We start from the raw sequence: 72089 nt of genomic DNA, 5'->3' as shown, positions 1-72089 counted from the left end.
CATTGCGGGTCATCCGCCCTGATGCCACCTACTCCGACCAAGGGCCCTCCCCACGGGCGCCACCCAGCCGGAGCAATAGCCACCTGGCAGGGTGGCCATTGCCGGGAGTCCCCATGCCCCAGGGAGATGGGCATCTACTCCTTGGCATACGTGGGGAGTTAATGGTGCAGGCATCAGTACAGCGATCCCTGTGTTGTCAGGGTGCTACAACCAACAGGGTACATGGCGGCCCCACCACAACGGACTGGCTACCGTGCTGGATCTTAGGTGCAAAACTGTCCAAGGTCGTCGTCGTCGCAGTTAAAAGAAACACTGCAGAGTGCAATGTGGTAATCGCACCCAGGGACGTATCCTCGCCCAAGAGATGGAAAACGAGCGGGACACCATTGCAACGACAAAAAAGCCAGCTGAAGGTCTCAATGCATGACGGATACTGTGCACCATGTAAGGCGCCCTTCCCATATTGGCTCGCTCTTCAGAATAATTTAGAAAGATGGAGGTCAAACCCGAGAGGGGACCATCACATAAGGCCGAAACATTAGAGACTCCTTGTAGTTGCCTCTTACGACAGGCAGGAATACCGCGGGCCTATTCTAACCCCCGAAGCCGCAGGGGGAAATTCGTGTCTGTCATATCAGTTCTTGTTCACTTAATTTTACGTTTTACTGGGTGGAATCTCAATCTGGTGGTCGCCCGACCGCCAATGGCTCTAAGCGTGGTAAGGTGGAATATAACACTGTGACATATAACCCGAAATCGTTCCCTTCCCTAGCCACACCATGGGAGGAACGTAGGGCTGCAGACAGACAGGAGCCGCATTCGCCACAATATCTTGTATGCAGCAGAACTGATGGGCATTCGGTTTTGGGGACTAAGCCTCTTTTCTTTGTGCACAATCTCGAAGATAAGTTTGGGGAAGTGGCGTCTCTTTCCAAAATGAGGAGTGGGGCCATTCTGATACAAGCAGCTTCATCTGCACAGTCCCAGGCATTACTCGCCTGTGAGACGCTCGGTGACATCCCCGTTACTGTCATTCCCCATTAGTCCTTAAATTTGGTCCAGGGGATTATTTTTCATAAAGATCTTCTGCTACAGTCTGATGACGAGCTATGTGAGATCCTGGCATGACGAGGTGTACACTTTGTCCGTCGTGTCTTTAGGGGGCCGAAGGATAATAGGGTCACTACTGGTGCTTTCATCCTGGCCTTTGAGGGCGACTGCTTGCCTGAGAAAGTCAAGGTCATGATATACCGGTGCGATGTCAAGCCCTATGTCCCGCCCCCTATGCGATGCTTCCAGTGCTGGAAATTCGGACACTTGTCCTCCAGGTGCACTTCCAGCCCCACGTGTCGTGATTGTGGACGACCTCCGCATCCTAATGCTCCATGTGCTCCGCCTCCCACCTGCGTTAACTGTGGGGAGCATCATTCTCCCTGCTCACCAGACTGTGCAGTCTATCAACGAGAGTGGAAGATACAAGAAATTAAGACCTTGGACCGTTTAACTTACCAAGAGGCAAAGAAGAAGCTAGAACGAGTCAACCCCACACCTATGTTGAGGAGTTATGCTACCGTCACACTGCCGCCACCAGCTCCTACACAGACTCCCTTCTCCGTTGGCCCACAGAGAAATCGAGTAACGTCTGCCCCACCGCTGGGACAGGCCACTCTCTCTTTCAGTACTCCCAAAACACCCAGTTTGGGAGCAGTACGCCCCAAGCAACCGGGGACGTCGGTCCCCACCTCTCAGCCGGAGCGGCGACAGCCCTCTCCGGCTCCTCAGCCAGGGAAGCGACAGCTCTCTCCAGCTGCTCAGCCGGAGACACAGCAGCCTCCTCCGGCCTCACTTGTTCGAAAGCGATCCCTTGGGGGAGTCCCTTCAAAGGACTTCCCCAGTGTCTCACAAGACACTAGCCAGTGGCTGAAGAAGCCACCAGCTGCTGGTCGAAGGGCTTCACGCTCTTCCTCTGTTCCTGATACTGTGTCAGGAAAGCCCTCCCAGCATGCCAACCCTCCTCCCAAAGACAAGAGAGAAGAGGACGCTCTCCAAGAAGGATAAGGACCCAGTGGTTCCCGCACCAACGCTTCCTGTCAGCTCAGCTTCTGAGGATGAGGTCGAGATCTTTGCGTCCCCTGATGACCTGGATCTCGCCGTCTCCTCAGAAACGATGGCCGTAGCGACGTCCATCACTCAGTCGGTAGCAGCTTGTGACCCTGCGAAGTAATTTGATTTTTCAGTGCCTGAATGCCCCTACAGGACACGCTTTGTACAATCCTCCAGTGGAATTGTGGCGGTTATTTTAGCCATCTACCTGAGCTACGTCAGCTTGTATGCATGACACCTGCTTCATGCATTGCTCTCCAGGAAACCTGGTTCCCGGCAATGCGGACCCCTGTCCTCCGTGGATACAGGGGTTATTACTGCAACCGTAGCACTTACAATAGTGTGTCTGGTGGAGCCTGCATGTATGTCCTTACCTCTGTATATAGTGCTCCTGTGCCCCTTCAAACATCATTGGAAGCTGTGGCTGTCCGCGTAAGGACTACCCAGGACATAACCGTCTGCAGTGTATCTCCCTCCAGGTGGTACAGTCTCCCTGACCGAATTGGCTGCACTTATCGCCCAACTTCCCACGCCTTTTCTTCTCCTTGGGGATTTTAACGTCCACAATCCCCTGTGGGGTGGATCGAAGATTACTGGCCGAGGCAGAGATGTCGAGAATCTCATCTCCCAACTCGACCTCTTCCTCTTAAACACTGGCGCTGCCACGCATTTCAGTGTGGCGCATGGCACATTCTCGGCCATAGATCTGTCGTTGTGTAGCCCAGGGCTTGTACCATCGGTCCACTGGAGAGTCCATGACGACTTGTGTGGTAGCGACCATTTTCCCATCTTCCTTTCACCACCCCAGCGTCGATCCCATGAACGCCTGCCTCGATGGGCATTTAGCAAGGCAAACTGGGAAACGTTCTCCTCTGCTGCCACTGTTGAATCTCTCCCCCACGGTACCATTGATGTGGCGGTTGAGACACTGACTGCAGCGATTGTTTCCGCTGCGGAACGTACCATTCCTTGTTCGTTAGGATGCCCCCGGCGAAAGTCAGTGCCTTGGTGGTCTCCGGAGGTCGCTGAAGCCATTAAAGAACGTCGGCGGGCTCTTCAGCGACAAAAGCGGCACCCATCTTTGGAGAACCTAATTTTCTTCAAACGTCTCCGTGCTCAGGCACGGCGGCTCATCAAGAGTCGGAAACAGGAGTGCTGGGAGAGGTACGTTTCCACCATTGGTTCCCATACTTCACCCTCCCAGGTGTGGATGAAGATTCGGCGCATCTTTGGAGTGCAGCACTATACAGGTGTCCCAGGGCTTACCATCAACGGGGCGGTATCCACCGATGCTGATGCAATCGCCAAGCATTTCGCACAGCACTATGTTCAGGCCTCTGCATCGGGGAATTACCCGCCTGCGTTTCGTGCGCTTAAACACCGGGAGGAAGGCAAACGGCTTTCTTTTGCTTCTCGTCACCCTGAGACGTATAACGCCCCATTCAGTTTGTGGGAACTCCAAAGCACCCTGGCACAGTGCCCCGATACAGCCTCTGGGTCAGATGGCATCCACAATCAGATGCTCAAACACCTGTCCCCGGACTGTCAGCGATGTGTTCTTGCCATCTTCAACCGCATATGGGGCGATGGTGTCTTTCCGTCGCAGTGGCGAGAAAGTACCATCATTCCAGTGCTGAAGCCTGGTAAGGACCCGCTTACTGTGGATAGCTATTGGCCCATCAGCTTGACAAATACTCTGTGCAAGCTACTGGAACGTATGGTGTGTCGCCGGCTGTGTTGGCTGCTCGAGTCTCGGGGTCTTCTGGCTCAGTGCCAGAGCGGCTTCCGTCAGGGCCGTTCCACCGCCGATACTTTGGTCTTCCTTGAGTCTGCAATCCGCATGGCTTTTTCCAGGCGCCAACACCTCGTCTCCGTCTTTTTCGACCTCTCCAGAGCATATGACACGACGTGGCGGCACCATATACTCGCCACGTTGCACGGGTGGGGTCTCTGGGGCTCTCCCCCCATTTTTATTAAGAATTTTTTCTGTTCGGACATTCCGCGTTTTATTTGGCACATCCCATAGTTCACTTCATATCCAGGAGAACGGCGTTCCACAGGGCTCTGTATTGAGCGTGCCCCTTTTCCTTGTGGCCATTAATGGCCTTGCAGCAGCAGTAGGGTCGTCTGTCTCACCCACGTTATACGCTGACGATTTCTGCATCTTTTTCAGCTCCTTCACCATTAGTGTTGCAGAACGTAGGTTGCAGGGAGCCATACGCAAGGCGCAGGCGTGGGCCCTAGCCTATGGGTTTCAATTTTCTCCTGCGAAGTCTTGTGTAATGCACTTTTGTCGGCGTCGAACTGTCCATCCCCACCCTGAGCTTTATCTTCATGACGCCATGCTCAGGGTTGTTGACACTTACCGTTTTCTGGGAGTGCTGTTCGATGCCCGGCTTACTTGGCTTCCACATATTCGTCAGCTCAAGCGTCAGTGCTGGCAGCATCTGAATGCCCTCCACTGCCTCAGCTGGGGTGCAGATCGTAACACGCTGCTGCAGCTCTACAAAGCCCTTGTGCTGTCCTGACTGGATTATGGGAGTGTGGCATATGGCTCAACGTCGCCCTCAGCGTTGCAACCGCTGGACCCCTTTCACCACTGTGGGGTTCGACAGGCGACAGGAGCATTCCGCACCAGCACTTAATAGCCTCCTTGCCGAGGCTGGGGTTCCTCCGCTTCATATTCGGCGTCAACAACTGTTAGCCAACTATGCTTACCACGTCCGTTGTTCTCCCCATCACCCTAACTACCGTCTCATTTTCACCGATGCGGCAGTCCATATCCCACACCGGCGGCCGAGATCAGGCCACACAATTGGGATCCATGTTTGGTCACTTCTTAGTGAACTCGAGTGTTTGCCTCTTCCATCTGCTTTCCATGTCCACCCACATACACCATCTTGGTGCATTCGTCGGCCGCAGTTTCGGCTGGAACTTTCCCGATGGCCAAAAGATTCAGTTCCTCCTGCAGTCTTGCGCCGCCAATTCCTTGCCCTCCTAGGCGCATTCCATGACTCGGAGGTTATCTATACCGATGGCTCGACGATTGATGGCCGTGTGGGGTACGCTTATGCTGATGCGGACTATGTCGACCAGCGCTCCTTGCCGGAAGGCTGCAGTGTTTACACCGCAGAACTGACAGCCATTTCTCGTGCCCTTGAGCGTATTCGTACCAGCACTGGAGAGTCCATCATTTGCAGTGACTCGCTCAGTAGTCTGCAGGCTCTTGACCAGTGCTACCCGCACCATCCCATTGTTGGTGCCATACAGGAGTCCGTTCATGCTCTTGAACAGCGTGGACGTTCAGTGGTGTTCATGTGGACGCCGGGACACGTTGGGATAGCGGGAAACGAACTCGCCAACCAGTTAGCTAAAGAAGCCACCCGCAAACTGCCGTTGGAGATCGGCCTCCCGGCAACTGATCTCCGATCGGTGTTACGCCGTCGGGTCTTTGGGATGTGGGCACTCTGTCTGTACCCAACAACCTGCGGCAAGTAAAGGAGACAACGACTGTGTGGGGTTCCTCCATGCGGGCTCATCGCAGGGATTCTGTTATTCTCTGTAGGCTCCGCATTGGTCACTCTTGGCTGACGCATGGTCATCTGCTGCGTCGAGAGGACCCCCCTCATTGTCGCTGTGGTGAAAACATGACGGTGGCCCATATATTGTTGGAATGTCCTCTTTTAACCGCCCTCAGACGAACTTTTAATCTCCTGAGTGATTTATCGTCTCTTTTAGGTGACAATGTCTCAATGGCAGATCGTGTTTTAAGTTTTATTCGAGCAAGTGGCTTTTATAGGTCCCTCTAATTTTATTGCGTCACCCTCTTTTGTGCTGTATATTTTACTTAGTTTTGTGTTGTCATTCGACTCCACCCTAATCTTCTAGGCTGGAGGCTTTAATGTGTTGCAGAGTGGCTGGCTCATCCTATTATTTTTGTGATCAGCCAGCCACAGTCCTCTGCTGTACGGTTTTAATTCCTTCTGCCTTTCTTCTCTACGTTGTTTTTGTTGCTGTGCTCCGTTCTCTGTGTTGTCTTACCATTGACCTTGGGGCTTTTCTTTCCCCGGAATTTTTATTTTAGTGCTTCGCCTGCGTGGTGGATAGTTTCACTCTGCTCTGTGTTTTTATGAAACAAGGGACCGATGACCTTTGCAGTTTGGTCCCTTTACTCCTTAAACAAACCTACCAACCCACCAACCAACTACTCAAAAGAACAATCAGAACAGAAGACGATAAAATGAAAATAACCGTTCAATAATCAAGCACACCACTTCATGTAGAGATCTGTAATTGTTAAAAATTGTAAATAAAAGTTTATATACATTACAAAAAAAAAAAAAAAGTGCTGTTGGCTCCCTCCCATTTATTCCTTTTTACGTCGCTACACCTGTCTGCCCTCTTTTCATACTGACTTTCAGGTGTGACAAAGATGCTTCCACAGGCATTTTAAACTACTGTACTAAACGTAAGATACGAAATTACAGCAATGAACTCAGTTTGAGCAAGAATGCGCGAAGGAAAAGAGCTAGGAACTCGTTGAAAGTAACGAAACACTACGAATCGACACATGTGTTCTTGAAATGACTCAGAGCCTACTGTTTTATAGCGGTGCTAAATTCCAAAAACTAACAAAATAAATAAATTAAAAAATCATCTGTTCTGGTCCGATCACCGAAGATAAGCAATGACGTTAGTACTCAGATGGGTGACAGCCTGGGTGCTCTGGCTGACTTCATTTTTTGCTTTTTTGTCGCTGCCCCTGCCAGCCCTCTTTTCATGCTACCTTTCCGATGTCACAAAGATGTTTCCACAATGATTTAAAACTGTTGTAATAAACATAAGATACGATATTGAGGAACTCAGTTTGAAGAAAAGAGTGCCAAGGAAGGTTTCCAGAGTGTCACTTTAAGTAACAAAACAGTATGAAAGGACAGAAACGTTGTGAAATACGTCAGAGCTTATTGTTTTGTAGCGGTGTACAACTGCAAATTTGTAAACAGAAATTTATCTTTCGCCGCTAGAAGAGATGGATGATTTGGCGAAGCGCCTGTGTCTTCTGTCCTAGTTTTCGCACCTTTCCCCGGCACAGAGCTGCTCTACTAGCTGCGGACGGTCGCCCACGGCGTCTCGCAGACGTTTCTCGCGCTTGTGCTGTCATATGGACCGCGACCCGAGCGGCAGCGAGCGGCAGTCGGGACAAGTCGGGACGGAAGGGTTGGACAGGTGAGAATGTACCGCGCAAATTACGCAAATATCTGGAAGCGCGGCGTATGTCAGGCAGGTGAGAAAGCTTCCGTCGATCCAGCAGGACACTGCCACAGCCCGGGCAACCCCCCGACGCCCGGCCGTGCGCACGCCCTAAGGCCGGCTCCCACTAGAGCGCGGCAGCGCGGCGTGCGGCAACGGCAGCGGCAAGCGCTTTCCGCTTTGACGCGGCGGCTCGCGGAATTGGCGTTCCCATCTGGAAGCGGCAGACGCTAGCGGTAGCCAATGACGGACAGCTACTGAGGTACGGGTCGGGACCCACTGAAACTCCCGGTGCGTTTGAAAAAGTATATCTTACACCTACATGGAGGAAAGACGAAGTTGGGTGAAGACATACCAATTTTTCATTTTCTGTACAATGTACTCCTTCACATATTTCATTATGCATGTTTTCTCATTTCACCATAAACAGATTTCATGACTACCGTTCATCATTGTTCACTATCTAGCACATTGCTTAAGAATCATGAAAGAATAATACATATTTGGAACAAAGTTTTCGAAACCAGTTTTTAAATTATAAGACATTTCCCGGTGCAGACGCAAACCTACAACACTTTATTAGTTACGAGCTGCAGTTTACAACTAAAGAGACAGTAAACGGTAGCAAATGAAGGAAATGAAACTTCAATAAGTCAAGACCCACAGTTTTTCGATAATCTTAAAGTTAGCGTAATGCAACGACTGACTGAAACAGAGGAAGGAATCCGCTAGAATACGAATGGATATCTTTTAGAGAAGAAGTGGTGAATGCAGCAGAGTACGAGAACGAGAAGAAGGTACAGTAGAAATCGTTAGATAAAACGTGAAATATTAAATCTGACAAGAGGGGAAAATATAAAAATGCAGCAAATAAAGTAGGCCATTGGAAATAGAAATATCTAAACATGACGCTGACAGAAAGTCCAAAATTGCAACGACATAAGGGAATGAAAATGAGAAAGAACAAAGAAAACTTTGCTCAAAGGAGAAGCAACTGTCAAGAACTCATTTGGCAAGCCAGAACTAAGCAAATAAGAGAAGGCTAGATAGTGGAAGGAATATGTAGAGAGGAGAGGGGGAGGGGTTGTACAACCTATCATAAGTACAATGTTAGATTCCTGTGAGATGTCTGAACATGCAAGGCAATACTGATCCTACCACTTAACTAAGTAGACACACTGAAGAACAGCGAAACTGTGTTTATAGCATTTGCATGTTTAGAGAAAAGTTTTGACAATCTTAATTAAAACATTCTTTGAAGCTCTGGAGATGTCATCGATAAAACACAGGGACACAAGATTATCTACAACTTGTACAGAAACCAAACTGCATTTCTAAGACTTCAATGACTTGAAAGGGAAGCAGTAATTGAGAAGGCAGTAGTAGAGAGGATATAAAATGAAGACTGAATAGCAAGAAAAGCGTTCTGAAAAAGAAAATTTGTTCACATGGAATATAAATTGTAATGATTGGGTACTATTTTACGAAGGTATTTGTGTGGCGTGCAGCCTTGTAAGTGAAACGTGGGCGATGAACAGTTCTGTCGAGAAGACAATGGACGCTTTCAAAACGTGGTGATCAATAAGAATGCTGAAGATTAGATACGAGGATCGTGTAACTAAAGAAGAGGTACGGAATTAAATAGAGTAGGAAGAGGAAATTGCGGCAAGTCAAAGGACTACAAGAGGGGTAAGTTGACAGGAAATATTATGAGGCGTCAAAGAGTGAGGACAAAGGGGTTGTGTGATAGTAATATGATAATTATCATTTGTTCAAATGCTATTCTACTATTTTATCTGTTAATGTAAGCAGTGAATTTAGTCTTCCATGCACTCCTCCACAAAACATTTAAACCAAAACTGAAATCAGCTGAACACCAAACCTTTCAACCACTGTCTGACAACTACTGCATTCACTTTCAACTTTCTATAACTATCGCTGGCTAGCCCCACATATATACAGATATAAGGAGAACAGAAATAAACAAACAATTTCAGCATATAATTCTTTAGGTTGGCAATATGTACATAAGCAAACCAAACAGGAAGGGGCATGAGGTGAACACACTGTAGTTACGACTTCAAATCAGTGTTTTCGGTAAAATGTCTACAGCTAGTGACAGAAGAAAAAAGAGCGAACATGAAAATGTGCTTATGTTCCATAATCTAAGTTTCAGTTCAACCTCCAGCATGTGACCAGATGAGGGGAAACGTATATGTCCGCCAAAAACACTCGATTCACTGTAAGTAATCAGTTATGCATTTAAAACAAAACTGAATCATTCCAGATTCCACCGAAAATGCCTTAAAGTAAAGGGCGAAACGCGTCTTGAACCAACAAAGTACACTCGATAAAGAAAAAAAAAAAAAAAAAAAGTTTGTTACTTACCAAAGGAAATAATCAATAGCTGTAGATACTTAGCAAATTACATCTTATGACATACCAGCAAATTAGTTTCTGTTTAACTTCTCATTCCACACGCTATTAAATGCTGTTTAAAAAAAATCATCTATCCCTTCTGAAAAACTGTAGTTTCTTTCATATCTCAGTAGATAAACAGATTTTGGATATTTATCATGCGACGAAATACATGACTTTTTACAAGTTATCGTTTGCAAAAAAACGCTTTTAGATTTCTTGAACCGTTTACGAAATTTGCAGTTGATACAACCACATGGTTTACAACGAGCAGGACGAAGTATCGGTCGCGTCGCGAGCGACCCGCGCGCTGTCACCGCACAGACCGTCCGCCGACATATCATCCAATATCTCGAGAACGGTGATAGCTATCGTTCTGCTCTCAGCTTTAAAAGCAATTTCGATGTGTTGACCAAATTTCATACGCAATAATGTATTACCTAAAATGAACTGTACGCAAAGTCCACGCAAAGTCCACGCAATGTGTTTTTACCTCTGCACACTCATTAAAATTTCGTGTAAAGGTTTACGTAAATGCGATACAGCAAGTAACCACGACGAATATCGAAAAGAAATTCGGCCCTTTATCGAGAGAAGATATCAGGCTGTAACATGCCCAAGAATCAAATTTTTCTACCGAATAGTTTCCTTGGAATCGGATAAGTATTTCATAGCTGCCGCCGCGTCCGCGCCAGCGGTTCGGCGAAAGTTCTTGTAGCCCGGGGTTGCGTACCTGACGTCACGCTAAGCGCGTTCTGTGATTGGCGGCGCGCACCTGGGGCGCGTCACGCGGCTGCGGAAGCGGTTCGACATGGGCAAACCGCGACGCAGAGCCCGCCGCGCCTTGCCGCTGACGCCGTTTCCATGGCAACCACGCCGCTGACGCGCGGTTTTGACGCGCGGCAGCCCTAGTGGGAACCGGCCTTTAAAGATGCGTCGCCCGCGAGTGTCGGAGGCCGCACGCACCAAACGAATGATAGGCGGTGCAACGAGCAGCTATGTCGTGTGTCTCGCCTACTTGCCTTGCGTCAAATGTGCCACGGAAAGCGGCGATTGCGTGTGTTTGGAGAAGAGGCGAATGCTTCTTCTGTGGTGCGGCTACAGTATAAGGACGCCAACGGCCATACCATGTTGAATACACCGGTTCTCGTCCGATCACCGAAGTTAAGCAACATCGGGCTTCAGGGCTGTGACGATGGTATTAAAGAAACACGTGCCATCTTTCGTGATGATTGGAGGGCACAGGGGAGTGGTGCAGTACAACGGCCAGCCCCAGACGTGCTCCATATGCAACTCCACAGATCATATGCGCGCAAACTATCCAAGAAAAAAACGACCGGCGCAACTGCCACGGCAACCGAATACGAATGCCGAGCAACAGAACATTACCGGCAGCTACGCCGGAGCTGTAGCTGGAGAAGCGCCACGTTTAAACGAAGAGCCGTTCGTAGCCGTAGCAGCCACAGAAGCGACAGCGGAAGCGGCAGCCCCGTTAGCCGCCGCCACGGAGAGCCCAGCGGCTCCCCCACCCCCTGCCGCCGTCCAGGCCCCGGCCGCGGCCGCGGCCAGCGCAGGTAGCGCGGGAGAGAATCGCCAGCTGAGCTCCGACTCAGAGGGCGAAGGCACAATGGAGTCCGAGGTGGCCGCAGCCCCCGCCCCCTCCACTGCCATCCGACGACAGAAGGTAGCGGAGGTGGACGCCCCCGTCCAGGAAGCAGCTGTGGCCAGCCAGACGGCCGGACCCAGCAGCAACACGCCACAAACGTTTAGGGAGAAACGCGAGGCCAACATCAAGAAATCTGTTAACAAAATTGCGCGCATACTCAAAGAGTCGGACGACGAGAGGAAGGACACTAACACAGAGCGGCAAAGCCGACAAAACCGAAAAGGAAAGGCGCCAGGAGGAGCCACGATAACGCAGAACGGATGGAGACATCTGATGGAGAATCATCAGACGCACCACCCGCAAAAACCGTAACGCACACCAGCAAACCCGAGGACGTCGTCCTACGGCCTGACCGGCCACAGCACACACCCGACCCGCCCCAGCAAAGCGCCCGACGACCCTCGTTCTAAATGCACAGTAAAACAACGCACACGATCATCTCATGCAATGTCAATAGAATGAGCTCTTCAGTTAAATTAGACGCCCTATCAGAATTCTTGCAGCATAGAACCGCAGGCGTAGTTCTCCTGCACGAGGTGGTAACGTCACGCATACAACTCCACTATAGAGTGGTGGACAGAACTTGTCAAGCCAGCGATCAGAAGAGCACTGATCAGATACAGCGCGGAAAAAGCATACTGGAAGAAAAGCACAGCAGACTTCTACGCACTCTGTCTTAAGGACGCACTTAACGCCCCTGCTGACGACCTACAGTACCTGACGCGCGTGAGAAGATTAAAAGCACGTCTGCTCAACATGAAACGGCAGCGAATGGAAGGCGTCATCGCTCGCAGTCAAACGCACGGCGTCATCGAGGATGAGCCTGCCACACTGCACCACTTAGTCAGGGAAAGGCAAAGGGCAAACAGCAAGGTTATATCCGAAGTCCTCGATAAGGACGGAAACAAGCTGTCCACAAAGCGGGAAATTGTGGACCGCGTGGAAAACCACTTCGAAAAGCTCTTCAGAAGCGAAGAGACGGACGATGCCGAAACGGCAGACATCCTGCTGGAGACACGTCGGCTCTTGGTCAATCGACATCGGGCGCTACTGACCGAAAATGTGACGGAGGATGAAGTGAGAGCCATCCTCAAAGACAGCGCAAACGGCAGAGCACCAGGAGCCGACGGCATCCCAAGGAATTCTACAGCCAGCTCTGGGACCAAGTAGGAAGACATCTGACAGAAATGGTGAACGAAATCCTAAATGGGACAGCAGTACCGGCCTCCTTTCTGGAAGGGACGGTAATCCTTCTCCCAAAAACACAGGCAGCGAAACACATTGAAGAGTTCAGGCCCATAACTTTGCTGAATGCAGATTACAAGATGGCCGCGAAATGCCTCGCAAATAACATCAAGAATGCGTTAATGAAGGCGATCAGCCCGTGGCAAACGTGTGCAGTGCTCGGCAGGAGCATATTCGACGCCGCATGCGCATACAGAGACGTGATTGCGCACGCCGCCACCAGCAGAACGACCGCAGCAATAATTTCTGTTGACTTCCACAAGGCTTTCGACAGGATCAGCCACCGATATCTCCTGGTTGGTTGGTTGGTTTGGGGGATTAAAGGGACCAGACTGCCATGGTCATCGGTCCCTTTTTCCAAAGACAAAGAACACCCACAGAGAACAAAAACAAGGAACAGAAGGGATCACAGACGACACAGAACAAGAGATACTGAGACAAAGACAAGACAAAACAAACTAAAACCACACAGAGTGTGACGGTGGTTGGCCGACCATAGACATAAAAAGGAAAGGCCAACCACTGAGAAACACATTAAAAAATCAGTGTAAAACCATAGGCCAAAGGCCAGAATCAACACAAATCATTAAAAGAAAACAGAAACACTCAGAGTAAATGATAAAATCCCCCTGCCCGAATAAAACGTAAAACTAAGTCAGCCATAGTGGAGTCGTCTGTTAAAAGGGCAGGGAGCGTAGCAGGCAGCGCAAATGTCTGCCTGACCACAGCTAAAAGGGGGCAGGCCAGCAAAATGTGGGCCACTGTCAAAGCTGCCCCACAGCGACATAGAGGAGGGTCCTCCCGGCGCAGTAGATAACTGTGTGTCAGCCGGGAGTGGCCAATGCGGAGCCGGCAAAGAACTACTGAGTCCCTGCGAGTGGCTCGCAGGGATGACCGCCACACAGCCGTCGTCTCCTTGACAGCACGGAGTTTATTGCGCATTGTCAGTTCCCGCCATTCAGCGTCCCATAGCGCCAAGATTTTGCGGCGGAAGACTGCCCGCAAATCAGTCTCTGGGAGGCCAACGTCCAGAGAGGGCTTGCTGGTGGCCTCTTTCGCCAGGCGGTCAACATGTTCGTTACCCGGGATACCGACATGACCGGGGGTCCACACAAAGACCACAGAGCGGCCGCAACAGGCGAGAGTATGCAGAGACTCGTGGATAGCTATCACCAGATGAGAACGAGGGAAACACTGGTCGAGAGCTCGTAAACCGCTCAGGGAATCGCTACAGATAACGAAGGACTCACCTGAGCAGGAGCGGATATACTCTAGGGCACGAAGGATGGCGACCAGTTCAGCAGTGTAAACGCTGCAGCCATCCGGCAAGGAACGTTGTTCGGAATGGTCCCCTAGAGTGAGCGCATATCCGACACGACCAGCAACCATCGAACCGTCAGTGTAGACAATACCAGAGCCCTGATACGTGGCCAGGATAGAATAAAAGCGGCGGCGGAGGGCCTCTGGAGGGACTGAGTCCTTAGGGCCCTGTGCCAAGTCGAGCCGAAGGCTAGGGCGACGAACACACCATGGGGGTGTATGCAAAGTAGCCCGGAAAGGAGGTGGAACAGTGAAACCCTGGAGCCCAGAGAGAAGCTCCTTGACGCGGACCGCTATTGTACAACCAGACCGGGGCCGACGTTCTGGCAGACGGACGACTGACTGTGGGAACAGGAGACGATAGTTAGGATGCCCGGGCGAGCTTAGAACATGGGCAGCATAAGCGGCCAGCAAACGTTGGCGCCGGAACCGCAGTGGAGGGACACCTGCCTCCACGAGTAAGCTGTCCACAGGGCTGGTGCGGAAAGCACCAGTGGCAAGGCGTATCCCGCTGTGGAGGATTGGGTCCAACACCCGCAACGCAGATGGGGATGCTGAGCCATATGCCAGGCACCCATAATCCAGACGGGACTGGATTAACGCCTGGTAGAGCCGCAACAGTGTAGAGCGGTCGGCGCCCCAGTGGGTGTTGCTCAAGCATCGCAGAGCGTTTAGATGCCGCCAACACGTCTGTTTCAGCTGCCGGATATGAGGCAGCCAAGTCAACCGGGCATCGAAAACCACCCCCAAAAACCTGTGGGTCTCCACCACAGCAAGGAGTTCGTCGGCAAGATAAAGCCGCGGCTCAGGATGGACTGTTCGGCACCGGCAGAAATGCATAACGCAGGTCTTGGCTGCCGAAAACTGAAACCCATGCGCTACAGCCCAAGACTGCGCCTTACGGATAGCGCCCTGTAGCTGACGTTCAACAGCTGCAATGCCAGTAGAGCTGTAATAAAGGCAGAAGTCGTCAGCATACAGGGAAGCGGAGACAGAATTTCCCACGGCCGCAGCAAGCCCGTTAATGGCTATTAAAAACAGACAGACACTTAAAACAGAGCCCTGTGGCACACCGTTCTCCTGGACGTGGGAGGAACTATACGAGGCCGCGACTTGCACGCGGAAGGTACGACACGACAGAAAATTGCGGATAAAAATCGGCAGAGGACCCCGAAGACCCCATCCATGGAGCGTAGAAAGAATGTGATGACGCCACGTCGTATCGTACGCCTTCCGCATGTCGAAAAAGACAGCGACCAGGTGCTGACGGCGGGAAAAGGCAGTACGGATGGCCGACTCCAGGCTCACCAGATTGTCGGTGGCGGAGCGGCCTTTACGGAACCCACCCTGAGACGGAGCCAGAAGGCCCCGAGACTCCAGTACCCAATGCAAGCGCCGGCTCACCATCCGTTCAAGCAACTTACAAAGAACGTTGGTGAGGCTAATGGGACGGTAGCTGTCCACCTCCAGAGGGGTCTTCCCAGGTTTCAAAACGGGGATGACAATGCCTTCCCGCCATTGCGACGGAAACTCCCCCTCGACCCAAAGACGGTTGTAAAGATCGAGAAGGCGCCGCTGGCAGTCCACTGAAAGGTGGTTCAGCATCTGACAGTGGATGCCATCTGGCCCAGGAGCGGTATCAGGGCAAGCAGCGAGGGCACTGCGAAATTCCCACGCACTAAATGGAGCATTGTAAGATTCTGGGTGGTTGGTGCGAAACGAAAGGCTCCGACGTTCCATCCGCTCTTTAATGGAGCGGAAGGCCTGGGGGTAATTCGCAGAGGCGGAACTCATAGCAAAATGCTCTGCTAAGCGATTGGCAATGACGTCGGAGTCAGTACAAACTGCTCCATTCAGTGAGAGCGCAGGGACGCTGGCAGGTGGCCGATAGCCGTAGACGCGTCGAATCTTGGCCCAGACCTGCGAGGGAGTGACATGGAGGCCAATGGTGGACACATACCGCTCCCAGCACTCCTTCTTGCCTTGGCGGATAAGGAGGCGGGCCCGCGCACGCAGCCGTTTGAAGGCGATAAGGTGGTCGAGGGAGGGGTGTCGCTTGTGACGCTGGAGCGCCCGCCGGCGATCTTTAATCGCTTCAGCGATCTCAGGCGACCACCAAGGCACAGCCTTCCGCCGAGGGGACCCACAGGAATGGGGAATGGCAGATTCGGCGGCAGTAACGATGCCGGTGGTGACCGATTGAACCACCGGATCTATGTCATCGGTAGAGAGAGGCTCAAAAGCGGCAGTGGAGGAGAACAAGTCCCAGTCAGCCTTATTCATAGCCCATCTGCTAGGGCGCCCAGAAGAGTGGCGCGGTAGTAGTGACAAAAAGATCGGAAAATGGTCACTACCACACAGGTCGTCATGCACACTCCATTGGACAGACGGTAAGAGGCTATGGCTACAGATTGAAAGGTCAATGGCGGAGTAGGTGCCATGCGCCACACTGAAGTGTGTGAAGGCACCATCATTTAACAGCGAGAGATCGAGCTGCGACAATAAATGCTCAATGATGGCGCCTCGACCTGTTGCCACTGACCCACCCCACAGAGGGTTATGAGCGTTGAAGTCGCCCAATAGCAAGAAAGGTGGCGGCAATTGGGCGACCAGTGCAGCCAGGACATGCTGCGAGACATCACCATCCGGTGGAATGTAAAGACTGCAGACGGTAACAGCCTGTGGCGTCCACACGCGTACAGCGACAGCCTCTAAAGGCGTCTGGAGAGGGACAGACTCGCTGTGCAGAGTGTGAAGGACATAAATGCAGACGCCACCAGACACCCTTTCATAAGCTGCTCGGTTCTTGTAATAACCCCGATAGCCACGGAGGGCGGGGGTTCGCATCGCCGGAAACCAAGTTTCCTGGAGAGCAATGCAGAAGAAAGGGCGAAGGCTGAGAAGTTGGCGGAGCTCAGCTAAATGGTGGAAGAAACCGCTGCAGTTCCACTGGAGGATGGTATTGTCCATGGCTGAGAAAGGCGTGACAGGACGGGGAAGGCAGATTACGCCGCTGGGTCACCTGCTGCCTCCGATTGAGCACCCGTGCTAGTGTTATCCATGGCGTCTGAGGGACCGGCGAGTTCTAGGTCCTCAGCGGACGCCAGGATCTCCACCTCGTCCTCAGACGCAGAGCTGTAAGGTGGCGGTGGGGTGGCTGCCACCGCGAGTTCCTTGGGCTTAGAGCTCTTCTTCTTTGATTTCTCACGCTGCTCCTTGGGTTTAACTGGCTGGGAGGGCTTCACCGATTCAGTCTCCGGGACTGAGGAGGATCGTGAAGCCCGTCGACCAGCTGATTGCGGGCACTTACGCCACTGGCGGTCGTCAGCCTTCCCACTGGTGGAAACCTGGGAAGGGAGGGACCCGAGGGACCCCTTGCGAGCGTGAGAAGCCGAAGAAGTTGGACACTTCTCCGGCTTAGAAGCAGGGACGGACGTCCCTGATGGGGGGGATGGTGTTGCCCCTGAGGTAGGTGGCGCAGGAGCAACCCGGTGGGTAGAGCGCCCCACTGGCAAGGGGGCAGGAGGAGTCTTACTGGTTATCGAGCTGGCTGGAAGTCGTGAAACTGATGGGGCGGGCACAGGTGTCGTAGCGGCGGCGTAGGATGACGTCATTCGCACGGGATGTAATCGGTCGTATTTCCGCTTGGCTTCAGTATAAGTCAGTCGGTCCAGGGTCTTATATTCCATGATTTTGCGTTCTTTCTGGAAGATTCTGCAGTCTGGCGAGCAAGGTGAATGGTGCTCCCCGCAGTTGACACAGATGGGAGGCGGGGCACATGGAGTATCGGGATGAGACGGGCGTCCGCAATCTCGACATGTGAGGCTGGAAGTGCAGCGGGAAGACATATGGCCAAACTTCCAGCACTTGAAGCACCGCATCGGGGGAGGAATATAGGGCCTGACGTCACATCGGTAGACCATCACCTTGACCTTTTCCGGTAACGTATCACCCGCGAAGGCCAAGATGAAGGCACCGGTAGCTATCTGATTTTCCTTCGGACCCCGATGAACGCGCCGGACGAAATGTACACCTCTGCGCTCTAAGTTGGCGCGCAGCTCGTCATCAGACTGCAAAAGAAGGTCCTTATGGTAAATAACTCCCTGGACCATATTTAAACTCTTATGCGGTGTGATCGTAACAGCAACAGCCCCCAACTTATCACAAGCAAGTAACCGTCGTGACTGGGCAGAGGATGCCGTTTGGATCAGGACCGATCCAGAGCGCATTTTGGACAAGCCCTCCACCTCCCCAAACTTGTCCTCTAAATGCTCGACGAAGAACTGAGGCTTTGTTGAGAGAAAAGACTCCCCATCAGCTCTCGTACAAACTAAGAATCGGGGCGAATAAGTGCTACTGCCATCCTGAGATTTACGTTCCTCCCACGGCGTGGCCAGAGAGGGGAACGTTTTCGGATTGTACTTTTCAGCATTAAATTGAGCCCGAGAACGCTTAGAGACTGCTGGCGGCTGGCCGCCAGCGACAGATGATGTACCACGCTTCATTGCGGGTCATCCGCCCTGATGCCACCTACTCCGACCAAGGGCCCTCCCCACGGGCGCCACCCAGCCACAGCAAAGGCCACCTGGCAGGATGGCCATTGCCGGGAGTCCCGATGCCCCAGGGAGATGGGCATCTACTCCTTGGCATACGTGGGGAGTTAACGGCGCAGGCATCAGTAGAGCGATCCCTGTGTTGTCAGGGGGCTACAACCAAGAGGGTACATGGCGACCCCACCACAACGGACTGGCTACCGTGCTGGATCTTAGGTGCAAAAATGGCCAAGGTCGTCGTCACAGTTAAAAGAAACACTGCAGAGTGCAGCGTGGTAATCGCCCATGAGATCGAAAACGAGCGGGACACCATCGCAACGACGAGAAAGACGGCAATAGGTCTAATTGCACGAAGGATACAGTGCACCATGTAAGGTGCCTTTCCCCAATTGGCTCGCTCGTCGGAATAATTTGGATAGATGGAGGTCAAACCCGAGAGGGGACCATCACATAAGGCCGAAACGTTTGAGACTCCTTTTAGTCGCCTCTTACGACAGGCAGGAATACCGCGGGCCGATTCTAACCCCCGAACCCGCAGGGGGTGATATCTCCTGCAAACGTTAACCAAACTCTGATTCGGACAAAAATTCACCGACATTATAAGAAACTATCTAAAGAACGCCACATCGATAATAACTGTAAATGGATGGACAACAAAAAGGTTACAACTAGGCAAGTCAGTGAGGCAAGGCTGCCTGTTGTCCATGGCCCTCTTCGCGGCAGCGCTTGACCCACTGCTATGTAAACTGGCTGCAAGCCTGCACGGTTACCAAATCGGGCAGCAGAAGGTCACATTCATGGCCTACGCCGACGATGTGGGAATCTTTGTCAACAACGAGCAGGAGACAGACGAAATAGAACCGATAATCAAAACATTTCAAAACGCATCGGGAGCAAGGGTCAATCCCAGAAAAACCGTGCTCCTCCCCATTGGCAACGGAAGTCTGACCGTCAACAGGGAGTGGTATCGAGTAACCGAGACCCACAAAACACTAGGGATACTCATACAAAAATGCCCACTAAAGATGGCGACACAAAACTGGCGAACAACCCTACATACAATACGAGGGCTCGCCAGGACTCACTCGAGTAGATGGTGGTTGTTCGGATGTTTAAGGGGGACTAAACAGCGAAGGTCATCAGTCCCCCATTCCAAAAACAGGCGAGCCGAAAATCGGCGGAGCAGGTAAAAACCAAAGGGGGGGAGGAGACGCCCTCCCCCCAGACGCTAAAAGAACACAAATTCAGCAACAAACACTACAGACAAGAAGAGTACAGATGAACACCAGACAGAAAGAAACAGGAGAAAAGAAGATGGCCGGAGACTGGTTGACAGACCACGAGAACAAAAAAAGGGAAGAGTCAACCATCCGACGACACACCAAAACAGCAACAAAGATTGAGAGAAGCAATGACAAAAGACAGAGAAAGGGAAAGGTGCAGGACCTCCCTATATGGAACCATAAAAAGGCCTACCTCGGATAAAATTTAAAACGTCATCAGCCATGGAGGCATCGTCACATAAAACCAAAGGCAAAGTGCCCGGGAGATTAAAAGACTGCCGGAGGGTGCGCAGTCGGGGACACTCCAATGGAATGTGGGCGACCGTCAGCCGGGACCCACACCGACACAGGGGGGGGGGGAACCTCCTGACGCAAAAGATGACCGTGCGTCAGGTAGGTATGGCCGATGCGCAGCCGACACAGGATGACAGAGTCCCTGCGAGAAGCCCGCAGGGAGGAGCGCCACACATCGGTCGTCTCCTTAACAGCCCGCAGTTTATTCGGGGATGTCAGGCCACGCCACTCAGCAGCCCAAATCCCAAGCACCTTACGGCGCAACACCAACTGCTGATCTCGAGCTGGGAGGCCGATCTCCAAAGCTGGGGCGTCGATCGACCCTTTGGCCAGCCTGTCGACACGTTCGTTCCCCGGGATGCCAACGTGACCTGGCGTCCAAACAAAGACCACCGAACGACCAGAGCGGGTATTGGTGGAAACAGACTCTCGAATAGAGGATACCACAGGAGAAGAGGGATAGCAGCGGTCGATGGCCTGGAGGCTGCTCAAGGAGTCACTACAGATGACGATGGACCTACCTGAGCAGGAACGCATATGCTCAAGAGCGCGCAATATGGCCACCAGCTCTGCAGTAAAAATACTGCAGCCAGCCGGCAAGGAGCACTGCTCAACATGGGCAGCGTGAGCAAAAGCGTAGGCAGTGCGACCATCAACCAGGGAACCATCAGTGTAGACAGGCTCACAGCCCGAAAATGAGGCGAGGAGCGCAATAAAACGGCGACGAAGGGCCACAGGCGGAACCGAGTGCTTGGGTCCCTGTGCCAAGTCCAGACGGACGGACGGACGGCTGGGGCAAACACCAGGGAGTCATAGGTGCACGGACCCGGAAGGGAGGCAGAAGAGAGAATGACTAGTTCCGACAGCAGGGACTGGACGCGGACAGCTATGGAAAGCCCAGACCGAGGTCTCCTTTCGGGCAGATGGAGGACCATGGCAGGAAAAAGCAGGCGACGATTGGGATGGCCCGACGAGCAATGCACGTGGACAGCATAGTCGGCGAGTAGTCGATGGCGGCGAATCCGCAGCGGGGGAACCCCGGCCTCCACCAGTAGACTATCCACGGGGCTGGTGCGAAAAGCGCCAGTTGCAAGCCGAACCCCACAGTGGTGTATGGGGTCTAACAATGTCAACACTGAGGGTGATGCAGACCCATAGGCCAGGCTCCCATAATCAAGCCTGGACTGCACAAGGGCCCTGTATAATCGCAACAGCATGCAGCGATGTGCACCCCAAGGTGTGGCTAAGGCAGCGGAGGGCGTTGAGGTGCCGCCAGCACTTTTGCTTCAGCTGAGTAATATGAGGAACCCATGTGAGCCAGGCATCAAAGACGAGTCCTAAGAAGCGGCAAGTGTCCACCACTTCAAGCAGTTGGCCGTCGAGGTAAAGTTTAGGATGAGGGTGGACCGCCCGACGCCTGCAGAAGTGCATAACACGAGTCTTGGCTGCAGAGAACTGAAAACCATGAGTCAGAGTCCATGATGCTGCCTTGCGAACGGCTACTTGCAGCCTCCGTTCGGCGACTCCCGTAGTCGTGGAGCTAAATGAGATGCAGAAGTCGTCGGCATACAGAGAAGGAGACACCGACGACCCCATGGCTGCAGCCAGACCATTAATGGCCACTAGAAATAAGGAGACGCTCAACACCGAGCCCTGCGGGACCCCATTTTCCTGTGTATAAGAGGAACTAGAGGTGGCACCGACTTGCACCCAGAAAGAGCGGCGCAATAGAAAGAGAATTGAAGAGAAGCCGGGAGCCGACCATGAAGACCCCACTCATGCAACGTAGCAAGGATGTGATGCCTCCATGTGGTGTCATACGCCTTCCGCAGATCAAAAAAGACAGCAACGAGATGCTGACGTCAGGCAAAGGCCGTACGGATAGCAGATTCCAGCCGCACCAAATTGTCCGTGGCAGACCGGCCCCGACGGAAGCCACCCTGGGATGAAGCGAGGAGACCGCGTGACTCAAGGACCCAACACAGACGCCGCCCCACCATACGTTCCAGCAATTTGCACAAAACGTTGGTGAGGGTAATAGGACGATAGCTGTCCACCGCCAGTGGGTCCGCACCGGGCTTCAAGATGGGGACAATAAGAACCTCTCGCCATTGCGACGGGAACACGCCCTCGCTTCAAATTCGGTTAAAGATGGTAAGAATGTGTCTCTGGCAGTCCCTGGAGAGATGCTTCAACATCTGTGCGTGGATGCAGTCTGGTCCTGGTGCCATATCAGGGCAATCGGCGAGGGTAGCGAGGAAATCCCTCTCGCTGAAAGGAGCATTGTATTTTTCAGAACGACGTGTGTGGAACGATAACGGCGTCTGCTCGGCACGCTCCTTTAGAGAGCGAAAGGCGGGGGGATAAGTTGCAGTCGCAGAGCTCTTAGCAAAGTGCGCAGCAAGGCGTTCAGCAATGGCGGCAGCGTCCGTGCAGACAGCGCCGTCCAAGGAGATCCCAGGGACACCCATGGTTGTCTGGTGTCCATAAATCCGCCGGATCCGGGACCACACGAGCGAGGGGGAGACACGGGAGCCCAAGGATGAGACATACCTCTCCCAGCACTCCTGCTTACGCTGTGCAATAAGACGACGGGCCAAGGCACGGAGCCTCTTAAAGGTGATTAGGGTCTCGAGAGACGGGTGCCGCCTATGACGCTGGAGAGCCCGCCGACGGTCACGAATAGCCTCAGCAATCTCCGGCGACCACCAGGGTACAGCCTTCCTCCGAGGGAGTCCAGAAGAGCGGGAGATTGCATCCTCTGCCGCCGAAATGAATGATGTCATTAAGACACGGACCACCCCGTCAATGTCACCCTGTGGGGGAGACACAATGGTTGCCGCGGAAGTAAAACCTGGCCAGTCAGCCCTGTGGAGAGCCCAGCGGGGCAGGCGCCCAGAAGAATGACACTGGGGCAGTGATAAATAGATGGAAAAATGGTCACTACCACACAGGTCAGGATGCACCCTCCAGTGGAGGGATGGGACAAGGCCAGGGCTGCAAAGAGAGAGATCGATGGCCGAGAACGAGCCATGGGCCACACTGAAATGCGTGGGAGAACCGGTGTTCAAGAGACTAAGGTCGAGCTGAGCCAACAAATGCTCCACAGCATGACCACGGTCATCAGAGACAGTGCTACCCCATAGAGGGTTGTGGGCATTGAAATCGCCCAGTAACAAGAAAGGTGGCGGTAATTGGGCCAGCAGCGCAGCCAGCTCATGCTGTGCAACATCACCAACCGGTGGAAGGTAAAGACTGCAGACGGTAATAGCCTGTGGCGTCCACACCCTAACAGCGACAGCCTCTAAAGCCGTTTGTAGATGTACAATCTCGCTGTGAAGAGAGTTAAGGACATATATGCAGACGCCACCAGACACCCTTTCATAAGCTGCCCGGTTCTTATAATAACCCCAATAGCGACGGAGGGCGGGGGTTCGCATTGCTGGAAACCAAGTTTCCTGAAGAGCAATGCAGAAGAAAGGGTGAAGGCTGATAAGTTGTCGGAACTCAGCTAGATGGTGGAAAAAGCGCTGCAGTTCCACTGGAGGATGGTTTGTCCATGTCTGAGAAAGGCGTGATGGGACTTGGAAGGCAGTTTACGCAGCTGGGTCACCTGCTGCCTCCAATTGAGCACCGGTGCTAGCGCTATCCAAGGCGTCCGAGGGACCGGCGAGATCGAGGTCCTCAGCAGACGCCAGAATCTCCACGTCGTCCTTAGATGCAGAGCTTGTAGGAAGCGGTGGGATGGGTGCCACCGCAACGTCGTTAGCCTTGGGGACTTTCTTCTTCTTCTTCTTCTTCTTCTTCTGTTTCTCTCGCTGTGCCTTCGGTGGGTCAGGCTGGGAGGGCCTCACTGTGTCAGTCTCAGGGACAGACGACGACTGTGAGGCCCTATGACCAGGGACCGGTGGTTGTATGAGCCACTTGCGGCTGTCTGCTTTTCTACCGGTCAGAACTTGTGAAGGGAGATCCCCATGGGTTCCCTTCCTGGCGAGAGGAGCCGAAGAAGACTTACGCTTCTCTGGCCGGGAAGGGGGAACTGATGTCCCCGATGGTTGGGGGGGGTGTTGCTCCTGAAGTAGATGGAGCAGGAGCAACAGGGAGTTTAGTGCCCCCCCACCATCAAGGGGGCAGGTGTGGGCCTTCGACTCAGAGCTGACTGTAGCAGGAGTGACAGTTGCGGCATAAAAAGATGTCATGCGCACTGGATGAAGCCGATCATATTTCCGCTTCGCCTCAGTGTACGTCAGGCTGTCGAGAGTCTTGATTTCCATGATCTTCCGCTCCTTCTGCAGAATCGGACAGTCTGGCGAGCAAGGCGGATGGTGCGCACCACAGTTCACACAGATTGGAGGCGGGGCACAGGGATGATCAGGATGGGATGGTCGACCGCAATCGCGACCGACGAGGTCGGAAGCACAGCGTGAACACAAATGGCCGAACTTCCAACACTTGAAGCACCGCATTGGGGGAGGGATATATGGCTTGACATCACAACGGTACACCATCACCTTGACCTTCTCAGGTAACGTGTCACCCTCGAAGGCCAAGATGAAGGCACCGGTTGCAACTTTATGATCCCTCGGACCCTGGTGGACGCGCCAGACGAAATGGACACCTCGTCGCTCCAAGTTGGCGCGCAGCTCGTCATCGGACTGTAGAAGGAGATCCCTGTGGAAGATAATGCCCTGGACCATATTCAGACTTTTATGGGGCGTGATAGTTACGGAGACATCCCCCAGCGTAGTACAGGCGAGCAAGGCCCGCGACTGGGCGGAGGATGCCGTTTTTATCAACACCGATCCGGACCTTGGACAAGCCCTCCACCTACCCAAACTTGTCCTCTAAATGCTCAACAAAGAACTGAGGCTTCACGGATGTAAAAGATTCCCCATCAGCTCTGGTACAGACAAGATATCTGGGCGAATACATCTCACTTTCATTCAATGCCTTTCGTTCCTCCCATGGTGTGGCGAGGGAGGGGAACGATTTGGGGTCATAAACGGTACCTTTAAAATGGGCCCTCGAACGCTTAGAGACTGCTGGTGGCTGGCCACCAGCAAGAGAAGATGTGCCACGCTTCATTGCGTGTCATCCACCCTGATGCCACCTACTCCGACCAAGGGCCCTCCCCACGGGCGACACCCAGGCACAGCAAAGGCCACCTGGCAGGATGGCCATTGGTTGGTTGGTTGGTTGTTTGAGGTTAAAGGGACCAAACAGCAAGGTCATCAGTCCCTTGTTTCAAATAGACTCCATTCTGCTAACGGGACATCTCAGTATAGTCAGAAAAATAAAACGGATAAAGGGGAAACGTAAAAGGGCAGTCACGTTGTCATTAGTAAAAACAAATGAGGGAAGTTGGCAAGAGAACGAACCCAACACTATGCTGAAACAGCATAGGCAAGACCACCTGTGACTTAAAAGGTACAACTGCTATAATGCAGAAAGTACGTATGGGAATAGAAAAACTAACCAAGCCTTAAAAAGAAGGGGTAAAAACAGAGTAAAAGGGAAAGAAAAGAGGATTCCGGTCAGGGAGGTGAATCGGGAATCTCTGAACACTGCCTACAGTGGGAGACACCCAAACACTCACCGCCCTGCCCCAACACCAGAGGGAGATTAAAAACTTTAAAACTGAGAATAAAAACCACTCTCCCGGAGGAAACCTAGAACCAGAGAGACCATCCGGGAATCGTCAGCCAACATCAAAGGTAAAGTGTGGGGGAGTCTGTACTTAGCACGCAGAGCCAAAAGAAGGGGGCATTCAACCAAAATGTGGGCCACTGACTGGAAGGCTCCACAACCACATAGCGGGGGTGGCTCATCACGCAAAAGGAAACCATGGGTCAGCCTGGTATGGCCAATGCGGAGGCGACACAGTGTGGTCGAGTCCTTGCGGGAGAGGCTAAAGGAAGAACGCCATGGGCCTGTATTCACCTTAATGGCACGAAGTTTATTAGACAGTGGAGTAGCCTCCCAAGAATTGGCCCATGACTGTGCAAAGTGGGATTTGATGTGAAGCCGTAAATCCGCTGCAGGAGGGGTTACAGAAAACGGGGGGTAAGTAACTGCTCCCCCAGCCAAACGATCAGCGAGCTCATTACCTGGGATACCCACATGGCCCGGGACCCATAGGAAGTCAATGGAACAAGCAGCACAGTGAAGATCAGCGAGATGGTCATGGATGGCAGAGACCAAGGGATGGCGCGAAAAACACCGGTCAATAGCAAGAAGGCCACTCATCGAGTCCGTACATAACAAAACGCGGTTGTGTTGGGATTGTTTAATAAAGGTAAGGGCCCGGGAAATTGCCATCAATTCCGCAGTAAACACCCCACATGAGGGTGGCAGTAGATGATTTTCCGTTCCAACAAAGGACGTGAAGGCATACCCAACATGATCAGCAGATTTAGAGCCATCAGTGTAAAAAACAACAGCATCCCGAAACTCCCATAAAATTTGGCGGAAAAAGGAACGGAACACCACCGGGCGGATGGAATCTTTCGGACCGCGGTGGAGATCCATCCGAATTCGAGGCCGAGGAACTAACCAAGGAGGGGTGGAGGGGAGGGAGCGAGGAAGACAGGACAAAGAAGGAAGCCGAAAATCACGGGTAAGAGACGCAAGGCGCAGCCCAACCGGTAAACCCGCCCGAGGGCGGGAGTCAGGCGGGCGACGTCCATGGTCTGGGAATAGGATAGAATAGGAAGGATGAGCGGGAGAAGAACGGATAGTAAGGGCATAAGACACCAGAAGCTGGGACCGCCGAACAGAAAGGGGGGGGATCCCAGCTTCAACCAGGAGACTATCAACAGGGCTAGTAGGGAAGGCACCGGTGGCCAAACGGATACCACGATGGTGGACTGGATCCAGCACGTGCAGCGTGGAAGGAGCAGCTGAACCATAAACTTGACAACCATAGTCCAAACGTGACAGAACTAGAGCACGATAAAGACGGAGGAGGAGGGAACGGTCCGCACCCCAGGAGGAGTGGGCAAGGAAGCGAAGGACATTGAGTTTACGGAAACATCCTACCTTCAGGAGTCTGATATGGGGCAGCCAAGTGAGCTTGTTGTCGAAAAGAAGACCTAGGAAACGAAACTGTGGAACCACAGGCAATCTTTGTGCAGCGAGATAGAGCTCTGGATCAGGGTGGACCGTAGTACGGCGACAGAAGTGGACCACCCGCGATTTTAAAGGAGAGAATTGAAACCCGTGGGAGAGGGTCCATGCAGAGGCACGCCGTATAGCCACCTGGAGCTGCCGTTCTGCAGATGGCATCGAGGAGGAACTAACCCAAATGCAGAAATCATCCACATACAGGGCAGGGGCGACCAAGGGACCGACAGAGGCCACAAGTCCATCGATAGCAATGAGGAAAAGAAGGACACTCAAGACAGAACCCTGTGGGATGCCCGTCTCCTGGGTCCGTGGAGAACTAAAAGCAGTACCAACTCGAACTCTGAATGACCGATGGATCAGGAACTGGCGGATAAAAATCGGGAGTGGGCCCCGAAGACCCCACTGATGAAGGGTTAGTAAGATGTGATGGCGCCAGGCCGTGTCATAGGCCTTGCGAAGGTCAAAAAACACTGCAACCAAATGGCGGCGCTGGGAAAAAGCCTGCCGAACTACGGATTCCAAGCGAAGCAAATGATCGATTGGAGATCGTCCCTCTCGAAAGCCACACTGGTAAGGGGACAATAGATCCCGAGATTCGAGGACCCAAGTGAGCCGACGGGCTACCAGCCGTTCAAGTAACTTACAACCAACATTGGTCAAACTAATTGGCCGATAGCTGTCAACAGATAGGGGGTTCTGACCAGGCTTAAGGACAGGAACCACAATGCTATCCCTCCACTGAGAAGGGAAGTCACCCTGGAGCCAGATACGGTTAAACACCCGAAGAAGATGGTGCCGTTGTGGAGCACTGAGATGTTGAAGCAGCTGGTTATGAATGGAATCTGGGCCAGGAGCCGTATCATGAGAAGCAGATAGAGCAGAAAGAAATTCCCATTCAGTGAAAGGTTCGTTGTAAGATTCTGACTCATAAGTGGTGAAACATAAGGTGACAGCTTCAGCCTGCTGTTTTTGATGAAGGAAAGCAGCTGGATAGGAGGCCGACGCTGATGCCACTGCAAAATGGGTCGCAAGATGTTCTGCGAGAACTAATGGGTCCGTACAAATGCCATCTGGGAGGTGAAGGCCTGGGAGGGTGGACTGCCGATGGCAACCTTGGAGAGAGCGAAGTGTAGCCCATACCCGTGACAGAGGGACAGTGGAACCAAGGGAAGAAACGAATCGTTCCCAACATATCCGCTTGCTCTGTTTGATTAAATAACGGGCTTTAGCGCGAAGGCGCTTAAAGGTAGAAAGGCTGGCTACAGATGGGTGCCTCTTAAACTGTTGCAAAGCTCGACGGCGATCACGGATGGCAATGGCAATGGCCGTACTCCACCACGGGACTTGCCGACGACGAAATTGTCCAGATGAGCGCGGGACAGCAAGGTTAGCAGCGCGAACAATCGCGTCAGACACGTCACGTAGGACGTCATCAATACAACCCGACAAAGAGGGAGAAAACTCGACCTGTGCAGTATATAGAGGCCAATCGGCGCGGTGGAAAGACCAACGAGGTAACCTCTCCATCGGGGAGCGGGAAGGGAGCGTGATAATCAACGGGAAATGGTCACTATCACAAAGGTCGTCGTGTGGCGACCAGTGTAATGAAGGGAGGAGAGAGGGAGAAGAAAGAGAAAGATCAATGGCAGAAAAGGTACCATGACCAGCACTGAAATGAGTAGGGGAGCCATCATTAAGAAGGCACAGGTCGTGGTCTGCAATAAATTGGTCGATAAGAAGACCTCGTCTAGATGGAAAGGCACTGCCCCACAAAGGATGATGAGCATTAAAATCCCCAAGGAGGAGGAAGGGAGGAGGAAGTTGCTGAAGAAGGGTGGTTAAGGCAGCAGGTGTAAGAGTCCTGTCAGGAGGGAGATAAAGATTGCATACTGTGACTGCAGAGTCTAAGTGGACCCTAACAGCAACTGCTTCCAATGTAGTTTGGAGAGGAATCCACGTGCTAGCAATGTCTGTACGGACCAACGTACAAACGCCACCAGAAGCCCGCAAGGGTCCGACCCGATTTCGACAGAAAACACGGAACCCACGGAGGGTCGGTGAGTGAGCATCAGTAAAATGAGATTCCTGGAGAACCACACAAGCTGCTGAGTAGGACGAAAGAAGGGATTTCAATTCCGGAAGGTGACGATAGTAGCCATTACAATTCCATTGGAGAACCACAGAACGATGGTTTAAATGAGGGCTGAACACGCTAAATCCAGTCATACCGCCGGGTCCCCACCCGTCACCGACAAGGAGGGGGCGACATCCATAAACGACAGGTCAGAATCCGGTTGTGAAGCCGGGGAAGGGACCTCCGGTGACACCAGAGGCTCTTTGTCCCGGGACTTATGTTTCTTCTTCTTTTCAGGCTGAGTTCGAGGAGGGCTGTGTGGCATAATGGAGCCAGCTGCAGCAAGATCAGGAACAGAAAGAGACCGGGCGACCTGGGGGCCGATAGACCGCGGCTCTCGCGGTCGCCGCGCTGCAGCAGACCTTTGACCTGGAAGGTGCCGGGAAGGGGCATCCCGGGAGAGGCGCCCTTGACCGGCAGACGCCGAAGGAGTGGGACACTTCTCCGGCTGGGGAGGGGGAGCGGCGCCCAGAGGAGAAGGTGTGGGAGCCGCAGGGGAGGGGGGGAAGGAGAGGGGTCCGGGACGGGGGTAAGGAAGGGGGAGGAAGGGATGAAGATGTAACCAAGGCGTAACTAGATGTCATGGACACAGGGTGCAGTTGTGCATATTTCTTACGGGCCTCTGTGTAGCTTAAACGATCAAGAGACTTATACTCCTGTATCTTTTTTTCTTTCTTATAGACTGGGCAATCTGCTGAACGTGGAGAATGACTACCATGACAATTTACACATACAGGAGGGGGAACACAGGGACTCCCCTCATGGAGTGGACGTCCACAGTCACCACAGAGAGGGTCCTGGGTACAGCGAGAAGACATGTGGCCAAAACGCAAGCACTTAAAACACCGCATAGGAGGTGGGATGTACGGCTTCACATCACAGCGATAGACCATAATCTTAACTTTCTCAGGAAGGGTATCCCCTTCAAAGGCCAGGATAAAGGCACCAGTATCAATACGATTATCTTTAGGACCCTTCTGAACACGCCGAACAAAGTGAACACCCCGCCGTCCGAGATTGTCCCGAAGTTCCTCATCAGTTTGAAGGATGAGGTCTCTGTGAAAAATCACACCTTGTACCATATTTAGAGACTGGTGAGGGGTAATGGACACGGGAACTGTGCCAAGATGGGTACAGGCACGAAGGGCCGCAGATTGGGCAGCCGAAGCAGTTTTTATCAGTAATGAACCCGACCGCATCTTGCTCAGGGAGTCCACTTCGCCGAACTTGTCTTCAATGTGTTCCACAAAGAATAAAGGTTTGACACTGGTGAAAGTATCTCCATCAGTCCTGGTGCAAACTAGATAACGGGGGAAAGGTTTTGCCCCTAGACGACGGGCCTGACCCTCCTCCCAGGGGGTAGCCACGGAAGGGAAGGCCGAAGGGGCAAGAGAAGCAGCACTTGAGGAATCAGTACCACGCAGAGAGACGGCCGCAGAAGAGCGGCCAGAGGTTTGGACCCTTATGCGTTTCATCTGCATAGCGTCCGCCCTGATACCACCCACTCCGATCAGGGGCTCTCCTCACGGGCGCCACCCAGCCACAGCAAGGGCCGTCTGGCACGGCGGCCATTGCCGGGAGTTCCGATGCTCCAGGATGACGAGCACCCACTCCAAGGCATGCATGAGGAGGTCACAGCTCAGGTATCAGAAGTGTGATCCCTGTGTGTTCAGGGGGCTCAACCAAAAGGGTACATAGCGACCCCACCACACGGGCTGGCTACCGTGCTGGCTATGCACCCTAGCATCAGACAACGACGTAGAAGAAAAGGTGGAAGATACTAGGAGGGCACACGTCGGAGACACTAGGTAAGGTGCTCTTCCCCAAATGGCTCACACTACGGAAGAGAAATTTTGGAATGGAGATCAAACCCCAGAGGGGGACCAAGGAATGCCAAAAGGAGGAGATGATTACGCAACAAAGCCAGAGTGTAAAACCAACAGAACCAGGAGGATAGCGGGGGCCAACATAAGCAAGGACACCAATAGAGGGAGAGGAGAGGGCGAGGGGAAAGGGGTATGGAGGGGAAAGGAGGGGAAGGGAAAGGAAATGCAGCCCGGGAGAGAAAGAAGGCTGCAATGGCTCGGGGCCCCGTGCTCGCCACGCACGTATCCACGAAAGAGTTGTGGACCCCCTGGGGGGAGGATGGCCATTGCCAGGATTCCCGATGCCCCAGGGAGATGGACATCTACTGCTTGGCATACGTGGGGAGTTAACGGCGCAGGCATCAGTAGAGCGATACCTGTGTTGTCAGGGGGCTACAACCAACAGGGTACATGGCAGCCCCACCACAACGGACTGGCTACCGTGCTGGATGTTAGGTAACATGTGGTCCATGGTCGCCGTCAGTGCAGAAAGTAGCCCTGCACATTGCTTGGCAGAAAGTGCACGCAGGAGCGTATCCATGCCCAAGAGATGTAGAGCGGGCAGGACTGCAACGCAACGACGAGTAAGCTGGCGAAAGTTCTCAACGCAAGATGGACACAATGCACCAAGGCGCCCTTCCCCAATCGTCTCGCTCTTCGGAAAAATTTTGAGATATGGAGGTCAAACCCGACAGGGGACCATCACATAAGGCCGAAACATTTGAGACTCCTTTTAGTCGCCTCTTACGACAGGCAGGAATACCGCGGGCCTATTCGTACCCCCGAATCCGCAGGGGGGTCACTCGAGTAGACATCTAACATTAGGACAAAAAGCAGAATTGATCAACACAACGATCCTGTCGAAAGGCTGGTACGTGGCACAGATATTGAGTGCACCAACAGAAATCGCTCGAGCGATACAAGGAGCCGTCTACTACCTGCTGTGGAGGCGGGAAATATTCGAAGTATCGCAGGCGACGTGCTCACTGAAGAAGGAGGAAGGAGGGCTGAGGCTGGTGGACGTCAGGACAAAGTGTGCTGCGCTGCTGCTCCACAGAGCAATCCAAATGGAGGGCAAAAACAAAGACAGCATCACGGCCTGCCTAATAAACATCTACAGGCCACGATCAGAAGAAGCGCCGGTAGACACCAGTCACATACCGTTTAAGATGCGACACATCAGGCAACTGATCCTCGATAAAAGTTACGCACTGCCCACCGTAACAAACCAGCAACTAAGGACGGCGAAAAACATCTACGGCGCACTAAGAGGGCTAACGCACAGAACAAGAATCGAGATAAAATCTCCAGACCACGACTGGGCAGTCGTCTGGAGAAATATCTCAGAAAAAGCAATACCGGAGCACGCCAGATCTACGTGGTACGAGGTAGTGCTCAACACCGTACCGACCAACGAGAGACTGGCGCGAATCCGCATAAAAGAATCGCCCAATTGTGAAACGTGCAACGAAAAGGACACTGTAGAGCACCGTTTCCTATGCAGGGCAACCAGCAACGTATGGGAGACAAGCAAGAAGATAATAGCCCACATGAACAGAAGCGACCCAAGAAACATCCAAGTCACGGCTCTCACCGTCCCTGACGCGAAACCGTTCCCTAGGCCAAAACGAACGGCCACGATGTGGATACTCCCCATGACTGCACACGCCATGACTGCCATCGCCGCCGCCCACCGCCACAAACCCCCGCCCCCCCCCCCCCCCCCCCCACGCCCATGTCGCAGTCGCAGATGACCTCCCACATCCCAAAAGCACCAACAGTGATACGTGTGTTAAAGTGCTAAAGTGCTTTTTATTTTAAAAAATAAAAAACTGACAGTGTCCTTTTGTCTTTTGTGTTTTTGTGTTTTTTTTTTGTTTTTCTACCTTCCATCGTGTGCAATCGAGAGGTGTGCGAAACTGTGAGTACCACAAAACTATTACAGGCGAATCAGTACAACAAACTAGTGATTTACATGCTTATATATATGTCTGTCTTTCCACCACGAATAGTTTCCTCCTTTCAGTCTTCCTTACTCTCACGCACCACCTATAATAAACTAGCTCTAAAATTGCACTATATAATGCTTCCTGGTGTATTGCTCTTTGCTCAATCGAAAAAAAAATAGGTTTAATAATTCGATAAAATAGTAATGTCCTTTTTCTTTTGTCATGAATTGTTTAATATGTTAAGATAGTTCTTCATGAGTGCTTCCCCTTGGGATACCACTTAACTCATCAAACAAGAGCTGACAACTGATACACTCGTTAATATTTCTATCAAACTGGTTTCATGCCTAGTGCATGTCCCACTAAGGTCTCGTTTTTCAAGACCCAACGTAAAATGCCTCCCCCTTGTTTTCTAACACAAGATTTAGTAAGAAGATAGTAATAACTCAACATTATTTTAAAATGAATAGAGCACATCCTCAACTCAAAACATCTACAAAAATAACAATAATAATAATAATAATACCATAACTAGTAATAAGTAAAATTCCATAAAATAACTTTGTTTTCTTATATACTAATTATTCTCTGTAAATAACTAAATCGTACAATCAATGCTTCTCCAAATTCACTCTGCCATACGTATAAGTGTAGCGTACAAAGGCTCAGAAAAGCAAAATTGCTAAACTACAACAATAAACGGTGCAAGAAACAACTAAAAAACCTCTGACTGACAGACTTTCGAAAAATATTTAAAAAAATAAAAATATAAAAAAAACACCAAATGAAATAATTACTTGGACAGTACAGTAACAGAAAAATAAAAGCAAAGAATGGATTGTCTCGTCTTTACAAGTAAAATGTAAACTGTATTTTGTAAAACGAAATTGTTATTTTGTAAATAAAAGCCTATATACGCTAAAAAAAAGTGCTGTTGGCTACCTCTCATTTTTTCCTTTTTTACCTCGCTACACCTGCCAGCCCTCTTTTCATACTGACTTTCAGGTGTGACAAAGATGGTTCCACAGGCATTTTAAACTACTGTATTAAACGTAAGATACGAAATTACAGTAATGAACTCAGTTTGAGCAAGAATGCGCGAAGGAAGAGTGCTAGGAACTCGTTGAAAGTAACGAAACACTACGAATCGACACATGTGTTCTTGAAATGACTCAGAGCCTACTGTTTTGTAGCAGTGCTAAATTCCAAAAACTAACAAAATAAATAAATTTAAAAAAAATCATCTGTTCTGGACCGATCACCGAAGATAAGCAACGACGTTAGTACTCAGATGGGTGACAGCCTGGGAGCTATGGCCGACTTCATTTTTTGCTTTTTTGTCGCTGCCCCTGCCAGCCCTCTTTTCAGGCTACCTTTCTGATGTCACAAAGATGTTTCCACAATGATTTAAAACTGTTGTAATAAACATAAGATACGATATTAAGGAACTCAGTTTGAAGAAGAGAGTGCCAAGGAAGGTTTCCAAAGTGTCTCTGTAAGTAACAAAACAGTATGAAAGGACAGAAACGTTCTGAAATACGTCAGGGCTTCTTGTTTTGTAGCGGTGTACAACTGCAAATTTGTAAACAGAAATTTATCTTTCGCCGCTAGAAGAGATGGATGCTTTGGCGAAGCGCCTGTGTCTTTTGTCCTAGTTTACGCACCTTTCCCCGGCACAGAGCTGCTCTATAGTTGCGAACGGCCGCCCACGGCGTCTCGCAAATGTTTCTCGTGCTTGTGCTGTCATATGGACCGCGACCCGAGCGGCAGCGAGCGGCAGTCGGGACAAGTCGGGACGGAAGGGGGGACAGGCGAGAATGCACCGCGCAAATTACGCAAGTATCTGGAAGCGCGGCGTGTGTCTGGCAGGTGAGAAAGCTTCCGTCGGTCCAGCAGGACACTGCCACACCCCGCGCAGCCCCCCGGCGCCCGGCCGCGCGCGCGCCGTAAGGATGCGTCGCCAGCCAGTGTCGGAGGCCGCACGCACCAAACGAATGACAGGCGGTGCATCGAGCAGCTGTGTCGCGTGTCTCACCTACGTCCGGCAGTCGCCTATGAGACGCCGAGCCGAGCGCGGCGCGCACTCCGCGACGCCTTCGAGGTGCAAGGACGCCCTTTGCGTCAAATGTGCCACCGAAAAGGGCGATTGAGTGTGTTGGGAGAGGAGGCGAACGCTTCTTCCGTCGTGCGGCTACAGTATAAAGACGCCAACGGCCATACCATGTTGAGTGCACGCCTAGCGGCCGCTCTGTTGGCATTTCCGCGCTGCGTTCCGCTGTCGAGTTTCTCATTTTCGCGCGTTTTTTGCGTAGTTGTTAAGTAACAGTTTGAAAATGGAAAACGTAAACAGATCGAACACATTGAACTTTATTTTCGACAAAGAAGCTGTACGCCCTACGGCATACGAGGCTCACGACTGGATTATTGACGAACTCTGTCTTACCGACACCGAAACTTACGGAGTCCAGTGGGACTTTATTACCGGAACCCTGCTTATGAAATTCAATGATCCGGAAATGTGCGAAAAAATCGTAAATGAAAACGGTGGAAAACGCAAGTTTAAATATCGTGACGGAAGCGTTTGCGACGTGACCGTGTGCCACGCGGGTTACAGTATTCGTCAAGTTCGTATTTTCAATCTTTCCTTTGAAATACCTACGCAAATGATTGCTCGTGGTCTCATGCCGTATGGGAATGTGCTTTCAGTGTCGAATGAAAAATGGGGTAGTGGTTTCCGCCTACAAGTCTACAACGGAGTAAGAAGTGTTCTTATTGAACTGAAACAGCACATCCCGTCCTTTCTAGTCATAGGCGGTTACAGGGCCTTTATATCGTACAATGGACAGCCACAGACGTGCTCGTACTGCAATGCAACCGATCATTTTTGACAAAATTGTCCGAACAGACGTCGCCCTGTGCAGCTCCCGCTCGGCGGTGAGAGCGCACAAACGCAGAAAAATTCGTATGCGTCTGTAGCGTTGGGTGTTGCTCCGATTCGACCCTCGTCACTCCCTGTGACAGAGGCTGCGTGCGAATCGTCTGCGACCCCGGCGAACACGGACAATGTCATGGACGTAACAGAAATTGATGAAAAAGCCGTCATTCCAGAAAATTCTCTCGGCAATAATGCGACAAACGTTACGGTTGTGGCTGACGTTCACCCAGAGCCGCCAAAAAGTGACGATACTGAATCAGATATTTTTCCGAACAACACGCAAAATTCAGAGAGTGGACGCAGCCCTGCTGCTGTCTCCTCAGAAAAGCGTGCTTCACGTAAAGACCCCAGTCCATCCCCGAGCAGGAGATCGATGAGCCATTCACCGAATAAATCTTCAAAAAGAAAACATAGACGCGGCCGTGGAAACGGAAATTCGGATGCAACTTCTAAATCCGATCAACAATGCCCCGTGACAGTCGTCCCTGTTGCGTCGCATGAAACAGAAGCAGAACGCCGGCGCGAGGCAACTGTTCGACATCTAAGGGAATTTCTAAATAAGAAAGAGAAAGAAATCAGCGTACAACCGCTCGTAACTGAGGCTGTATTATCAGCACCAATTAAAAGAAAAGCAGAGGAAATGCACGAGTGTCGTGCTCGGTACACAGCCCACGTCCCGACGGACGACATTCGTGCCGTCCATGCCATGCAATTCGATTCGCCACATATGCACGTACCGATGGAAACTAAAAATGAGCCCCCAGGGGCTCAGCATTCATTTGCTGAGTACGGGCTTGGCGACCCCGGGGTCCTCAGCTGGGGACTGGTCGGCGCCGCCAGTCTCCTGTCACCGTAACCTCCGGACATGCTTCAGCCACCACCGCATGGCGCGGCAGTGGAATGTTGTGTGCTGCGGGGAATGGTAATCTGGGCTTGACCGCCTGGATTGCGAGGAAGGCCGACCTCTCTAAAAACCCCTCAATCTTCCGGTGTGCTCCGCGCCTATGAGATGCATGGCTGTTGAGGTGGAACAGTCGCAAGCGGGCAACCTCTGGGGCACCTGCCGCAACCCCAGTTGTATACGGCTTACTCAGGCACGCAGGGCTCTGTCTGAGCGGACCTTTAGTTCCCTAGCTGCTCGTGGGACCACAATGGACCCTTCGACCGCTACATTTCCCCCTACCAGTGGTTTGGGTGGGCCACTGGTAGGAAAACACACCCCATCGAAGAAGCGACTTCGTGCTGCGAGTCCTCCAGCGCCTAGTGTTGATCGAGATATATCAGACTGTCGTAACAGAGCACATGCTGATAATCAGAATGTGTTTTTGATTTTTAAACGGAAGGAGGGTAGCTTTGAGAGGGTTTCTCCCTTTTACATCCACAAGGGTCTTCAGGGAATTGCAGGAACACTTAAATCTGTGAAGCGACTGCGCAATGGCACTCTGTTAGTTGAGACATCTAGTTCCCATCAGGTCACTTCTCTTCGGAAAGCAACCTGTCTCGGTGAGTACGCTATCGAGACCGAGCTCCACTCCACTCTGAACTACAGTAAGGGTGTTGTGCCATGTCAGGACTTGGTGGATATCCCGACAGACGAGTTAAAATCTGAATGGGCTGATGAAAATATTGTTGACGTGCAGCATATTATGAAACGAGTCGATGGGAACCTAGTCAAATCCGACTCGTTTATTCTCACGTTCAGTTGCCCACGACTCCCAGAGCATGTTAAAGCGGGGTTCTTACGTTTGCCAGTAAGGCCATATTTCCCCAACCCAATGCGCTGTTTTCAATGTCAGCGCTTTGGGCATACTACGTTGGGGTGCAATGGGATAGCCACTTGTGGTAAATGTGGTCAGCCTGCCCATGAAGGAGCCGATTGTTCATCGCCTGTGAAGTGCGTGAATTGCTCTGGGAGTCACCCTGTCTGGAGCCGGGTCTGCCACATCTATCTCGACGAACGGATGATCCAGGAGATCAAAACATCTAAGCGGATCCCCTATGGTGAGGCCAAGAAGCTCTTTAAGGCCATGCAACCTCCTGTGTTTACGACATCTTTCGCTTCCGCTCTGAAAAAACCGGTATAAATGGCCACTGTTGCTACGCAAACGGAGGTTGCTAGTGTTAGCACTAATACCTGCGTTTGGCAGTGGACTTGTGCTGCTGCGGTTGTTTTGAAACCTGCGGCTCTCCCCGCAACGTCGGAAAAGGCCGTGGTTGCTGACATTGGGGTACTTCCTGCCTCTTCCCATATGGCGCCTTCTGCCCAGGCGGGTACAGCTCCACTTGCTGCCAAGGCTCTGCCTTCTAAGCCCCCCAAGACAAAGACGCCGAAGATGAAGGTTTTGCCACCTGAGGAGACTGGTCAGGGTCGGTCCGATGACGAGGCCATCGTACTGTCCGACATCTCCCGTGGGTCGTCATCGGAGCTGATGGACATTGATGTCGACCGGGGGCGATCTTCTCGCCCCAGGAATAAATCTCCGGCCAGTACAGGCTCTCCTCCAAAACACAGAGGCAGGGTGAAAGTTCATCCACCCTGATCACTGGCTTCCCTATTACAGTGGAACCTGAATGGGTTCAGGACGCATGTGGCCGAATTACAACTCCTTGTACGAGAGTGCCCTTTGTGCCTATGTCTCCAAGAGACACATTTTCGGGCCACTGATGCTCCTTTACAGGGCTATACTGTATATAGGAAAGATGATCTGATGGGGGAAAGGGCAAAGGGTGGTGTTGCGGTTTTTGTCCGTGACATCCACCCCTCATCTGAGCTCCCTCTTGTTACAGACTTGCAAGCAGTTGCAGTTGACCTTGTGGGTCGGAGGCTCACCATCTGTCCACTTTACTTACCACCTCAGGATGCGATAGACTGAGGCTCCCACCTTATTAGCCAACTCCCCCACCCATTTCTTCTTCTGGGGGACTTCAATGCTCATAATGTCTTATGGGGCTCTTCGACTACTTGCCCCAGGGGTCGCATTCTGGAAAACCTCATGATGTCTGAAGAACTATGCATCCTCAACTCTGGTGCTCCCACTCATTTCTGTACTGCTTCTGGGTAGTCGTCAGCTATTGACCTTTCCTTTTGCTCTCCAGCACTCGCGGATTCTACTCTGTGGGAGGTTGCTGCAGACCTCCATTCTAGTGACCACTTCCCCCTTTGGATTCGCCTCCTGGCTGAGGCTATGGCATTACCAGTGCCGCCCCGGTGGCACCTCTACAGAGCTGACTGGACACTTCAGCCAACTGGCTGATTTGGAACACCGTGCCAGCGTCCATGAATGGGTAGACCATGTTACAGCCGTGTTCTCCCATGCTGCTGAATTGTCAATCCCACGGTCATCCGGTCATCCCAAGAGGCGCCCTGTCCCTTGGTGGACCACTGAGTGCCGCTCAGCCATCCGTGCCCGCCGTGCAGCTCTGCGCCACTTCAAGTGCCGTCCCTCAGCTGACAATCTTGCGGCCTTTCGGGTGGCAAGGGCCAAAGCGCGGCGAGTGATTAAAGAGAGCAACCGACGGTCATGGCAATCGTTCTTGAACTCCATCTCCCGTTCCACTAATTCTACGAAAGTATGGGAAGCCATCAGGATGATTTCCGGGAAACTCGGCCAGCTGCCTGTCACGGCCTTGCTGCATCAGGGAAGTCTCCTCACGGCGCCGAGAGACATTGCCCAGACACTGGCCATGCATTTTGCGGAATCTACCGCTACTATTAACTGTGATCCAGATTTCTGCCGCTACCGCACTGCCATCGAGAGGGGTCACTTGGACTTCCGGTCTCCAAATTCTGAACCCTACAACTGCCCCTTCACAATGTGGGACCTGGATTCGGCGCTGTCTGAGGCTCATGATACTGCGCCTGGCCATGATCAAATCCGGTACGGCATGCTGCAGCACTTGTTACTGCCTTCCAAGGAAGTTCTCCTGAATTTTTTAAATATGATATGGTTATCTGGCATATACCCTGACTCGTGGAGGGAGGCGATTTTGAGCCCCCTCCTCAAACCGGGGAAGGACCGAACGCATCCCAGCAGTTACCGAAGTATTGCTTTGACGAGCTGTGTCAGGAAGACGTTAGAACGCATGGTCAACCGTCGCCTGGTTTGGCTGCTCGAAAGCAGGCAGCTCCTTAGCCCCTTGCAGTGTGGCTTTCGGAGATGTCGTTCAACTATAGACAACTTGACCCTGCTTGAGGCGGCCATCCAGCAGGCCTTCCTACGTAACCAGCGTTGTCTCGGTGTCTTCTTTGACATTCATAAGGCGTATGACACTACTTGGCGCCGCCATATCCTCAATCAACTCCATGAGTGGGGTTTTCGTGGCCGTCTCCCCAAGGCCTTCGTATCTGAAGATTCTTGACGCAGTATTCGGTCCTTTCTTTCCCACCGCCTCTTTCGATATAGGGTTGGTAATGTGCTATCTGATTTGTATGTGCAGGAGAATGGTGTTCCTCAGGGAAGCGTTTTAAGTGTCGCCCTCTTTGCCGTCGCCATTAACAGTATCACGTCCACTATCCGGAGTCCTGCCCAATGCTCCTTGTTTGTGGACGATTTTGCTGTTTTCTGTTCTTCCTCCAGTCTTGTCACTGCTAGTCGGCAGTTGCAGCTTACGATACAGCGATTAGAGGCATGGACTGCGAAGACGGGTTTTACCTTTTCTGCAGACAAATGTGTGTGTGTTCATTTTAATCGTTCTCGACAACTTTTTACCTCCCCTGAATTGCGTCTGAGGGACACCATTCTTCCTTTTAGCGACACTGTGCGGTTCCTGGGCCTCACTTTTGATTCCAAGTTGTCGTGGTTGCCTCACCTTAAAGACCTCAAGTTGCGGGCCCTGAAGGCACTGAATATTTTGAAGCTTCTGAGCCATCGGTCCTGGGGAGCAGATCGGGCGCGTCTGCTGCAGTTTTATAGGGCTTTCGTCCGATCGCGTCTTGACTATGGTTGCACCGTGTATGGGTCAGCAAGGCCTTCGTATCTGAAGATTCTTGACGCAGTACACCATGAGAGTCTCAGGCTAGCCACTGGTGCCTTCCGTACCAGTCCCATCCCCAGCCTGTGTTCTGAGGCAGGGGAACCGCCGCTCGCCATCCGGCGGAAACTCCTCATGGTGCGACGGGTGTGTCAATTCCTTGCCTGTCCTACCTCCCCTGCGTACCCTACCGTTGCCCGACCGCCTATGGAACGTCTCTTTTTCGAGTCGTCCCAGGGCAACGAGACCATTTGGGATTCGTGCCAAGCATTTGCTTGAGTCCCTTGGTGTGGAGCGTGTGGCCCCCCAACGACAAGGTTTTACCCGCTGCCTCCCTGGTTGCTCCAGAGGCCCGGCGTCCTTTTAGACTTGGAGTACCGGAGGAGCTGCACTCCTGCGTTTGTTTTTACCTCCTTATTTTCCGATATCTTACACCAGCATCCCGACCATGTACCAGTATTTACGGATGGCTCTAAACAGGGGGACTCTGTTGGTTGTGCTGTTGTTTTCCCTGATCGAGTCGTCAAGTTAAGACCTCCTTCGGCGTTTACCATCTTTGATGCCGAATTGTTTGCGATCTTGCGGGCTTTGGAGCAGATGAGATGTGTTCCCAGTCTTAAGTTCCTCATCTGTTCTGACTCCCTGAGTGCCCTTCAGACCATGCTACACTTGTACCCAGCGGATATGGTCGTCCAGAACATCCATGATGCCCTACTCCACCTGCAACGGCAGGGGAAGGAGGTTTCCTTCTGCTGGGTGCCGGGGCACGTGGGTAAACGAACGAGGAAACGAACTGGCGGATGTGGCTGCCAAAGATGCGTGTTCCCTCCCTCACGTTGTTGCATGTGCTGTCCCCCTCCATGCTGTTACCTCCCTCCTGCGTTTTCGCGTTATGCGTCAGTGGGAAGAGGAGTGGCTGGCAGTCGGTGAAAATAAGCTGCGTCTGGTCAAGGCCACCACGCGGCCATGGCGTACGTCCTACCAGGCATGCAGGCGGGATGAGGTTCTCACTCGCCTCCGCATCGGGCACAGTCCCTTAACGCATGGTTTTTTACTCCGGCGGGAGGACCCCCCAATCTGCAGTGCTTGTGGCGTCCAGATCACTGTCCGCCACATTTTACTTGACTGTCTTTTATTCTCTGACCAGAGAGCGGTGGTTTGTTTGCCACCGGATTTGCCCTCCATTTTACAAGATGACGCAACGACTGTAGTTAAGGTCTTACGGTTTTGTGTCCTGTCCAAATTGTTGCATCGGATTTTAGGGAGAGGATTTTAATGTGCTGCTGGGTGACTGGCTCACCCAGGATTTAGGTAAGCGGTCAGCCAGTCATGATTACCTCCTTGTTTCCCTTCGGTTTCTGTTCTCTTTTCCTTGTTTCCCTTCCCTTTTAGCGTGTTCCTTCTCTTGTTTTGCCTCTGTCTGTGAGGATTTGAAACTGCGTCAGGTCTGTGTCTTTTAGCCGTTCTCCTTGTTCGCTGTCCATCATAGTCCCTTCACTGCATGTGTTCCTGTTTTTATGCGTTTGGGCGCTGATGACCCCGCTGTTTTGCGCCCGTAAACCTCAAACAAACAAACACACACACACACACACACACACACACACACACACACACACACACACACTTACAATGATTCCCCCCATTCAGATCAACAACGCAATACTGTTTGGTCCGAAGACGTTTAAGTACATACTGGGTTGAAAATTAGTTTGCAATACTCGTCACATACAAAACAAACCATTCGCAGAATGAAATTATCTCCATTTATACCCCGTCTCCCGTAGCTATTGTTTCTCTGTTTATTTCTCCACTTCTAATGCCTGTCTGTTATACGCAAATAAAAGATTTATCTATTCTTACCTTAAATATAAACGGGATTTCTGCAGTTCACAAAATTCTATCCTTAGTGGACTTTGTACATTACAGTTGTTTTGACGTAATATTCCTTCAGGAAGTTACCGCAAACATCCTCAATAACATAAATGGATATGATGTTATTTATAACATCAATAATAATGTAAAATGCGGTACCGCGATTTTATACAAAAATTCCCTAGAGCCAGACAATGTCCAAACGTTGCCAAGCGGACGCGCAATTGCGTGCAATATACAAAGCATGAGATTTATCAATATTTACGCCCCCTCAGGGACAGATAATAGACGAATGCGCGCAGCATTTTTCAATCACGAGATAGTTCCCTTGTTTGATACCACACGTCCAATAATTCTCGGTGGCGATTTTAACTGCGTAACAGACACATCCGACCAGCACCCTACGGCCACTACATGTCCTGAATTAGTGAAACTGTTGACCGCCAAAGATCTGCGAGACACGTGGCGTCTCCTCCACCCACATACAACGCAGTATACGCACATATACAATAGTGGAGCAAGCAGAATAGACCGCATATACGTCTCTCAACAGATTGCAAACAACCTAAATAGTGTAGACATCATCCCTGTCGCGTTTAGCGACCACTGCGGTTATGTTGCTGCTATCCGCCTACAGCGTACAAATGAAACACCTACTCCCAGGTTGTGGAAGCTTAATACGAAACATCTTGCCGCGACAGACTTCCGCTCGAAAATGCAATCTGTATGGCAGCTTTGCCTGCAGAAAGAGAAAAACTACAGCTCAGCACTAGAGTGGTGGACTTTCTACGCAAAGCCGCAAATTAGGATGATTGCTCAATGTTATAGCCAGGAGGTATCCTTCTGGACGCAGCGCACAACAGAATTTTACCAACAATGCCTCAAAGACGCGTTAAACGCCCCCGTCGGACCAAATGAAAATCTCCGCCTCCGCTTAAACCGTATTAAAGCAAAGATTCTCCGTATACATAACGAAAAGGCAAAAGGGATTTTGGTCCGAAGTCGCGCCTTGTGCGCTCTGGACGACGAAGAACCGTCGTCCTATCATCTCGCGCGTGAAAAAACACGGGCAAGACGCAAACACGTAGAATCGATAACGACTGCGTCAGGCGAGCGCCTTACGCGGAAAACAGACATTCTCCAACATATTACAGCCCACTACACGGACTTATTTCGAGACGTTGCGACAGACGACGTGGCGCTAAATTATTTGTTATGCGACCTGCAGACTGACATTTCGAACGCGGACCGAGAACAGTTGATAGCAGAGATGACAGTACAGAACACAAAACCTATTGTACAATCGTGCTCTAAAGGAAAGTCGCCGGGACCTGATGGCCTGCCAACCGAATTGTATCAGGTCTACTGGGACATCTTTGGGCAAAAACTCACCGACATAGTAAATGAAATAATTCGTGGCACCGATATTCCCGCAAAATTTCTGGAAGGTCGAGTCGTGCTCGTCCCAAAAACGCAACATACATGTCGTGTCCAAGATTTCCGGCCCATCACGTTACTCAATACTGACTACAAAATAGTTGCAAGGTGCCTTGCAGCAAAGATGAAGCCAGTCATGAACAAAGCTATCAGCTCCTACCAAACGTGCGGAGTAACACACCACAATATTTTCCACGCAGCGTCCTTATACCGAGACATAGTAGCTCACACGGCAGTCCATAAGTTATCGACAGCTATTCTATCCATTGACTTTGCGAACGCTTTCGATCGCATAAGCCACAAATACTTGCTACAGGTCATGACAAAAATGGGATTCGGCCGAGAATTTATCAAAATTATTGAAAATATTCTCACGGGAGCAAGATCAATAGTCACATTAAACGGATGGCAAACTAAACCGATCCCTATTTGCCGCTCTGTCAGGCAAGGATGTCCGCTGTCAATGTTCTTATTCGTGATCGCCATAGACCCGCTTCTCAGAACAATAGGCAGGACGTCAAAAGGTGTACAAATACACAATGCATCCTTTAAATGTGTGGCATACGCAGATGACGTAGGCGCTTTCATTGACCACACAGCAGACAGACTCGATACGCGCCTCCCTTCACCAGGATGAACGTGCGTCTGGAGCAGCGATTAATACTTTTAAAACTGTCCTACTTCCACTGGGTCTGCTAGCCACCGATATTGTCCGCCCATGGTACAGAGCCGTGAGAGACCATCAAGTATTGGATCTAAACATAACTGCGTGCCCGCAGCATATGCAAGCACGAAATTGGTGAAGAATTCTCAACTCCATTAAGGGCCTCTGCAAAAGCCACGCAACCGGGCACCTTAACTTGCACCAGAAAGCCAAAATAATCAATTCCTTTATTCTCTCTAAGGCGTGGTATATGGCGCAGTTGCTTAGCGTGCCAAAACAAATAGGACGCGCTGTATCTCAAGCAGTATACTGGTTACTCTGGCGTCACGAAATTTTTAAAGTGCGAGCAACAGTTTGTGTCTTGGACCCGTCACATGGAGGACTCGGGCTAGTAGACTTCAGTCGAAAATGTGCAGCGTTGCTTGTCAACCGCACCGCTGAAATGCAGGCCGGCTTTCCCGATGGATCGACAGTAGCCCTGCTGGAAATCTATCGGCCAGAATCTGAAAGCGCCCCAGTATCGGTGGCCAACATCCCTTATCGTATGTCCCCTCTGCGGGTCCGGTGGTAAGAATAGGCCCGCGGTATTCCTGCCTATCGTAAGAGGCGACTAAAAGGAGTCTCAACTGTTTCGGCCTAGAATGTGATGGTCCCCTAATGGGTTTGACCACTCAGTTTCTAAATTTTTCCGTTAGTGCGTACCATTTGGGGAAGGACACCTTACGTGGTGCATCTCAAAATCCATCTTGCCCTAAGATCTGGCACACCTCATTTTTAATGGAGTTGGACTTACATCGAGCTTCCAGCCACACCCACTGCAGTGTGTTCCGGGTAGCATACATTCCCTCTACTGTGCACTTCCATCTTTGCCCTCGTGATGTACATGGATATTTCGACACCCGACATCCAGCACGGTAGCCAAGCCGTTGTGGTGGGGTCGTCATGTATCCTCTTGGTGGTAGCCCCCTGACTACACAGGGATCGCACTGCTGATGCCTGAGCTGCTACCTCCCCACGTATGCCGAGGAGTAGATGCCTATCCCTCTGGGGCATCAGGACTCCCGGCAAAGGCCATCCTGCCAGGTGGTCTTTGCTGTGGCTGGGTGGCGCCCGTGGGGAGAGCCCCTGGTCGGAGTGGGTAGCATCAGGGTGGATGACCCGCATTGAAGTGTGGTACAACATCTCTCGCTGGTGGGCCTCCCCCAGCAGTCTCTAAGCGATCGAGTTCTAACCTCAACAGCAAGCAATTCAATCCAAGATCATTTCCCTCCCTGGCCACTCCATGGGAGGACCGCACGACTAAAGACAGCAGTGGAGATTATTCACCCCGGTACCTTGTCTGTATGCGGGTCGATGGTGAATCTTTTATGGAAACTAAGCCTCAGTTTTTTGTGGAGCATTTAGAGGACAAGTTCAGGGAGGTGGAGGGCTTGTCCAAAATGCTCTCTGGTTCTGTGCTCATCAAAACGGCATCCTCTGCCCAGTCCCGGAGGTTGCTCAATTATGACAAGTTGGGAGATGTTTCAGTTAGCATCACGCCGCATAAGAGTCTCAACATGGTGCAGGGTATTGTATTCCACAGGGATCTTCTTCTGCAGTCTGACGATGAATTACGCGCCAACCTCGAACGACGAGGTGTTCACGTCGTCCGGCGCGTCCATCGGGGTCCGAGGGATAATCAGGTAGCCACCGGTGCCTTGATCTTGGCCTTTGAGGGTGATGTCTTACCCGAAAAGGTTAAGTTGATGGTTTACCGTTGTGATGTGAAGCCATATATCCCTCCTCCGATGCGGTGTTGTAAATGCTGGAAGTTCGGGCACATGTCATCTCGCTGTACTTCCAGCACCACGTGTCGGGATTGTGGACGTCCTTCGCATCCCGATACTCCATGTGCCCCGCCTCCCATCTGTGTTAACTGCGGAGAACACCATTCCCCCTGCTCGCCGGACTGTAGGATATTCCAGAAAGAACGGAAAATAATGAAAGATAAGACCCTGGACCGCCTGACCTACCCCGAGGCCAGACGGGAATACGAGCGGCTACATCCTGTGCCAATGACGTCAACGTACGCCGCTGCTGCAACAACGGTTCTTCCACCTCCTGTGTCATCCCTTACGGTTGGTTCTATGATTGGTCACCATCCAAAAGCCCCCTTGCTTGTGGGGGGCACTTCACACCCTGTTGCTCCTGCTCCATATTCTTCAGGAGCAACACCCTCCCAACCATCGGGGACATCAGCTCCCCCTTCCCATCCGGAGAAGCGTAAGACTTCTTCGGCTACTCTCGCCAGGAAGGGATCCCTTGCGGACTTCCCTTCACAAGTTCCGACCTGTGGAAAAGCGGACGCCCGCAAGTGGTTGGAACATCCACCAGTCCCTAGTCGTAGAGCCTCACGGTCGTTGTCTGTCCCCGAGACTGACCCAGTGAAGCCCATGAAGCCTGAACCACCAAAGGCACAGCGCGACAAGCAGAAAAAGAAGAATGTCTCCCAGCCCAACGCTATTGCGGTGGCACCCATCCCACCGCTTCCTACAAACTCTGCCTCTGAGGCCGAGGTGGAGATTCTCGCGTCCGCTGAGGACCTCGATCTCGCCGGTCCCTCGGACGCAATGGATAGCATTTCCACGGGTGCTCCATCGGAGGCAGCAGGTGACCCAGTGGCGTAATCTGCCCTCCCAGTCCCATCACACCTTTCCCAGCCATGGACAACACCATCCTGCAGTGGAACTGCAGCGGTTTCTTCCACCGTCTAGCTGAGCTCCGCCAACTTATCAGCCTTCACCCTTTCTTCTGCATTGCTCTTCAGGAAACTTGGTTTCCAGCAATGCGAACCCCCGCCCTCCGTGGCTATCGTGGTTATTATAAGAACCGAGCAGCATATGAAAGGGTGTCTGGTGGCGTCTGCATATATGTCCTTCACACTCTGCACAGCGAGTCTGTCCCTCTCCAGACGCCTTTAGAGGCTGTCGCTGTACGCGTGTGGACGCCACAGGCTGTTACCGTCTGCAGTCTTTACATTCCACCGGATGGTGATGTCTCGCAGCATGTCCTGGCTGCACTGGTCGCCCAATTGCCGCCACCTTTCTTGCTATTGGGCGACCTCAACGCCCATAACCCTTTGTGGGGTGGGTCAGTGGCAACAGGTAGAGGCGCCATCGTTGAGCATTTATTGTCGCAGCTCGATCTCTCGCTGTTAAATGATGGTGCCTTCACACACTTGAGTGTGGCGCATGGCACATACTCCGCCATTGACCTTTCCATCTGTAGCCCTAGCCTCTTACTGTCTGTCCAATGGAGTGTGCATGACGACCTGTGTGGTAGTGACCACTTTCCGATCTTTCCGTCACTACCACAGCGTCACTCTTCTGGGCGCCCTAGCAGATGGGCTATGAATAAGGCTGACTGGGACTTGTTCTCCTCCACTGCCGCTATTGAGCCTCTCTCTACTGATGACATTGATGCGGTGGTTCAATCGGTCACCACCGGCATCGTTACTGCCGCCGAATCTGCCATTCCCCGTTCTTCTGGGTCCCCTCGGCGGAGGGCTGTGCCTTGGTGGTCGCCTGAGATCGCTGATGCGATTAAAGATCGCCAGCGGGCGCTCCAACGTCACAAGCGACATCCCTCCATAGACCACCTTATCGCCATCAAACGGCTGCGTGCGCGGGCCCGCCTCCTTATCCGCCAAGGCAAGAAGGAGTGCTGGGAGTGGTATGTGTCCACCATTGGCCTCCATGTCACTCCATCGCAGGTCTGGGCCAAGATTCGACTCGTCTACGGCTATCGGACCCCTGTCAGCGTCCCTGCGCTCTCACTGAATGGAGCAGTTTGTACTGACTCCGACGTCATTGCAAACAGCTTAGCAGAGCATTTTGCTATGAGTTCCGCTTCTGCGAATTACCCCCAGGCCTTCCGCTCCGTTCAAGAGCGGATGGAACGTCGGAACCTTTCTTTTCGTACAAACACTTCTGAATCCTACAATGTTCCATTCAGTGAGTGGGAATTCCACAGTGCCCTTGCCGCTTGCCCTGATACCGCTCCTGGGCCCGATCGCATCCACTGTCAGATGCTGAAACACCTTTCAGTGGACTGCCAGCGGCGCCTCCTCTATCTTTACAACCGTCTCTGGGTCGAGGGTGAGTTTCCGTCGCAATGGCGGGAAAGCATTGTCATCCTCGTTTTGAAACCGGGCAAGAGCCCTTTGGAGGTGGACAGCTACCGTCCCATTAGCCTCACCAACGTTCTTTGCAAGCTTCTCGAACGGATGGTGAGCCGGCGCTTGTATTGGGTACTGGAGTCTCGGGGCCTTCTGGCTCCGTCTCAGGGTGGGTTCCGTAAAGGCCGTTCGTCGCCGACAATCTGGTGAGCCTAGAGTCGGCCATCCGTACTGCCTTTGCCCGCCGTTGACACCTGGTCGCTGTCTTTATCGATATGCGGAAGGCGTACGATACGACGTGGCGTGATCACATCCTTTCTGCGCTTCATGGATGGGGTCTTCGGGGCCCTCTGCCGATTTTTATCCGCAATTTCCTGTCGTATCGTACCCTCCGCGTGCAAGTCGCGGCCTCATATAGTTCCTCCCACGTCCAGGAGAACGGCGTGCCGCAGGGTTCTGTTTTAAATGTGCCTGTTTTTAACAGCCATTAACGGGCTCGCTGCGGCCGTGGGAAATTCTGTCTCCGCTTCCCTGTATGTTGACGACTTCTGGCTTTATTACAGCTCTACTGGCATTGCAGCTGTTGAACGTCAGTTACAGGGCGCTATCTGCAAGGCGCAGTCTTGGGCTGTAGCTCATGGGTTCCAGTTTTCGGCAGCCAAGACCCGCGTTATGCATTTCTGCCGGCGACGTACTGTCCACCCGGAGCCGCGGCTTTATCTTGCCAGCGAACTCCTTGCTGTGGTGGAGACCCACAGGTTTTTGGGGGTGGTTTTCGATGCCCGGTTGACTTGGCTGCCTCATATCCGGCAGCTTAAACAGACGTGTTGGCGGCATCTAAACGCTCTGAGATGCTTGAGCCACACCCGCTGGGGCGCCGACCGCTCTACCCTGTTGCGGCTCTACCAGGCGTTAATCCAGTCCCGTCTGGATTATGGGAGCCTGGCTTATGGCTCAGCATCCCCATCTGCGTTGCGGGTGCTGGATCCAATTCTCCACAGCGGGATACGGCTTGCCACTGGTGCTTTCCGCACCAGCCCGGTGGACAGCATACTAGTGGAGGCAGGTGTCCGTCCACTGCGGTTATGACGCCAACAGTTACTGGCTGCTTATGCTGCCCATGTTTTTAGCTTGCCCAGGCATCCGAATTACCGTGTCCTGTTCCCGCAATCAGTCGTCGATCTGCCAGAACGTTGGCCCCGGTCGGGTTGTCCGATCGCCGTACGCGTCAAAGAGCTCCTCTCTGGGCTTGGAGTTTTCCCTGTTCCACCTCCTTTGCGGGCACCTCTGCTCACGCCCCCATGGTGTGTACCCCGCCCTTGCCTTCGGCTCGATTTGGCACAGAGCCCGAAGGACTCATTCCCTCCGGAGGCCTTCCGATGCCACTTTTACTCCCTCCTGGCCACGTATCAGGGCTCTGGAATTGTTTACACTGACGGTTCGATAGTTGCTGGTCGTGACGGGTATGCGCTAACTCTAGGGGACCATTCCGAACAACGTTCCTTGCCGGCTGGCTGCAGCGTTTACACTGCTGAGCTGGTCGCCATCTTTCGAGCCCTAGAGTATATCCGCTCCTGCTCAGGTGAGTCCTTCGTTATCTGTAGCGATTCCCTGAGCAGTTTACGAGCTCTCGACCAGTGTTTCCCTCGTTCTCGTCTGGTGATGGCTATCCAGGAGTCCCTGTATACTCTTGACCGTTGCGGCCGCTCTGTGGTCTTTGTTTGGACCGCAAGCCATGTTGGGATCCCCGGGAATGAGAATGTTGACCGCCTGGCGCAAGAGGCCACCAGTCAACCACCTCCGGAGATTGGCCTCCCGGCGACTGATTTGCGGGCCCTATTACGCCGCAAAATTTTCGATTTATGGGACGCTGAATGGCGCAACCTGCCCGTACCAAACAAACTCCGTCGTATCAAGGCGTCGACGACTTTGTGGCGGTCGTCCATTCGGGTCTCCCGCCAGGAGTCTGTTGTCCTCTGCCGGCTGCGCATTGGGCACACTCGGCTGACACACGGCCACTTGTTGCGCCGTGAGGACCCACCTCTGTGTCGCTGCGGCTCCGTTTTCTCTGTGATGCACATTTTATTGGAGTGTCCGCTTTTAGCCGTTCACACTGCCTGACACGCTCCCTGCCTTTTTATCTGATGACCCTCCTATGGCTGGCTTAGTTTCACGTTTTATTCGGGCAGGGGGTTTTTACCATTTAATCTGAGTGTTTTGTGTTTTATTTTCTTGTTTTGTGTTGATTCTGGCTTTTGGCCTACGGTTTTAAACTCGGTCAAATGTCAATAGCAGTATTTTGCCGTCCGATGTGTCCGCCTTGTGGTACAAACTAGTCAACAACACACTGCCCACCAATCAGCGTTTAGCCGATATTCAGCTTCTTGCCTCCCCCAACTGTAGCAGATGTGGCATGCCTGACACCAGAGAACACCGTCTGCAATGCCAAGCTGTTTCCGATGTGTGGAGGACTTGCCAGATAATGGTGGCTCTCATCACGCGAACTACTCCGGCGCACGTCTCAGTTGACAGTGTCATTGTACCTGATTTCAAATATTTCCCGCGGCCAAAACACAATACTGCTGTGTGGTTGTTGGGCCACACTGTTTACGCCCTCATTGACCGGCAAATTCACGATGCGCTCACCTTTTTGACTCATATTTGGGACCAATATTGTAAGATCAAAAATAGTAATAAACACAAAGAATATTTTGCTAATTTTTTATCATCTGCATTGCATCATGCGTATGCGAGACAACTGTAAGATGATTCCGAGCCCCTTTTATTTGTATCAATGGTCTTTCAGTCTCGCCATTGAGCTTTGATGATACGCACACTGACCTTATTTGCGTCTTACGCGCAGGTTTATCAAATTAAGTTTAGATATATAGTTAGTGTTAGCTGGTGAAATATAACCAGTCTCCATTCATTTGTCTATCTTTGTTATGTGCCAGCCTGTAAACTAGTATATATAAGACCATTTTTGGATAAAAAGTAATAAAATGAACAAAGTTACAGAAAGAGAGTAACTGAGTAATAGGATGCGGTTCCAGTTTTAATCAACTTAAAAAAACAAAAAAAGAAAAAAAAAATACACCGGTTCTCGTCCGATCACCGAAGTTAAACATCGGGCCCGGTTAGTACTTGGATGGGTGACCGCCTGGGAACACCGGGTGCTGTTGGCTCTATCTCATTTTTTCATTTTTACGTCGCTGCACCTGCCAGCCCTCTTTTCATACTAACTTTCAGGTGTTGACAAAGATACTTCCACAAGCATTTTCAACTACTGTATCAAACGTAAGGTACGAAATTACAGTAATGAACTCAGTTTGAGCAAGAATGCGCGAAGGAAGAGTGCTAGGAACTCGTTGAAAGTAACGAAACACTACGAATCGACACATGTGTTCTTGAAATGACTCAGAGCCTACTGTTTTGTAGCAGTGCTAAATTCCAAAAACTAACAAAATAAATAAATTTAAAAAAAACACAACTGTTCTGGACCGATCACCGAAGATAAGCAACGACGTTAGTACTCAGATGGGTGACAGCCTGGGAGTTCTGGCTGACTTCATTTTTTGCTTTTTTGTCGCTGCCCCTGCCAGCCCTCTTTTCATGCTACCTTTCCGATGTCACAAAGATGTTTCCACAATGATTTAAAACTGTTGTAATAAACAGAAGATACGATATTGAGGAACTCAGTTTGAAGAAGAGAGTGCCAAGGAAGGTTTCCAGAGTGTCTCTTTAAGTAACAAAACAGTATGAAAGGACAGAAACGTTCTGAAATACGTCAGGGCTTATTGTTTTGTAGCGGTGTACAACTGCAAATTTGTAAACAAAAATCTATCTTTCGCCGCTAGGAGAGATGGATGCTTTGGCGAAGCGCCTGTGTCTTCTGTCCTAGTTTTCGCACCTTTCCCAGGCACAGTGCTGCTCTACTAGCTGTACACCGGCTCTCGTCCGATCACCGAAGTTAAGCAACATCGGGCCCGGTTAGTACTTGGATGGGTGACCGCCTGGGAACACCGGGTGCCGTTGGCTCTATCTCATTTTATACGCCGGTCGGCCGCGCGCCAGCCCGGACGTGTGTTAAGGCCGGTTCCCACTAGGGCTGCCGCGCGTCAAAACGGCGCGTCAGCGGCGTGGTTGCCATGGAAATGGCGTCAGCGGCAAGGCGCGGCGGGCTCTGCGTCGCGGTTTGACCATGTCGAACCGCTTCCGCTGCCGCGTGCCGCGCTCCAGGTGCGCGCCGCCAATCACAGAACGCGCTGAGCGTGACGTCAGGTACGGACTCCCGGGCCACACGAACTTTCGCCGAACCGCTGGCGCGGACGCGGCGGCAGCTATGAAATACTTATCATCCGATTCCAAGGAAACTATTCGGTAGAAAAATTTGATTCTTGGGCATGTTACAGCCTGATATCTTCTCTCGATAAAGGACCGAATGTCTTTTCGTTATTCGTCGTGGTTACTTGCTGTATCGCATTTACGTAAACCTTTACACGAAATTTTAATGAGTGTGCAGAGGTAAAAACGCATTGCGTGGACTTTGCGTACAGTTCATTTTAGGTAATACATTATTGCGTATGAAATTTAGTCAACATATCGAAATTGTTTTTAAAGCTGAGAGCAGATCGATAGCTATCACCGTTCTCGAGATATTGTCTGATATGTCGGCGGACGGGCTATGCCGTGACCGCGCGCGGGTTGCTCGGCGACGCGACCGGTACTTCGTCCTGCTCGTCGTAAACCATGTGGTTGTATCAACCGCAAATTTCGTAAACGGTTCAAGAAATCGAAATGTGGGGCTTTTTTTTTTTTTTTTTTTTATTTTGCAAACGATAACTTGTGAAAAGTCATGTATTTCGTAGCATGATAAATATCCTAAATCTGTTTATCTACCAAGATATGAAAGTAACTACAGTTTTTCAGAAGGGATAGATGAATTTTTTTAAACGGCATTAATAGCATGTCGAATGAGAAGTTAAACCGAAACTAATTTGCTGGTATGTCATAAGATGTAATTTACTAAATATGTAGAGATATTGATTATTTCCTTTCTTTTTTCTTTATCCAGTGTACTTTACTGATTCAAGACGCGTTTCGCCTTTTACTTTAAGGCATCTTCGATGGAATCTAGAATGATTCAGTTTTGTTTTGATATGTGATACTTGCAGATTGTAAAACAGTTCACTTCTTTTTTTACGTGAATAACTGATTACTTACAGTGAATCGAGTTTTTGGCGGACATATACGTTTCCCCTCACCTGGTCTCATGCTGGAGGTTGAACTAAAACTTTGATTATGGAACATAAGCACATTTTCATGTTTGCTCTTTTTTCTTGTGTCACTAGCTGTAGACATTTTACCGAAAACTTTGATTTGAAGTCTTAACTACAATGTGTTCACCTTATGTCCCTTCCTGTTTGGTTTGTTTATGTACATGGTGCCAACATAAAGACTTATATGCTGAAAACTAACATTTGTTTATTTCTGTTCTCCTTATATTGTATATGTGTGTGGCTAGCTAGTGATAGTTATAGAAAGTTGAAAGTGAATCCAGTAGTTGTCAGACAGTGGTTGAAAGATTTGGTGTTCAGCTGATTTCAGTTTTGGTTTAAATGTTTTGTGGAGGAGTGCATGGAAGAGTAAATTCACTGCTTACATTAACAGATAAAATAGTAGAATAGTATTTCAACAGATGATTATTATCAGAATAGTATCAACCAACCCCTTTGTCCTCACTCTTTGACGCCCCATAATACGTCCTGTCAGCTAACCCCTATTGTTGTCAAAGTTGTGCCATAATTTCCTCTTCCTCCTCTATTTAATTCCGTACCTCTTCTTTAGTCACACGATCCTCGTATCTAATGTTCAGCATTCTTATGAATCACCACGTTTTGAAAGCGTCTATTGTCTTTTTGACAGAACTGTTCATCATCCACGTTTCACTTACGTACAAGGCTGCACTCCACAAAATACCTTTGTAAAATAGTATCCAACCATTAGAATTTATATTCGGCATGAACAAATTTTCTTTTTCAGAACGCTTTTCTTGCTATTGACAGTATTCAGTCAGGTTTGCGTCTGCATCAGGAAATGCCTTACAATTTAAAATCTGGTTTCGAAAACTGTTCGAAATATATATTATTCTTTCGTGATTCTTAAGCAAGGTGCTGGCGATGATTACATTATGCTCTGTGGGAAATTCTATCAGGTGGCTTCCACTTTCATCCCTTCCCCCTAGCCTTTGTGTTCTTACTGTTTCGTGTACCTGCTACCGTATCACATTTTAAATTTTTGTCTCGCTTAACTATCTGAATAATTTCTTTTGTCGTACATTGTTTCAATGTGTTAGGAGATAGTGAACAATCGTGAACGGTAGTCATGAAATCTGTTCATGGTGAAATGAGAAAACATGAATAATGAAATATGTGAAAGAGTACATTGTACAGAAAATGAAAAATTGGTATGTCTTCACCCAACTCCGTCTTTCCTTCATGTAGGTGTAAGATATAGTTAATCAAACGCACCGCGCGTTTCGGTGGGTCCCACCCCGTACCTCAGTGGCTGTCCGTCATTGGCTACCGCTAACGTCTGCCGCTTCCAGATGGGAACGCCAATTCCGCGAGCCGCCGCGTCAACGCGGAAAACGCTTGCCGCTGCCGTTGCCGCACGCCGCGCTGCCGCGCTCTAGTGAGAACCGGCCTTTAGGGTCGTGCCTGCTGCCACCTTCGTGTGCTGCAGGCGGTGTCTTCGTCGCGTGCTTGGTGCTGCGCCTCGCAGCGTTCTCTCTTCTCTACTAGTTCCTGTAAGTTTATTGACGCATTATTATGAACCGTGATAACTCCGTACAGTGTGTTTTTGATAGGAACGCGGCTAGACCGTCGCCCTTTGATGTTCACGAATGGGTATTTTCCGAATTGCGTATTCCCCAATCTGATTTGGTCGGCATCCAGCTTGATTTTATTCAAAACTCTGTCTTTTTGAAACTTCCGAACGCGGATTTTGTCGACAAGCTCGTTACGGAAAGTGGTGGCGTTAAGAAATTGAAGCACGTGGACGGTGCTTTGTCTGACGTTTTGATACTGCCGGCAGGCGTCGGCATTCGAAATGTGAAGGTTTATAATGTTCCTTTTGAATGCCCCAATGAGGCCATTGCTCGTAAACTTGTCGAATTCGGCACAGTTCTTAGTGTGGAGAATGATGTGTGGCCTGCAGGTTTTAGGTACCGGGTTCCGAGTGGTGTTCGGACGGTGCGTGTAGATTTGAAGAAACATATACCGTCGTATCTGATCATTGCTGGCACGCGAGCTTTCCTTAGCTATAGTGGGCAGCCGCAGACGTGCTCCGTGTGTGGCAAACAGATCATTTGCGACAAACCTGCACTTTACGCAGGCCGGCACAGCTGCCGCGCGAAGCTGTTGACAACACCACGTATGCAGGCGCGGTGGTTGGACCCCCCTCGCTCGCCCCGCCCTACCGACAGGCTTCTGCCGCTCCTGCGGCTGTGGCTCCTGTGTCCGACAATGTGACTCCGCCGACAGTTGTCGTGCCCCCGGTTGTGTCGGAACAAAGTTTACCTGCCGAACGCACCCCTCGCGAGGTCAGTATTGCTGATTTGCCAGCCGTCAGTGTTCCGGACGTGCACGTTGGGGAGTCTTCTGAAATGTTGGTCGAGTCCCCCCGGCCGATTTCCGTCCCCGCCCCGCCGACAGACAAGCGGAAATTGCAGTCACAACCGGGCCTGTCCACTTCTGGCGAGGCGGATGCTAGCAGCGCCGAAAGTGAGGTGTCCCAAGTTTCCACCCAGTCCGCCCCTGCCGATCCAAAACCGAAGCGTAGGAGGTCTGAGAAACGTTCGAAAACGGCGCCCACTGAGGGCGACGGCGTTTCCTTCGAACAGGCCGTTGAGGGACTAACGGATTCCTTGGTCCAAGGGCGTCGCGACGCACCTTTCGTGCACGGTCCACCTGTGTCGGTGCCTGCCACCCCCGCTTCCCGGGCCGTCCCGGACGCCGCACCTCCTCCTTCGGACACCATGCAGTGGTCTGAGGATGTGGAGGAAGATCATTTTTTCTAGTTCCGCTTAAGTTAAGGAGTCCACCCTGACGCGTGCATTCCACCAGTTACGCGTCCTCACACTTAATGTCAATAAAATCCGCAGTGTCCGTAAAATTGACGCCCTTTTACATTTTTTGCAATCTGCTCGTTGCGATGTGGTTTTCCTTCAAGAACTTACAGCTGACGTTGTCCGGCATCTTACTGCGTTTAATGTTATTCTTAATATTGATCCGGAAGTGGCCTTTGGTACGGCGATTTTAATCACGCCCGGTTTAGAGTATAACAACATAGAAATTTTACCGGATGGACGAGGGTTGGCATGTGTTATCTGCGACATATTTTTTGTTAACGTGTACGCCCCCTCTGGAACTGCCAAACGTCTGAGGAATACCTTTTTCACTCATGATGTATGTCAGCTTTTCCATCGGAACCACCGACGGATCATCTTAGGTGGTGATTTTAATTGTGTTTTGCGTGATGCCGACCAGGAGCCGACGGCGAATAAGTGTCTTGCACTGCAAACTTTAGTTGACACTTATAAACTTGAAGACACGTGGCTTCGTTTTAGTCCGACTGCTACAGGTTTTACTTATTTTTATCCTACTGGGCATAGTAGATTGGACAGAATTTATATCTCGCCGGATCTCACTGCTCACATCTTGCAGGCGGGAGTTGCTCCCGTCGCTTTTTCGGATCATTGTGGTTACTTGTGTGCTTTTAATGTCCCGTATGTTCGCCCGGAACGTACGCGCTCCTATTGGAAATTCAATGTTAGTGTTTTGGATGACGTCAGTCTTGTCGAACAGGTGCATTTGTTGTGGCGCCAACTTCTTCAGCGCCGCCCGCAGGCGGGTTCTACTGTCGACTGGTGGCTCCGTCACGCTAAACCGGCTATTCGTACTTTGCTCATTAATTATTGTCGTGACAAGGCCCATTGGGACATGATGACGGTCGCTTTTTATCGCGATTGTTTACGGGATTTAATTACTCGGGTTACCGACCGCCCTGAACTCCTTCCCACGTTACGGAAAATTAAAGCGAAGATTTTAAACCATCTGCATCGCAAGGCACAGGGCTCTGTTGTCCGTAGCAGGCCTTTTGATCCTACGTTGAAGGAACCACTTTCATTGTATCATTTACGACGTGCCCGTCTGCGGCGCGAAAAACTTTTATTCAAGGACTGGATTACGCGTGACAGCCTTAAGACTTCAGATCGACGGGTGATTTAGGGCGAAATTTACGATCACTACTCTCACCTCTTTCAATTTCAACCTTTGAATGACGCCTCCTTGCAGACGTTTTTACACGACCTGCCTTCCATTTTAACGCGTCAGGATAGACTTCTTTTAAATGAGCGTTTTACGGCTGCTGATGTTTCTGCCGCTGTTAAGGCTAGCCCGAAGGGAAAGGCCCCTGACAATGACGGAATCCCTGTGGAATTTTATGACAAATTTTCCGGTCTTTTAACTGACACTTTCGTTGCCATGGTTAATGAAATCCATAACGGCCTCGATGTGCCGGAAGAATTTTTAGAGGGGCTCATCGTCCTCATCCCGAAAACGACTGGCACCCCAAGTGCGGTGACTTTACGGCCGATTACTCTATTAAACGCCGATTATAAAATCGTGGCACGCTGCTTTTCACACCGTTTGCGGCCGGCGTTGAAGTCCGTCATTAGCCCTTCTCAATCGTGTGCCGTACCTGGACGGAATATTTATGATGCTGTCCTCGCGTATCGTGAGTGTATCGCTTATGCCGCGTCCAGCCGTGGCGGCCGGGCTGCGATACTCCCCATTGATTTTCACAACGCGTTTGACAGAATCAGTCACGAGTACTTGCGGCGGGTCATGTCTAAGTTGGGGTTTGGTTTAAAATTCACGCAAGTGATATCCGACCTTTTGAAATCGGCTACTTCCAGAATCCTCTTTCATGGCCAGGCCGGTGATGTCCTCAGGATGAACAGATCCGTCCGCCAAGGGTGCCCACTTTCCATGGGCTTATTCGTTTTAGCTTTGGATCCACTGCTCCGCAAAATAACGACTGTTTGCCACGGTGTACCGTTTGGTACGGGTTCGCTTGTCTGTCGGGCGTATGCGGATGACTTGGGAGTTTTTATCCAACGTCCCGACGATATTGATGCGCTACGTGTCATTCTTCAACAGTTTGAAACGGCATCAGGTGCGGTTGTCAACTCCCATAAGTCCATCTTACTGCCGCTTACTGCGACCATGAGAGCTGTCCGTCGTGATTGGTACACCGTACAGTTGCGACATAAGATTCTCGGGATCCAGATGACTCCAAATGTACAACGGATGACGGTGTTAAATTGGCGCGCGGTGTTGTATTCTGTTCGGTCGGCGACTCAGGCTGCCGCCAAACGAAATTTATCATTGCTGGAGAGGGTTTCGGTTGTTAATACCCAGATGTTGGCCAAGGCCTGGTACTTGGCTCAAGTTTTGCCGGTGCCGAAGGAGATCGAACGGGCCATCAAGCATGCTGTTTCTTGGCTGGTCTGGCGAGGCGAAATCTTTAAAGTCGCCTACAATATTTGTACGCTCCCGCCGGACAGAGGCGGCCTCGGTATGGTCGATTTTCCTTCAAAGTGTGCTGCACTTTTGCTCCACCGAACCAACTGTGTGATCGCCAATGCCGGGCAGTGCCCCACGTCGGCTCTCTTCGACCTTTACCGCCCAGCTTCTATCCGCGCGCCTGTTCTGTCCAGGCTATCCCGTACAAATTAAATTTCGTTCGCCAGTATTTCCTCCACACTAGCTATCTGATAGGTGACGACCGGCGCAGGGGTAACGTCAGCGCGATCGCAGAGGCCCTCCGCGGAACTCCGCCGACTAACAAATGGGAGTTGCGGTTGCCGCAATACAATTGGCGGACGGTGTGGTCCAACATCTCCAGTCCATTGTTGACATCAGATGTTCGGGACACCTGGTATAAAGTTGTGCATCGCACCGTTGCCACGAATGCGAAACTCCACGCAATCAATCTCCTCCCGAGTGGCCTGTGTGGGCGGTGCGCGGCTGAGGACACGATCGAACACCGATTTGTGTGCCCCCAGTTTAAAGAGGTGTGGGATGCCACCTGTGAGATGTTGGCGTTGATCAATAGGACTACCCCGCGTGCCGTACAACCTTTGTATATCCTGGTTCCCGACTGGCGGCCGTATCGTGCCACCAAGAGAAACGCTACCGTGTGGATTGCCGCACATGCGATTTTCTCTCTCCGACTCATGGATCGCTTGCAGTTTTTGACATATCTTTGGGACTATTATGGACGGGAGAAACAGAACCCGAAGTGTGTTTCCCATTATGCCCGATTTTTAGATGTCCCTCTACGGACCGCCTTTACCACTTTAAATATTTCTCTCCTGCCATAATTATGTACTTCCATTTCCACTGTTCCTTTTGGCGGGACATGCGGAATGATGTATATGTTCTATTTTCTTGATGTATGACAGTCAATTTGTCTCACCGGCTCGACGTTTCTCCCGCCATTTTAGACGGTTGTCCTTAGGATTCTCCCTATTGGTCTTTCTCTCCTGGATTTGACGTTTGTTCCCTATTGCTGACATTTACTTCATTTTTGTGACTATTTCTGGACTGTCATTGACTTGTCCCTGAACTGCGAGACGGTGCTTCCAGATATTTTGTGTTGCAATGGTTGCCTCCTGGGCACGGAAATCAAGCTTATCAAGCTTCTCGAGACGACGAAATATGTTTGCTGCTGCCGGAATTGCGTAGACTTCACCATTCCCGTGCGCCAGACATATTTGGCATGTTTAGTGTGGTCGTTTGTTTGTGTTTTGTTTTTTTTTCTTTGAGAGTCTCTTTCTTGCCTTTCTCTGGCGGCGGTGGGCCACCGCTGCCGACTTGTGGTCATTGTCCTCCTAGCATGGTTTTTATGTGTGTTTAGCGTCTTCGTTCTTCCTTCCTTACGTTATTACCACACCTTCAGAGGACATTAATTTGTTTTTTTTTCTCGCTTCTTTTTGGACATGTTTCCGCTGGCCACAACGGACCTTTGTTCTCCTACAGTATCGCCCTTAATATAAAAAAAAATAATGCTATGTCACACATTAATAAAGAGAGTACAGCACGCCACTCTTTCCGTTATTCCACGTTTCTCGGGTTGGGGGGGCGCCGGAGACACTGTGGGCAGGCCTCGGATTGCGACCCCTGCCTGCTTTGCCTCCGCCGCCACCCTGTCCTGATCTTACAAGAAAGTATATTTAGTTTTTTCAAAAAAAAAAGTGCTGTTGGCTCCCCTTCATTTCCTTTTTTTTTATACCGCCCTCTTTCCATACCACCGAAAAAAAGAAGTTCTCGTCCGATCACCGAAATTAAGCAACATCGGGCCCGTTTAGTACTTGGATGGGTGACCGCCTGGGAACATCGTGAACACAAACGGCCGTCCTCTTTTGATATAGAGGAATAGATGTTTCACGAACTTAAAATTCAGGAGGACGAGATAGAGGGGTTGCAGCTTGATTTTACGCTGCTTAGCCTCTTTCTGAAGTTGAAAACGGACGTGAGATGCGAGACGCTTGTAAACGAAAGCGGTGGTGTGAGAAAATTTAAACACAGAGATGGCCGCGTCAGCGATGTAAAAATCACGTACGCCGGACACGGCGTGAGAAACATCAAACTCTATAACCTCCCCTTCGAGGTGCCAAACGAGGAAGTTGCATGCTACCTCAAGCTGTACGGTGAAGTTCTCTCTGTAACGAGAGACTTCTGGGGTGCCGGGCACCGGTATAAAGTGGACTCTGGTGTTAGGTCCGTCAGGATGGTCCTAAGAAAACACGTGCCGTCGTTCATTGTAATAGGGGGAAACAGAGGTGTGGTCCAATATAGCGGACAACCACCGACGTGCTCCATTTGTAGCTCCACGGAGCACTTGAGGAGCAGCTGCCCGAGGAACAAAAGAGTGGCTCAGCTGCCGCGTGAAAACGCGGAAACGCAGCGGAGCAGGCGGCAAGTTACGCCGGAATTTTAGTCGGGCCAGAGCCCGCGCGCCAACAACGAACCTGCCGTAGCGGAAGCAGCGGTGGCTGCCGCGTCAGCCGAGGCCGCCCAGCCGGCAACACCGGCCCCAGCGGCGGCCGCCGCGGTCAGCGCAGGGGAGAAGCGGCACCTGAGCTCCGACTCGGACAACGAGACCACAATGGAGGCCGAGCCGGCGGCCGCCCCCTCCCCCGCCGCCCGGCGGGTGATGGTCACACGCGCCACCGCGCCCGCCCAGCCGTCAGCTGAGGCTGTCATTCACGGCAGCCAGCTGGCCGGGCCCAGCGCAGAGTCCACGCCCACCTCGTACACCGAGGCGCGCGAGATCGCCATCGAGAAGCAGGTGACCAAACTCGCCCGCATCTTGAAGGAATCCGACGACGAACCGAAGGAGTCGAACGAGCAGCCGCAACCAGCGTCCAAAGCCAAAAGGCGGCGTAACAGGCGGAGAAGCCGCAGCAGCAGCTCAAACGACGAGAGGATGGAGACCTCCGACGGGGAAGCGTCGGACATCTCGCCCGAAAACGCGCGGAAACAAGCCACCGAACCGGAGGACCTAGTCCTACGGCCGGACCGCCCACAGCAAGTTCAACCCCCGCCTCCACATAGCGCTTAAATGCAGGAACGCTCTGGCTATAACGTCGTCACGTGCAATGTCAATAAAATGAATTCGGTTGTAAAGACAGACGCCCTCACGGAGTTCCTGCAGCACCGAGCTGCCGATGTAGCGATATTACAACAAGTCGTCACCACGGACTTGGAACAAGTACCGGGATTCGACGTCTTCACGAACATTGACGCAGAAACGAGAACTGGCACTGCTGTAATGGTGAGGAATGGAATCGACACAGACGACATCAAGACCCTGACTGACGGCCGTGGAATAGCAATCAAAATAGCTGGGACGTACTTTGTCAACATCTATGCGCCGTCACGCACAGAAAACAAGTCCCGGTACCAAATCTGTGCACAGAGCTGCAGGAACTCTTAAGAAAACTGAATCTACGCGACTCTTGGCGTCTATTACACCCCAACACAACAGAATTCACGTGCTTCCACAACCGCGGAAGAAGCAGGCTTGACAGGATTTATGTGACCAGAGAGTTGGCCGCCTCTGTATCATACTCTGCCCTGTCATCTTCTCCGACCACTCTGCCTACACTTGCAAACGCCAGCTGGCAACGAATAAAATATCAGGAGGAAGGTCAGCGTGGAATCTTAACACGCAACATCTAAGTGACGCCAAACTACAGCAGGAGATAGCGCTCACCCTAGAAGAAAGTTTACAGACGCGACAACAATATCCGACCACCACTCAATGGTGGGTCGCATGTGGGAAACCACAAATCAGGAAGACGCTGATAAGGCACAGTGCAGAGAAGGCCTTCTGCAGGAACAGCACGGCAGACTTTCACACGCAGTGTCTGAAGGACGCGCTCAACTGTCCTCCACACGACGACCTGCTTCTCACGCGAGTCAGAGGTTGCTTGGTTGGTTGTTTGAGGTTAAAGGGACCAAACAGCAAGGTCATCAGTCCCTTATTTCAAATAGACTCCATTCTGCTAACGGGACATCTCAGTATAGTCAGAAAAATAAAACGGATAAAGGGGAAACGTAAAAGGGCAGTCACGTTGTCATTAGTAAAAACAAATGAGGGAAGTTGCAAGAGAACGAACCCAACACTATGCTGAAACAGCATAGGCAAGATCACCTGTGACTTAAAAGGTACAACTGCTATAATGCAGAAAGTACGTATGGGAATAGAAAAACTAACCAAGCCTTAAAAAGAAGGGGTAAAAACAGAGTAAAAGGGAAAGAAAAGAGGATTCCGGTCAGGGAGGTGAATCGGGAATCTCTGAACACTGCCTACAGTGGGAGACACCCAAACACTCACCGCCCTGCCCCAAGACCAGAGGGAGATTAAAAACTTTAAAACTGAGAATAAAAACCACTCTCCCGGAGGAAACCTAGAACCAGAGAGACCATCCGGGAATCGTCAGCCAACATCAAAGGTAAAGTGTGGGGGAGTCTGTACTTAGCACGCAGAGCCAAAAGAAGGGGGCATTCAACCAAAATGTGGGCCACTGACTGGAAGGCTCCACAACCACATAGCGGGGGTGGCTCATCACGCAAAAGGAAACCATGGGTCAGCCTGGTATGGCCAATGCGGAGACGACACAGCGTGGTCGAGTCCTTGCGGGAGAGGCTAAAGGAAGATCGCCATGGGCCTGTATTCACCTTAATGGCACGAAGTTTATTAGACAGTGGAGTAGCCTCCCAAGAATTGGCCCATGACTGTGCAAAGTGGGATTTGATGTGAAGCCGTAAATCCGCTGCAGGAGGGGTTACAGAAAACGGGGGGTAAGTAACTGCTGCCCCAGCCAAACGATCAGCGAGCTCATTACCCGGGATACCCACATGGCCCGGGACCCATAGGAAGTCAATGGAACAAGCAGCACGTTGAAGATCAGCGAGATGGTCATGGATGGCAGAGACCAAGGGATGGCGCGAAAAACACCGGTCAATAGCAAGAAGGCCACTCATCGAGTCCGTACATAACAAAACGCTGTTGTGTTGGGATTGTTTAATAAAGGTAAGGGCCCGGGAAATTGCCATCAATTCCGCAGTAAACACCCCACATGAGGGTGGCAGTAGATGATTTTCCGTTCCAACAAAGGACGTGAAGGCATACCCAACATGATCAGCAGATTTAGAGCCATCAGTGTAAAAAACAACAGCATCCCGAAACTCCCATAAAATTTGGCGGAAAAAGGAACGGAACACCATCGGGGGGATGGAATCTTTCGGACCGCGGCGGAGATCCATCCGAATTCGAGGCCGAGGAACTAACCAAGGAGGGGTGGAGGGGAGGGAGCGAGGAAGACAGGACAAAGAAGGAAGCCGAAAATCACGGGTAAGAGACGCAAGGCGCAGCCCAACCGGTAAACCCGCCCGAGGGCGGGAGTCAGGCGGGCGACGTCCATGGTCTGGGAATAGGATAGAATAGGAAGGATGAGCGGGAGAAGAACGGATAGTAAGGGCATAAGACACCAGAAGCTGCGACCGCCGAACAGAAAGGGGGGGGATCCAAGCTTCAACCAGGAGACTATCAACAGGGCTAGTAGGGAAGGCACCGGTGGCCAAACGGATACCATGATGGTGGACTGGATCCAGCACGTGCAGCGTGGAAGGAGCAGCTGAACCATAAACTTGACAACCATAGTCCAAACGTGACAGAACTAGAGCACGATAAAGACGGAGGAGGAGGGAACGGTCCGCACCCCAGGAAGAGTGGGCAAGGAAGCGAAGGACATTGAGTTTACGGAAACATCCTACCTTCAGGAGTCTGATATGGGGCAGCCAAGTGAGCTTGTTGTCGAAAAGAAGACCTAGGAAACGAAACTGTGGAACCACAGGCAATCTCTGTGCAGCGAGATAGAGCTCTGGATCAGGGTGGACCGTAGTATGGCGACAGAAGTGGACCACCCGCGATTTTAAAGGAGAGAATTGAAACCCGTGGGAGAGGGTCCATGCAGAGGCACGCCGTATAGCCACCTGGAGCTGCCGTTCTGCAGATGGCATCGAGGAGGAACTAACCCAAATGCAGAAATCATCCACATACAGGGCAGGGGCGACCAAGGGACCGTCAGAGGCCACAAGTCCATCGATAGCAATGAGGAAAAGAAGGACACTCAAGACAGAACCCTGTGGGATGCCCGTCTCCTGGGTCCGTGGAGAACTAAAAGCAGTACCAACTCGAACTCTGAATGACCGATGGATCAGGAACTGGCGGATGAAAATCGGGAGGGGGCCCCGAAGACCCCACTGATGAAGGGTTAGTAAGATGTGATGGCGCCAGGCCGTGTCATAGGCCTTGCGAAGGTCAAAAAACACTGCAACCAAATGGCGGCGCTGGGAAAAAGCCTGCCGAACTGCGGATTCCAAGCGAAGCAAATGATCGATTGGAGATCGTCCCTCTCGAAAGCCACACTGCTAAGGGGACAATAGATCCCGAGATTCGAGGACCCAAGTGAGCCGACGGGCTACCAGCCGTTCAAGTAACTTACAACCAACATTGGTCAAACTAATTGGCCGATAGCTGTCAACAGATAGGGGGTTCTGACCAGGCTTAAGGACAGGAACCACAATGCTATCCCTCCACTGAGAAGGGAAGTCACCCTGGAGCCAGATACGGTTAAACACCCGAAGAAGATGGTGCCGTTGTGGAGCACTGAGATGTTGAAGCAGCTGGTTATGAATGGAATCTGGGCCAGGAGCCGTATCATGAGAAGCAGATAGAGCAGAAAGAAATTCCCATTCAGTGAAAGGTTCGTTGTAAGATTCTGACTCACAAGTGGTGAAACATAAGGTGAAGGCTTCAGCCTGCTGTTTTTGATGAAGGAAAGCAGCTGGATAGGAGGCCGACGCTGATGCCACTGCAAAATGGGTCGCAAGATGTTCTGCGAGAACTAATGGGTCCGTACAAATGCCATCCGGGAGGTGAAGGCCTGGGAGGGTGGACTGCCGATGGCAACCTTGCAGAGAGCGAAGTGTAGCCCATACCCGTGACAGAGGGACAGTGGAACCAAGGGAAGAAACGAATCGTTCCCAACATATCCGCTTGCTCTGTTTGATTAAATAACGGGCTTTAGCGCGAAGGCGCTTAAAGGTAGAAAGGCTGGCTACAGATGGGTGCCTCTTAAAGTGTTGCAAAGCTCGACGGCGATCACGGATGGCAATGGCAATGGCCGTACTCCACCACGGGACTTGCCGACGACGAAATTGTCCAGATGAGCGCGGGACAGCAAGGTTAGCAGCGCGAACAATCGCGTCAGACACGTCACGTAGGACGTCATCAATACAACCCGACAAAGAGGGAGAAAACTCGACCTGTGCAGTGTATAGAGGCCAATCGGCACGGTGGAAAGACCAACGAGGTAACCTCTCCATCGGGGAGCGGGAAGGGAGCGTGATAATCAACGGGAAATGGTCACTATCACAAAGGTCGTCGTGTGGCGACCAGTGTAATGAAGGGAGGAGAGAGGGAGAAGAAAGAGAAAGATCAATGGCAGAAAAGGTACCATGACCAGCACTGAAATGAGTAGGGGAGCCATCATTAAGAAGGCACAGGTCGTGGTCTGCAATAAATTGGTCGATAAGAAGACCTCGTCTAGATGGAAAGGCACTGCCCCACAAAGGATGATGAGCATTAAAATCCCCAAGGAGGAGGAAGGGAGGAGGAAGTTGCTGAAGAAGGGTGGTTAAGGCAGCAGGTGTAAGAGTCCTGTCAGGAGGGAGATAAAGATTGCATACTGTGACTGCAGAGTCTAAGTGGACTCTAACAGCAACTGCTTCCAATGTAGTTTGGAGAGGAATCCACGTACTAGCAATGTCTGTACGGACCAACGTACAAACGCCACCAGAAGCCCGCAAGGGTCCGACCCGATTTCGACAGAAAACACGGAACCCACGGAAGGTCGGTGAGTGAGCATCAGTAAAATGAGATTCCTGGAGAACCACACAAGCTGCTGAGTAGGACGAAAGAAGGGATTTCAATTCCGGAAGGTGACGATAGTAGCCATTACAATTCCATTGGAGAACCACAGAACGATGGTTTAAATGAGGGCTGAACACGCTAAATCCAGTCATACCGCCGGGTCCCCACCCGTCACCGACAAGGAGGGGGCGACATCCATAAACGACAGGTCAGAATCCGGTTGTGAAGCCGGGGAAGGGACCTCCGGTGACACCAGAGGCTCTTTGTCCCGGGACTTATGTTTCTTCTTCTTTTCAGGCTGAGATCGAGGAGGGCTGTGTGGCATATTGGAGCCAGCTGCAGCAAGATCAGGAACAGAAAGAGACCGGGCGACCTGGGGGCCGATAGACCGCGGCTCTCGCGGTCGCCGCGCTGCAGCAGACCTTTGACCTGGAAGGTGCCGGGAAGGGGCATCTCTGGAGAGGCGCCCTTGACCGGCAGACGCCGAAGGAGTGGGACACTTCTCCGGCTGGGGAGGGGGAGCGGCGCCCAGAGGAGAAGGTGTGGGAGCCGCAGGGGAGGGGGGAAGGAGAGGGGTCCGGGACGGGGGTAAGGAAGGGGGAGGAAGGGATGAAGGGATGAAGATGTAACCAAGGCGTAACTAGATGTCATGGACACAGGGTGCAATCGTGCATATTTCTTACGGGCCTCTGTGTAGCTTAAACGATCAAGAGACTTATACTCCTGTATCCTTTTTTCTTTCTTATAGACTGGGCAATCTGCTGAACGTGGAGAATGACTACCATGACAATTTACACATACAGGAGGGGGAACACAGGGACTCCCCTCATGGAGTGGACGTCCACAGTCACCACAGAGAGGGTCCTGGGTACAGCGAGAAGACATGTGGCCAAAACGCAAGCACTTAAAACACCGCATAGGAGGTGGGATGTACGGCTTCACATCACAGCGATAGACCATAATCTTAACTTTCTCAGGAAGGGTATCCCCTTAAAAGGCCAGGATAAAGGCACCAGTATCAATACGATTATCTTTAGGACCCTTCTGAACACGCCGAACAAAGTGAACACCCCGCCGTCCGAGATTGTCCCGAAGTTCCTCATCAGTTTGAAGGATGAGGTCTCTGTAAAAAATCACACCTTGTACCATATTTAGAGACTGGTGAGGGGTAATGGACACGGGAATTGTGCCAAGATGGGTACAGGCACGAAGGGCCGCAGATTGGGCAGCCGAAACAGTTTTTATCAGTAATGAACCCGACCGCATCTTGCTCAGGGAGTCCACTCCGCCGAACTTGTCTTCAATGTGTTCCACAAAGAATAAAGGTTTGACACTGGTGAAAGTATCTCCATCAGTCCTGGTGCAAACTAGATAACGGGGGAAAGGTTTTGCCCCTAGACGACGGGCCTGACCCTCCTCCCAGGGGGTAGCCACGGAAGGGAAGGCCGAAGGGGCAAGAGAAGCAGCACTTGAGGAATCAGTACCACGCAGAGAGACGGCCGCAGAAGAGCGGCCAGAGGTTTGGACCCTTATGCGTTTCATCTGCATAGCGTCCGCCCTGATACCACCCACTCCGATCAGGGGCTCTCCTCACGGGCGCTACCCAGCCACAGCAAGGGCCGTCTGGCACGGCGGCCATTGCCGGGAGTTCCGATGCTCCAGGATGACGAGCAACCACTCCAAGGCATGCATGAGGAGGTCACAGCTCAGGTATCAGAAGTGTGATCCCTGTGTGTTCAGGGGGCTCAACCAAAAGGGTACATAGCGACCCCACCACACGGGCTGGCTACCGTGCTGGCTATGCACCCTAGCATCAGACAACGACGTAGAAGAAAAGGTGGAATATACTAGGAGGGCACACGTCGGAGACACTAGGTAAGGTGCTCTTCCCCAAATGGCTCACACTACGGAAGAGAAATTTTGGAATGGAGGTCAAACCCCAGAGGGGGACCAAGGAATGCCAAAAGGAGGAGATGATTACGCAACAAAGCCAGAGTGTAAAACCAACAGAACCAGGAGGATAGCGGGGGCCAACATAAGCAAGGACACCAATAGAGGGAGAGGAGAGGGCGAGGGGAAAGGGGTATGGAGGGGAAAGGAGGGGAAGGGAAAGGAAATGCAGCCCGGGAGAGAAAGAAGGCTGCAATGGCTCGGGGCCCCGTGCTCGCCACGCACGTATCCACGAAAGAGTTGTGGACCCCCTGGGGGGGCGAGTCAGAGGAATAAAGGCGCGACTACTGAATATCAGGCGTCAACAAATGAAAGGCGTCGTCGTACGCAGCCAGACACACTGCGCCACTGAAGATGAACCTACCACACTGCACCACCTGCATAGAGAGAGGGAGAGGGCACAAAACAGAGCTGTAAGAGAGCTTAGCGACGCAGCTGGCCGCAAAATAACAACTAGGAGGGACATGATGCATCACGTAGAAGAACACTTCTCTGAACTCTTCAAGGGAGAGGAACCAGATGACGCAGAAACAGCAAAAATACTACAAGGAATGCGCAGACGGCTGAACGACACCGAGCGCGCTTTGCTGACGGAGGCCGTGTCAGAGGATGAAGTCAGAGCCTTCCTCAAAACCTGCGCCAACGGCGAAGCTACAGGAGCGGACGGATTACCGTCCGAATTCTACGCCACCTGCTGGGACAAAGTAGGTCTAATAATAACTGAAATTGTCAAGGAAATTCTGGACGGGAAGGAGATACCACCTCCGTTCCTTGAAGGGACCATCACTCTGATACCGAACACTAAGGCGCCAAAAACGCTAACAGACTTCCGCCCAATTACCGTCCTAAATGCGGACTACCAGCTAGTACCAAAATGCGTCGCGGAAAATATGAAGCTCGCCCTCAAGAAAGCCATCAGCCCATGGCAGACATGTGCAGTGTTAGGCAGAAACATCTTCGACGCCGTCTGCACGTACAGAGACATAGCACACGCCGCATCCAACAGAGCGACTGCAGCGATCATTTCCGTAGACTTCGAGAAGGCCTTCGACAGGATCGGTCACCGGTACCTACTGAAAACGTTGACGAGACTAGGTTTTGGCCCCAAATTCGCTCAAGTCATCGAAAACATGTTGACAAATGCCACGTCACGAGTAACTGTAAATGGCTGGATATCTTCGCCGATAAAATTGGGGAAATCTGTGAGGCAAGGGTGCCCACTGTCAATGGCACTCTTCACATTAGCCCTCGACCCAGTCCTCAGGAAACTCGCCGCCACCATCAACGGCTACAAGTTACAGGACGTTAAAGTAACGTGTATGGCATATGCCTATGACTTGAGCATTTTTGTGGACGGAAAGGAGGACATTGACAGTCTCCTCCCAATAACTGAATCCTTTGGAAAGGCATCTGGGGCGAAAACCAACCCTAACAAAACAGTGCTGCTCCCGATAGGGAACGGGAAACAGAGGCCAGACCATGGTACCAGGTGACCGACAAATATAAAGTGCTAGGTTTTTTTTTTTTTTTTTTTTTTTGTGGTTTTAGGGCGCAAAACTTCTATGGTCATTAGCGCCCAGCCCGTGACTTAGGAAACAGGAAAAAACCGAAATTTAAAACCAACAGCAATGGGAACAAGGTCATGAAATTTGAGAAACTAAAAGCAGAAGGAATGCTTAAAAATCCTCTACAGAAAGGGGGTTGGTTGTCCCCAAAAAAAAAGCTTCAAATAACTGAAGTCATTTCACTGTCACTAATAAACTGGAGAACGCGGTCGGCTGAGCGCGTGCCATCTGCTAAAATCGACGATAGATCAGGCGACAGCTGTAGACGAGAGCGTAACTGATTAAAATAGGGGCATTCAATTAAAAGGTGTCTGACCGTCCACACCTGAGAGCAGTGGGGACAGAGTGGGGGAGGATCGCCGCTTAGAAGATGTCGATGGCTAAAAAGACAGTGCCCTATCCGGAGTCTAGCTAAAATTACCTCCTCCTGACGACGCGTTCGGGAGGAAGAGGTCCAAGCGCAAGGAAAGGCTTTCACTTCTCGCAATTTATTATGGGGAAATGTCGACCAATGCGCATGCCATAAATGAGCAACTTGGCGACATAAACCGCTCCGTAGATCGGTGAAGGGAAGCGACTGAATAGCTGGCCGAAGAAGAGAGACTGCAGCCTTGGCCGCTATATCGGCCGCCTCATTCCCACAGATACCAGCGTGTCCCGGGAGCCAGAGGAACGCCACCGAGACGCCCCCCAGGTGGAGCAAGCGCAGACAGTCCTGAATCCGGTGGACCAGAGGGTGCACAGGGTAAAGAGCTTGGAGA

At 51.4% G+C, this 72089-nt stretch overlaps 1 protein-coding gene across 1 annotated transcript; it reads left to right on the top strand.

The window, feature by feature from the left end:
* The first annotated feature begins 35022 nt into the window (after window positions 1-35022).
* LOC124598945 (lysine-rich arabinogalactan protein 19-like) lies at window positions 35023-57320 on the top strand. Its single transcript, XM_047136037.1, has 2 exons — window positions 35023-35306; window positions 56636-57320. Exons 1-2 carry the CDS (start codon window positions 35023-35025, stop codon window positions 57318-57320), a joined length of 969 nt encoding a protein of 322 aa, XP_046991993.1.
* The last annotated feature ends 14769 nt before the right edge of the window (window positions 57321-72089 follow it).

Source organism: Schistocerca americana, chromosome 1 (genome assembly GCF_021461395.2).
Source record: "Schistocerca americana isolate TAMUIC-IGC-003095 chromosome 1, iqSchAmer2.1, whole genome shotgun sequence".
Classification (NCBI taxonomy): domain Eukaryota; kingdom Metazoa; phylum Arthropoda; class Insecta; order Orthoptera; family Acrididae; genus Schistocerca; species Schistocerca americana.
The sequence above is the reverse complement of the archived record's forward strand: the minus strand, read 5'-3'. Positions and strand labels throughout refer to the sequence as shown.

Bases quoted from the DNA above. Each gene is read 5' to 3' on its own strand.
- LOC124598945 (XM_047136037.1), top strand. From the start codon at position 35,023: ATGCACCGCGCAAATTACGCAAGTATCTGGAAGCGCGGCGTGTGTCTG. The intron at 35,307-56,635 runs GTGCAAGGACGC...CACTTTACGCAG, and splicing joins CACTCCGCGACGCCTTCGAG to GCCGGCACAGCTGCCGCGCG.